At 40.0% G+C, this 72089-nt stretch overlaps 1 protein-coding gene across 1 annotated transcript; it reads left to right on the plus strand.

Annotated features, from left to right (window-relative positions):
• Positions 1 to 40944: 40944 nt before the first annotated feature.
• On the plus strand, positions 40945 to 43543 carry LOC120033407 (zinc finger protein 585A-like; the record flags this gene model as incomplete). The annotated part of the gene is made up of 2 exons (XM_038979753.1): positions 40945 to 42133; positions 42974 to 43543. Coding segments are annotated over 2 exons (1521 nt in total), but the record flags the coding sequence as incomplete, so codon positions are not given.
• Positions 43544 to 72089: the final 28546 nt, after the last annotated feature.

Consider the following 72089-nt stretch of genomic DNA (forward strand, 5'->3'; position numbering starts at 1 on the left):
AACTGAGTGCTCGGGTTGGGATGCAGGGTTTGAGCATAGCCTGAAGGTAGAGATGGGGCAGTTCCTCTTGCTGCACCGTAAGTAAACACCATTGTCTTGTAGTGGATGTGAGCTTCGGCTGGAAGCCAGTGGAATGTACGGAGGAGCAGGGTGACATGGGGGAATTTGGGAAGGTTAAACACCCAGACGGACTGCAGTGTTCTAGATAAGTTCAGTGGCGACCCATCATTCAGGGCAGGTGAGCCACCTGTTTTGAGCCCCACAGTTTTAGCGAGAAAAAAGTGTGAATTTTTTTTGCAACCAATGTAAAAAAATAATAATAATAATTGAGTTGTTAATAAAACCGCATACAAACATGGTCTCTTTTGTGTTTTCTTGAGTAAGGCAGCTCCAAAATGCAGGTGTTTCAGCCTAGCTCAGTGCTTTCTGTGGAGGTTGGGCAAGCCAGCAGAAAATACGGAGCGTTGTGCCGTGATTGGCTGAGTGTTCTGTCATTCATGGGGACAATACGTCACTGCCAAGTCAAGGTCATTGTCCACAGATAAAATAACGTCAAATCATGTTATATCTACAGTTGCTTTGATTGGACTGATCATGTCAACATCTTACTTTCAAAATCTGAGCTAGCAGTCATCATCATGAATCAAGTTGACAATCTTCTGGCAAATCCTTTTTAATCTTTGTCATATGAAGAGAAATAATGAGAAATTATAGATAAAACGTATCGGTGCTCATCGGCCATTGGACAAACATTACACAACAAGTTGGAAATGGCAAATTCAACAATGAGTGGTTTGGAAGGAATCAGTGGCTAACTACAAGAATTGCAAAGCAATCATTAGCCTACTATTCATTGGAGTGGCTGTGTGGTCCCAAGTCTAAGATTAAGGGGCTCTTTTCCTAGTTTAAAATTGTAAACATTTAACATTGGCCGTGCTGTCAATGAAGTTTGATTTGTGCCGCGCTCAAAACAACTTAACTCGGTACTGCAACATCTGACTTGAGTGAGTTCAAGACAACTGGGAACTCGGGGGGAAAACAATCTACGACTGGGGAAAATACGTTTTGAACTTTCATCCAACTCGGAATTGTAAATTGGGAACTCGGGCCTCTTTCTACAGCTACGACCTGAAGATCACTGACGTCATCATGATTCCATTATTTTTACCTTTGAGTTCCCAGTTTTGAAAGCACCATAAATCCAGAGAATGCCAGACTTTGATGACAAAATATGCCCACGAAGGACTGCCGTGCCACCTTCCTGTTCAAGTGAGCACAGCATAACAAGGTGAGTCCAAAAATGTCTTGTCTCCTGCTGCATCAATGACGTAATATGCCAGGGAGATATGTATACTGTAGCTAAGAAAGTAATAGTAGGGTATGTTGTGTAGTAAAATGTTAGTAGCCCATGTGCCTCACCCTAATAATTTGGTCTATTTTCACCTCTTCATTTTGCCTACTGTTCTGACTTGGTGGTTCACATGTAGCCTATAACCTGTTTTTGAGAAATGTAATCATTGAATATTGTAAGAATTTTCATTGTCTGCGTGTATGCCCTTTTATTTATCCTACGGTTCTGACTTGGCGTACAGGGAGAACACTGTAAGAACGGTCCATGTTCTGAATTCTGTCGCTTTGCATTTCAAAAGGGCTGCACAAATAGTTATATTGACTACGTCCGTCGTAGCTCGCTCATTAATGTCTTAATCGAAATTACAGATTTTCTCTTATCCGCTTTACGTCCCCTTGTGCCATAGTTTGTACATCTCAATTGTCAGTAGAAACCACATTTGTTTAAGTAAGTCAGCCATGTTTTTTTTAAAGCAGTAAATGAGGCTGAATGAACTGTTTCGTTGCCAGACAAGGCTCCGTTGATAGCCAGGTGTAGCAGTGGTAAGTTGTTGGGACTATGCTGTTGGGTCAGCTTTATGTAACAGTTTGTGGGCACTGTTATTGTGCAATTAATGTATTGTTTAGTTTTGTGTTGTGTAGTGGCTTTGCTGGCATGCATCCCACTTTAAAAAAAAAAGTTTTTTAATTTGATCATTATTTAACTAGTCAAGTCTGTAAATAAGAATTAGTTCTTAACTATGACGGCCAACCCTGGCCAAACCCGGACGATGCTGGGCCAATTGTACGCTTCCCTATGGGACTCACAATCACAGCCGGGTGTGATTCAGCCTGGATTCGAACCAGAGACTGTAGTGATGTCTTTTGCACTGAGATGCAGTTTCTTAGACAGCTGCGCCACTCAGGAGCCCTTAAAAGGTTTGCGCCCAACGTGGGGCAAGAGTTTGACGGCACAAGCGGGGAGCCCAGCCAACAGAGATTTGAGAAATGTGTTGGTATTCTTCCCCAGATCTGTGCCTCGCCACAAACCTGTCTCGAAGCTCGACGGACAATTTCTTCGACCTCATTGCTTGGTTTTTGCTCTGATATGCACTGTCAACTGTGGGACCTTATAGAGACAGGTATGTTCCTTTTCCAATTATGTCCAATCATTTGAATTTACCACATGTGGACTCCAGTCAAGTTGTAGAAACATCTCAAGGATGATCAATGGAAACAGGATGCACTTGAGCTCAATTTTGATTCTGAGCAAAGGGTCTGAATACTTATGCAAATAAGGTATTCATTTTTATAAATTTGATAAATAAATTTGATAAATTCGCTTTGTCATTATGGGGTATTGTGTGTATATTGATGAGGGGTAAAAAAAATGCATTTAATCAATGTTCGAATAAGGCTGTAAAGCAACAAAATGTGGAAAAAGTCAAGGGGTCTTGTATAATGCCCTGTATATGGTTTAAACTACAAATGTAAGGAACTGAAGTGATAAACACAATGGCATAATGGAAAATGCATGTTCAATGGTTCTCTGTATTAGTATTACTAACATTAAAACACCTAGGTAGATCAGTGGTTATCTCTGTATTACCCACATTATAACACCTAGGTAGAGCAGAGAGGACAGAGCATGTGGCTTTGCAACACACAGGTGTTTCATCTCCACACTGGGATGATTTTAACAGTGCAACGCCACACAGGCCTCATGCCTCTCAGGTAGGAGAGTACCAGAAATAAATGAATGAAAAACACAAAACTAATGAAGGAACACACAGTGACCAACAATATATCCCTGGCGTCAATAGTTTCAACTGGCTCAGCTCGCTGTTACAGTACAGCACCACCAAGTTCCATTTATTAAGTAACCATCTGTCTTATGTAACCATAAAAACGTAATATATCACACTATTTTGAGAGTCCCGGATTTATATTTACTATGTTACATCTAGTCTATGAGACGAGGCTGCACCTTGACCTACATTATAAACACGCAGATCAAGAGGTGTGTTTTCCCTTCAACATCTGCATGTGGCATAAGCTCACCCACCTCACAGAATGATTCTAAAATGGTTAACTTTGGCTGTGATTGATGGGAAAAAATCAGACTCTAAGGCAATTACTTGAATAATTCAAAATATGTTTTATTTACAAACTTGATAACTAAATTGTCTTAAAAAAAAAAAAAGACTTCGCTATGGGGCCGTCAATTGGAAATCGACCGTGTTTCAGCTGAACTGCAGTACGGAAAATGCCCTCTGAGCACAGTGGAAAGCATGCTTATAGACTGGAAGCCTGCCCCCTTGATTTACATTTACATTTAAGTCATTTAGCAGACGCTCTTATCCAGAGCGACTTACATTTAACCTTTATTTAACTAGGCAAGTCAGTTAAGAACAAATTCTTATTTTTCAATGACGGCCTAGGAACAGTGGGTTAACTGCCTTGTTCAGGGGCAGAACAACAGATTTGTACCTTGTCAGCTCGGGGATTTGAACTTGCAACCTTTCGGTTACTAGCCCAATGCTCTAACCACTAGGCTACCCTGCCGTCTACACTCGGTTCGTTGTTTACATTAAAACATTTTCATTAAATCGATTTTAATCCGAACAAACGTTTTGTTGCTAAGGATTCCACGATGCGGTTAGCCTTTACGGCTGGGACTGCAAGTTTGTGTTCCTTTGTTTTGCGTGGATTCAGTGAGTGCTAGCTGGCTGTACTACAGACACCTGTCGTCGTCGTGGGAAAGACTCATTGTTATCTTTTTGTAAAACAACTGATTGCAGAAGATCCTGAGGGAAATCGACGAGTATCGACAGCTTTACGCTATGGAGGAACAACATACTCCTTCATGGAAAGATCCGACCACCTCACAAAATAACTTTAACCCGACAAAAAAAAGAACAACAGATTCATCTACAGACACGGACGATTTACTTAGCAGGGCTGAGGGGGAGTTTGGAGATCAGCCAGAGTGTAATTCTCACGCTCCAAAGAAAAAACAAGACACTCACAGCCAAGGTAAAAATCCACGATTCCAACATGGATTGTCTACTCAGGGAAAACAGGGTGATGAAGGAGTCGCTACTAGACATGCGTGAAAATCTATTTTTTTCTGGGATTCCTGAGGACGCATCCAATAATCCAGAGGGCTCGATCAGAGAATTCATGCAATCCACCTTGAAACTTCCTATAGAGTCTGTAAACAAGGTGGCTTTCCACCGAGTACACAGACTTGGAGCTCGGAGCGACAAGACCAATGGTCCCCGACCGATCATCGCAAAATTTTGAACACTACCAAGAAAAGGAGCTGATCAAAAGCAGAGGAAGGGAGTTTAAAGGGACCAAATTCGGTCTCAATGACCAATTTCTAAGGGAGATAAATGAACGTCGTAAGAGACTGTATCCGGTACAAAGACAACAAAGGAAGGATGGTAGGCGTGCCTTTATCATTATGGACCAACTCTTTATAGATGGACAGCTATTCCGAGACAGCTCCATAACACCGTTGCTGTACTAAATTCTACAGGGACTTCAGGTTACGAGAAAAAAATAGAAGGTATGGGAACTGTAAAATTGTCTGAACATTATGAAGTGGATATGAACACACACATACTAAATTACATGCTTGCTTACACATACGGACTTATACATACACACACACACACCTGATCTCACTCTCCTCTCTCTCTCTCTCTCTCTCTTTTCTCATCTCTTCTCTCCCTTTCTCTCTCTTGAGAACTGTTTTATAATTTAATGTGTTTATTGTTTGTCTATCTTTTTTATGTATTTGTCTACACGTTTATATATGTTTACAACAAGCAAGGGGAAGATATCAGAATAGGGGCATTGGGGAATAATAACATATTGTATGGAAAACATTTGTACTGTAGTGAAGTCGTCTCTAGAGTAATGCAAGGTCTCTTTCATGATCATGTGAAACGTCAACTGCTATGGAAATGCTGGGTTATATTTTTCAATTATGTTAAAACTTCTCTAGGATAGGGGGCAGAGTTTTCACTTAGGGAAAAATAGCGTGCCCAATTTCAACTTCGTTCTACTCATCCCCAGAATATAAGATATGCATATTATTAGTAGATTTGGATAGAAAACACTCTGAAGTTTCTAAAACTGTCTGAATCATATCTGTAAGTATAACAGAACTTATGTAGCAGGCAAAACCCTGAGGACTAACCATTTTTTTTAAAAGTCACTGTCTGTTCAATGAGATTTTATGGGCAGGCCAGATTTATAATCACTCTATTCTCAGTTCCTACTGCTTCCACTGGATGTCACCAGTCTTGGAATATAGGTTGAGGTTATTCATTTGTGAAATGAAGAAGAAGGCCACCAGGAAGTAGAGTAACGTCTTGTGTACTGTTTGAGAGTTGCGCAAGACTAGCAAAGTAGCGTCAGTTTGTTGATCTCCTGTATTGAAAACAGATTTGATTGATTATTAACGTTTACAAATACCTTAGTTGTATTACAAAAGTACTTTGAAATGTTTTGGCAAAGTTTCGAGGTAATTTTTTAGATATTTTGTCGTGACCTTGCGCAAATTGGAAGCTGTTTTTTTCTGGTACAACGGCGCCAAATAAATTGACAATTTGGATATATATGGACGGAATTAATCGAACAAAAGGACCATTTGTGATGTTTATGGGACATATTGGAGTGCCAACAAAAGAATCTCGTCAAAGTTAATGCATGTTTTATATTTTATATCTGCGTTTTGAGTAGCGCAGGCATGGTTGAAATAGGCTACACTCTCTTTGTTGACATTGTGCTATCATCAGATAATAGCATCTTATGCTTTCGCCGAAAAGCCTTTTTGAAATCTGACATGTTGGCTGAATTCACAACGAGTGTAGCTTTAATTTGGTATCTTTTATGTGTGATTTAATGAAAGTTTGATTTTATATAATTTTTTTGAATCTGGCGCTCTACATTTTCCCTGGCTATTGGCCAGGTGGGACGCAAGCGTCCCGCTATCCCAGAGAGGTAATTATGATGCAACTATGATGGTGATACGATATGGATTACAATTATCATCATGAATATCAAGGCTATATGCACTACATGTTACACACATAGACACTCACCCATGCAAATTGGCAGAGTTATTATTTATTTGGACATCACTGATTATAGTCTTACTCTTATACAGACATCGTACACACTCTCACTATATCCCATCCAATATCATACACATCAACCTACTCAGATTTGCCACACACATAATATCTTGTCTCAATTTTCTAACATCTGTGGCATTGGCTCACAGGCAAACAGGCAAGGGAATAAAACAAATATTGCTAGAACCTATTTCTTGAATTCTAAATATCAGACATTTGAAAGCTCTAGTTTGACCTTCAAAATACTTCTGATGGCAGTAACTTTACAAGCACTAATTATGGTCAATTTTGACTGAGAATAGTATCTAGTTACAGTAAGGGGTGAAATAAGTATAGCCAGTTATAATTGTAATGGTTTAGCAGGTTATAAAAAAAGATCAGTCTTTACATGGCTAAAAGAAAAGGAATATAACATATACTGTTAACAGGAAACTCACTCTACATCCTTAGATGAAGTTGTGTGGGAAAAGGAATATAACATATACTGTTAACAGGAAACTCACTCTACATCCTTAGATGAAGTTGTGTGGGAAAAGGAATGGGGGAAGGGTGTGATGATATTAATTAACAATCATTTCGATCTGAATGTGCAAATAATCAGGAATGATTCTCAAGGAAGGTGGATCCTTTTGAATATGAAAGTGGACAAAAAATGGATTTGGCTCATTAATTTATATGGTCCAAATCAGGATGATCCACACTTCTTCGAAAACATTTATACCAATTTATTGAACTGACAGGCAACAAATGATCTAATCATTATGGTAGGAGACTATAACACAGTGTTAAGTACCTCAATGGACTGTAAAGCTAATCACGACAAACTATCATCACCGTGCCCTTAAGGAAATCAGAAATATTATGGACACATTAGAAATAGTGGATATTTGGGGACTAAAAAACCCCGACCTAGTGAGATATACATGGAGGAGGTTTAATACCCTGACCTAGTGAGATATACATGGAGGAGGCTTAATACCCTGACCTAGTGAGATATACATGGAGGAGGTTTAATACCCCGACCTAGTGAGATATACATCGGAGGAGACTTAATACCCCAACCTAGTGAGATATACATGGAGGAGACTTAATACCCCGACCTAGTGAGATATACATGGAGGAGGTTTAATACCCTGACCTAGTGAGATATACATGGAGGAGGTTTAATACCCCGACCTAGTGAGATATACATGGAGGAGGCTTAATACCCTGACCTAGTGAGATATACATGGAGGAGACTTAATATCCTGACCTAGTGAGATATACATGGAGGAGGTTTAATACCCTGACCTAGTGAGATATACATGGAGGAGGTTTAATACCCCGACCTAGTGAGATATACATGGAGGAGGCTTAATCAAGCTAGTCGTCTTGACTACTTTCTTGTCTCTTTCTCTCTTGCATCAAAGTTTTAAAAAGTTTTAATGGGAGACAGAATGCAATCAGATCATCATCTAATTGGCAATAACATAACTCTTATAGATTTTACACTTGGATGTGGATATTGGAAATTTAATCAAAGTTTACTGGAGGACAACTTATTTTTGACTAAGACAAAATAATTTATAACTGATTTTTTTCCAGTATAATATAGGTTCAGCAAATCCGTTTGCTGTTTGGCATACCTTTAAATGTACCTTAAGGGGTCATTCAATTCAATATTCATCAATAATAAAAAAGCAGTTTTTGGCTAAAGAGCCAAGACTAACAAGGGAAATCCATGAACTAATAGTACAGGTAGATAGCAATAAAAATGATACTACAGAGATACAAAATAAGTTAGAGGAAAAACATAAAAAACTTAAGGAACTTATTCAAGAACGATCTAATGTAATCTATTACAAAAATTACAGAAATGGAATATGGAGAAAAATGCACAATTTTTCCTGAATCTCCAATACAGGAACGCTAACAAAAATAATTTGCAGAAACTCGTTACTGAAGACGGAGTCATCTATGATTCTCCGAATGATATTTTAAAAGAGGAAGCTAATTATTTTAGGCAGATGTTCTCTTTTCCATCTCATCCTTTCCCACTGAATGAAGATTATGGTAAGGAATTCTTTATAAATAATATAAAAAAATGGAAAACTAAAAAATGTACAGAAAGATCAGTGCAAAGGCCAAATTACAGAGGAAAAACTTTTTGAGGCTATTAAATCCTTTCAGTCTGGAAAAAACCCAGGGCTTGGTGGCATACCAGTAGAGATATATCAAGTATTTTTTGATATACTAAAAGCGCCATTGTTAGATTGTTTTAACTACTCCTATAGAAATGGTAGTCTGTCAGGTACTCAGTTGGAAGGTCTGATTTCTCTATTATTAAAACAAGACCCAGATGGCAAATATAAAGACCCAGTCTATCTAAAAAACTGGAGGTCCCTTACACTTCAATGCTGTGGCAAAAACACTAGCAAAATGCATAGCACTCAGAATTAAAAGGGTTTTACCAGGTATTGTTCATCCTGATCAGACAGGTTTTTTACATGCATTGGAGATAATATACAACAACTACTAGACATAATAGAACATCATGAAACATATAAGAAGCCAGGAATGGTATTTATAGCTGATTTTGAAAAGGAATTTGATAAAGTAAGACTGGATTTTATTTTTAAATGTCTGGATTTTTTCCATTTCGGTAATTTTCTTATAAAATGGGTCAAAATAATGTATAGCACCCCCAGGTGTAAAATAGTAAATAATGGCTACTTCTCAGAGAGTTTTGAATTGTCAAGAGGAGTTAAACAAGGGTGTCCGCTGTCACCTTATCTATTCGTTATGGCCATCGAAATGCTAGCTATTAAAATCAGATACAATAACAACATTAGAGGATTAGAAATCCAACGCTTAAAGGTTTTAAATGTGTTATTTTGTTAAAGTTTTTGCATTGTTGTTTGCTGTTTTCTTCTGTCTTTTCCTTTTTTCTCTTCAGTTTATTCTCTTGGTTGTTGGTGCATTGGGGTGTTTTTGGGGGTGGGGAATGGAATTAATACAATTTTTTATTTAATTTTTTCTTCCTTAGGGGGAACTGTGGGAGGTGTTTATCGAATGGTTGAGGGACAGCTATTGGGGAACTGTGGGAGGATCTTGGAGGGTTTGAGTTCACATTTTTTGGCCTGGTGGTAGATCGGTCAACATGCCCTTGAGCAGGGCATTGACCCTGGATGCATCTGTGTGTCGCTCTGAATGGGAATCTGTTGGATGACTGATATGATGTAGTTATTGAGCGGCTTCACTGCAAGTATAAAAATTAAAAAATTAAAAAAATTCTTAGCGAATCCTTTTAAGCGCTCTGGTCGGAAAGGCAGTTCCATCACACTGATACGCTCTTCTGACCTCATTAGGGGCGTGGCTTAGTTAATGTGCAACGGACATGAAAAACCTTTATCTCATCAGAAAACCAAAATCAAATTCCTATCTTAACAAAAACAGTTTTATCGTTCTTTATATTGTATTAACATCCTATTGAATGGAAGATTTACAGCTAGAATGTGTTTCCATCCTAAGTTACAGTATATCCGTCATACAGCAACTGTAAGTGCTGTTATTGTGAAGTGGAAACGTCTAGGATCAACAAGGGCTCAGCTGCGAAGTGATAGGCCACACAAGCTCACAGAATGGGATTGCCAAGTGCTAAAGCGCGTAGCGTGTAAAAATCGTCTGTCCTCGGTTGCAACACTCACAACCGAGTTCCAAACTGCCTCTGGAAGCAACGTCAGAACTGTTCATCAGGAGCTTCATGAAATGAGTTTCCATAGCCGAGCAACCGCACACAAGCCTAAGATCACCATGTCCATTGCCAAGCGTCGGCTGGAGTGGTGTAAAGCCCGCCGCCATTGGCGTTCTCTGGAGTGAGCAACCAGGCTTCATCATTTGGCAGTCCGATGGATGAATCTGGGTTTGGCATTTTGAGCATTTTATTTTTTACCCCTTTACGTGGTATCCAATTGGTAGTTACAGTCTTGTCCCATCGCTGCAACTCCCGTAAGGTCGAAAGGTAGGGAGATTGCATCCTCCATAAAACAACCCAACCTAGGCACACTGCTTCTTGATACAATGCCTGCTTAACCCGGAGGCCAGCCGCACCAATGTGTCAGACGAAACACCGTACACAGCATGCACTGCTCCCGGCCCGCCACAGAAGTAGTGATGGGTCTAAGAACATCCCTCCCGGCCAAACCCTCCCCTGACAACACTGGGCCAATTGTGCGCTGCCCCATGGGTCTCCCAGTCGTGGCCGGCTGTGACAGAGCCTGGACTCGAACCAGGATCTCTAGTGGCACAGCTAGTACTGCAATGCAGTGCGTTAGACCACTGCGCCACTCGGGAGGCCTGATATTTAGATTTTTTATTCACTACCGGTACAGCAATACACCAATAGTTGAAGTCTGCCATAAAACATTGAAGAAGAACTAGCACTAAAAGTGACGTTAGGATATATAAGTATCCTGTACGAGCTTTTGTGCTGAATACATTACGTTGTTACAGGTGCCAAGCTTATGGGCATGTGGCAGCAGTGTTTTGGAGGGAGGTTCCTGGGTGTGAGAAGTGTGCAGAAGGGCATGAGACAAAGGAATGTGTAGCATTGGGGAAAGTAGTGGTATGTGTTAATTGTAGAGGTTCCCATGGAGCTGGGGATCAGAAATGTCCCGTGCAAGAGAGGCAGGTTGAGGTTTCCAGGGTTAGTGTAGTGCAGAAGTTGTCATATGCTGAGGCAGTGAAGAAAGTAGAGGAAGATGGGTCAAGGGGGAGGGATTCTGAGAGGAGCGGTGTGAGTAGTAGATTTGTACCAGTACAGAGGTGTTAAACCAACAAGTGATATATTTTTCAGTAAGATTGGATTTTTGTCATTTATAGCAATGGTTATCAACTGTACTGAAGGGATGGAATGTAGGTCGCAGAAAACTGAGGTTCTGGTGGCAGCTGCAGAGAGGTATTTGTGTGTGCGAGACTTGACATCAAAAGAGTTACAGGGTGTGTTAAGTGGTGGTGTCCCATCCTTTCAGGTTGTTGGCCTGAGATAGCACTAAATAGATTTAAATAGTGGAGTAGGGTGGTATATTTGTGAGTGTAGATAGTTGCGTATTTGTTTATTTTTCCAAGCGAAGTATTAACGAGTTGTACTCCAGTCTAGTAGGTGGCGGTAATGCAACATGCATCGGATGCCAACTGCCGTTAAAACCTCAGAAGAAGAAGGAGCACTAGAACTGTGCTATGAAGACGATGGCTTTTGTGTCCGTTTCAAATGTATTACTACAGGTATGTAATAGCACGTTTACACTTTATAATATCGAAAGAACATGTCATAACATGTTAGGTAGCAAATCCGTCAAGGTATTGTCACGTTTGGTAAAGGTTTTATGACGTTTTTGTTGTTTCAAACCGAGTGAGTGAAGAACGTGATAAGTCACATCGTTAGAGACTGGGTTTGTCTGAGTGAATGAAAATACATTATTTCGTCAAGATAAATTCATAAAGAATCCATGTATTTGAAATTTCTGAGTTCGTTATACATGTTATTGTTTTGTAATGTTTTTTTACGAGCTGATAAAATGGCGGCGGCAACTCTGAGTCAATGGACTTCAGTGCAGGCAATGAGGTTGCATCAGAGAGACAATTTCACGGTTGCTCTACTGTTTTGAAGCTGAATGTAATGATAATCAGTTTTCTACATGTGTAGTAATATTCAGACATTCAGTTGTTTCTATGTTATCTATTTTTGTTACTATGGTGTAAATGGTAAATACAAATGTTTTTTTGCGAGCTAAATTACATTGTATTGGTCACATGCGCCAAATACAATGTGTAGACTTTACAGTGAGACGCTTCCTTTCAATAATACATAGTTAATAAATATAACAACTGGTAGACTTTACAGTGAAACTCTTGCTTCCAATAATACATAGTTAATAAATAAAGGGAAATATTTTCTAAAGAAAGTAATAGTAGCACAAGGAGTACCAGTACCGAGTCAATGTGCAGGATGGTAATACAGGATCAATGTGCAAGGTGGTAATACAGGATCAATGTGCAGGGTGGTAATACAGGATCAATTTGCAGGGTGGTAATACAGGATCAATGTGCAGGGTGGTAATACAGGATCAATGTGCAGGGTTAATTGTGGTAATACAGGATCAATGTGCAGGGTTAATTAATGTGTAACTCTGTGTTGTTGTATGTGTCGAACTGCTTTGCTTTATCTTGGCCAGGTCGCAATTGTAAATGAGAACTTGTTCTCAACTTGCCTACCTGGTTAAATAAAGGTAAAATAAAAGTAATACAGGATGAATCTGCAGGATTAATTGAGGTAATACAGGATGAATCTGCAGGATTAATTGAGGTAATACAGGATGAATCTGCAGGGTTAATTGAGGTAATACAGGATGAATCTGCAGGATTAATTGAGGTAATACAGGATGAATCTGCAGGGTTAATTGAGGTAATACAGGATGAATCTGCAGGGTTAATTGAGGTAATACAGGATGAATCTGCAGGGTTAATTGTGGTAATACAGGATGAATCTGCAGGGTTAATTGAGGTAATACAGGATGAATCTGCAGGGTTAATTGAGGTAATACAGGATGAATCTGCAGGGTTAATTGTGGTAATACAGGATGAATCTGCAGGGTTAATTGAGGTAATACAGGATGAATCTGCAGGGTTAATTGTGGTAATACAGGATGAATCTGCAGGGTTAATTGTGGTAATACAGGATGAATCTGCAGGGTTAATTGAGGTATTACAGGATGAATCTGCAGGGTTAATTGAGGTAATACAGGATGAATCTGCAGGGTTAATTGTGGTAATACAGGATGAATCTGCAGTGTTAATTGTGGTAATACAGGATGAATCTGCAGGGTTAATTGAGGTAATACAGGATGAATCTGCAGTGTTAATTGTGGTAATACAGGATGAATCTGCAGGGTTAATTGTGGTAATACAGGATGAATCTGCAGTGTTAATTGTGGTAATACAGGATGAATCTGCAGTGTTAATTGTGGTAATACATGATGAATCTGCAGGGTTAATTGAGGTAATACAGGATGAATCTGCAGGGTTAATTGAGGTAATACAGGATGAATCTGCAGGGTTAATTGATGTAATACAGGATGAATCTGCAGGGTTAATTGAGGTAATACAGGATGAATCTGCAGGGTTAATTGTGGTAATACAGGATGAATCTGCAGGGTTAATTGTGGTAATACAGGATGAATCTGCAGGGTTAATTGAGGTAATACAGGATGAATCTGCAGGGTTAATTGAGGTAATACAAGATGTAGCTAGGGGTGAAAGTGACTAGACAATCAGGATATAATAATCTGTGTGTGTGTGGTGTCAATATGCGTATGTGTGTCTGTCTGTTGAGTGTCAGTGTAGTTTGTGTGGGTAGAGTAGTGGCTGTGCATAGAGCCAGTGTTCAGAGGGCCCATGCCTAAACTTGTCAGCCTCCTGAGGGGGAAGGGGCGTTGCCCTCTTCACGACTGTTGGTGTGTTTGGACCATGATAGGTCCTTAGTGACGTGGACACTGAGGAACTCGACGCTCTCGACCCGCTCCACTACATCCCCGTCAAGGTGAATGGGGGGCGTGTTCGGCCCTCTGTTTCTTTTAGTCCTTGATAAGCTCCTTAGTTTTGCCCATGTTGAGGGAGAGGTTGTTGTCCTAGCACCACACTGCCAGGTCTCTGACCTACTCCCTATAGGCTGTCTCGTCGTCGTCGGTGATCAAGCCTACCACCGTAGGCGTTTAAATGTATTATGCGAGAAATGGCGATGTAAATGGCTTTATGTACAAATCTTGCTATAATAACCATGATATGGAAGTAAACTTGGAGTCACGCGATGATACGGTGTGTGGTCCTCCCACTACCGCTCGGGAAACCATGCAGTTTATTACAGATTAAACAACAGGATTACCTTCACAGCTTGGTGAAAGTGCAAGGTTATCTTGATACTCCTTTCCAATACATTTCCAGGGTCTTATTCTGGTGACATTGTGATCGATGCTTGACTGCCGTTTGACATCCATTGAATTATTCAAGTAATTGCCTTAGTCAGATTTTTTCCCATCACTCACAGCCAAAGTTATTAACTATTTTAGATTCATGCTGTGAGGTGGGTGAGCTTATGCCATATGCAGATGCTGAAGGGAAAACACACCTCTTGATCTGCGTGTTTATAATGTAGGTTAAGGTGCAGCCTCGTCTCATAGACTAGATGTAACATAGTAAATATAAATCTGGGACTCTCAAAACTAATGAAGGAGCACACAGGGACACAGCACTTCAGGAACACACAGTCACCAACAATATATCCCTGGTGACAATACCTTCAACTGGCTCAGCTCACTGTTACAGTACAGCACCACCAAATTCCATTTATTAAGTAACCATCTGTCTTATGTAACCATAAAAACGTTACATATCATACTATTTTGTGTTTTTAATTCATTTATTTCTGGTCCCCTCCTACCTGAGAGGCATGAGGCCTGTGTGGCGTTGCACTGTTAAAATCATCCCAGTGTGGAGATGAAACACCTGTGTGTTGCAAAGCCACATGCTCTGTCCTCTCTGATCTACCTAGGTGTTATAATGTGGGTAATACAGAGATAATACTAATACAGAGATAACCACTGCTCTACCTAGGTGTTTTAATGTGGGTAATACAGAGATAATACTAATACAGAGATAACCACTGCTCTACCTAGGTGTTTTAATGTGGGTAATACATAGATAATACTAATACAGAGATAACCACTGCTCTACCTAGGTGTTTTAATGTGGGTAATACAGAGATAATACTAATACAGAGACAACCACTGATCTACCTAGGTGTGTAATGTTTATGTCCAATGGCCTATGAGCACCGATACGTTTTATCTATAATTTCTCATTATTTCTCTAGGCTGAAACACCTTCATTTTGGAGCTGCCTTACTCAAAACAAAAGAGGGGGAGTGGTCGGTACTGTTTGATTAAGTTTGATTAATTGTTCATATCACACACTCTTTCTACACACACACACACACACACACACACACACACACACACACACACACACACACACACACACACACACACACACACACACACACACTCCCCCCTATATCTACCTCTCCCAGCAGGTCAGTTCATCACTCTCTCTCTGGCTTCTCTCTTTCTCTCTGTCCTCCATCTCTCTCTCTGGTCTCCAGCTCTCTCTGGCCCCCATCTCTCGCTCGCTCTCGTTCTCTCACTCTCTCTCTGGCCTCTCTCTTTCTCTCTGTCCACCATCCCTATCTCTGTCCTGTCTCCCTATCTCTGTCCTCCATCCCTCTCCGTTGGACGGTAGATAGGGACGGCCAAAGGCCAACATAACGCTAAATAATACAGTGAATATTATTCAGGAAAATAGTACATAGTGCTGCCTAAAACATACTGCAACCTTGTACTAAATGTTTTTGAGTCATTTATTTTAATGTAGGAAATCTACTATAGATTAAGTGCACTTATGTTGTGTAATTTAAAGTGTGTACTTTGTCTCATGTGAATTAATGTTTTGTTATCAATGATTAATTACCTGATATATGGAAATGAGAGAAATTAACAAAATAACATTTTTATATATTTTGTTATAATAAAGAAAGCGGCAGAACTGTCAAGACAATAACTTTTTGTGTCCGTTTCTCATTATATCTACAGGACGACTTGAATTAAGTCTGAGGTCGGTAACATCAACAGTGAGGACAAACCCATCCTGCCTTTTTCCTTCCACACTGAGTAGAAACCTACAGTCACTGGGTCCTGATTGTGACAGTGGAGCCCAGTTTGCACCGCAGGATCCAGAGATGGCATCAGTGAAGCTGGAAGACTGCAGTCAAACACTGGAGCTGAATGTCAACATTAAAGATGAAGAAGAGGAGGAGAAGATTAGGACAACTGTTAGTCATGGTAAGAGCAGGTTCTATCTATAAGTTATCTTCATAAATTAGACCTCCATGGGGGATTGGAGGGACGCCATGTGCGACTGACGTGTTTTCCGTTTGCTCCCGTGGTATTTTTAAAGTTTATGTGAATTTTGCAGCAGAACCGTATTTATTTTCATATATTATTTTGGTGATCCCTTCCCGTAAAAACCAAGACTACTTTACTTCCAAATATCAGCATGTCGACGAAACATAAGGCCAAAAGCATGACTTTGAGAAAACCCGGCCTACAAGACACACTCTCATCACCGCCCTCCCCTGAGCCTGACGGCCCGGGGACTGATACTTTACCCGGGGGGGCGGCTTGGCCTGGCGGCGCTGAAGTGAACATTCTCGAGGCCATCAAACTACTACGCTCTGAGATAGTTGAAATGAAAACGGAGGTGGTTGCTACGATTGAGGCCCGAATAAAGGAGGTTTCTGATACTTTAAAAGCAGATCTAACCATCCTGCGGAACGAGACGGTGCCGGCAATCGCATCACTCAAAACAACAATGGAGTCGCACACTACAACGATTGCAGCACTGGAGACCTTCGCTACAAATGTCTCCGACTTAACTACATCCCTGGAGGCTGACGTGAAACGCCTAGCTGCGGATTTGAAAAAGGTGAAGGAGAGCTGTGTAAGTTTGGAGGGATTCTCTCGCCGCAATAACCTGAGACTTGTATCAGTCCCAGAGTCAGCGGAAATGCCTCGCGCCACGGATTTCGTTTCTGGGCTGCTGAAGGATGTTCTTGCCTTAGATGAAAAGCCCCTGATTGATCGTGCCCACCGGTCGCTGCGCCCAAAGCCCCGGGATGGGGAGAGGCCCCGTGACATAATTCTTCGAGTGCACTTTTTCCATGAGAAGATGGAGATTCTCCGACGAGCCCGCAATACCACTCTGAGCTTTCAAGGACAGAGCTTCTCCATCTACCAGGACTACTCCCCCACTGTTTCCAGGCAGCGCGCAGCTTTCGGACAGGCCAAACGACTACTTCGGGACCATCCAGGTGTGAAGTACGGACTGCGATTCCCGGCCCGTTTATGGCTATCTCATGATGGTAAAGACTACACATTTGAATCTCCGGATGAGGCTCTCTCTCACATTCAACGTCACATCAAGAAGTCTTGAACTTGCTCATAGTTCAGCAACTGTTGCTTGCGAACTGTGGATAGTAAGTAACCCACCTGTGGTACAATTATGTTTAGCTACAACATGCTAATTTTGTATAGTTGGGGAGTTGGCGTACCCATTCAGGCTTATTTGATGTGATCTAATGTTTTGATCATCTAGTGTGCTTGCCTTACAAGCATTCAGTCATTTTAATTTCATTGTATTGCGGTTTTACTATACTCCTGTGTTTTCTAGGCTGTCTTGCTCACCTATTCAGTTTGTTTACATAGTGTCTCAGTGACTCAAAATATTCTTGGTTATTTGCTTACTGCATCCGTTTGCATTGACCCAGTAAACAGTAAATGCTTCCCGAGGCGACACGTTTTTTGGGGTCTTCACTTAAATTTTAAAAGTTCTGAGCGTCATTTATGCCCAGCAAGCGTTCAACGTTGCGCACACGTAGTTTTTTGGTCTTGGTTGTAAGCTGTCTCAGCATTCAACTAGACAACTATTATAATAATAATAATTATTATTATTTTTGATTGTCTTACTACGATTTCCTTACTTCAAATTAGGTTTTCGGCTGAGAGCCTTTATACATTCTATTTATTTTCTTTATTTTCTCTCTCAAATGCCTGTTATAAGACTGGGAATATAATTATATACATCTACAAGTGGTGCTTTTGTAATTTCGTCTGCACAAGGGATTCACTTTAATTTTTTTTATTTAAAAAATGATTATCTCTTTTTGCTGTTTGATCCACTAACAAAACACGACTTTAAAGAGCGGGACTGTGGGTTTAGGTTTAAGACCGCACTCTCACAGACATACTGTGCGAAGAGAACATGTTCTATTTAGGCTTGTACCTCGTTTGGGGAGGTACTGTCTGGGATGGGGGGAGGGGGTGGGGGGAGGGGTTGAATTGTTCAGTTCTAATGTTGTCATTCTGTCTTTTTTGTTTTTTTTTCTGTACTTTTTCCAAACATCTACCACCGTACATTATTACTCTGAGACAAGTTATTCTGGGGTTTTTGGGCGCTCATTGCTTTTCCATTCTATGCTCTAATGACAGGGTTGTATAACGGGAATGCCCAGAGGGGCCGAAACAATGCGATCAAGTACATTTCGTGGAACACCAAAGGGGTTAATAACCCAGTGAAGCGTAAGAGGGTGTTGACACACTTAAAGGGTTTGAATGCAAATGTTGCATTTCTACAAGAGACTCACTTGAGGACTGGTGAGCACTTTAGGATGCGTAGGGACTGGGTTGGTCAAGTGTTCCACTCTAACTTTCATAGTAAATCAAGAGGGGCTGCCATTTTGTTTGATAAAGCCACTCCCTTTGTAGCTTCTGAGGTTATCGCTGATCCTAAGGGACGATACGTCATAGTAACCGGTAAACTGTTTTCTACCCCTCTTGTTTTGGCTAGTGTTTATGCTCCCAATTGGGATGACACAAGTTTCATTTCTTCCTTTTTGTCTGCTATACCCAATTTAGATTCTCATTTGTTGATTTTAGGGGGGGATTTCAACTGCAAAATGTCCCCAGTTCTTGACAAGTCCTCACGAACAACTACAGGCCCATCTAAATGTGCCCTACTTATTCAAGCCTTTCTTCAGAAATATGCCATGTTTGAGGCCTGACGTTTCCTACATCCTACAGATAGACAGTATTCCTTTTATTCTCATGTTCATCAAACATACTCCCGGATTGATTACTTCTTTTTGGACAAAAAACTTCTGCCTAACCTTCGGCAGTGTACTTACAAGAGTATTGTTATTTCTGACCATTCACCATTAGTGCTTGAACTAGAGTTTCCCCAGCGACCTCCTATGTGTTATCAATGGCGTCTTAACCCCATTTTACTCTCAGATAAGGAGTTTGTCAATTTCATTTCTTCTGAAATCACCTTATTCCTAGAAACTAATTCAACACCAGGTATGTCCTGCTCTACCATATGGGAGTCTCTCAAAGCATACCTACGTGGCCAAATTATTTCTTATACAGCCAACCAAAACAGAGTTCGCTCTCAGCGACTTCGGGACCTGAGCGAATCCATAGCGACATTGGATGAGAAGTATGCCACGGTTCCTTCCTCTGATCTGCATAAAGAGCGCCAACTACTCCAATCTGAATTTGATGAGCTTTCTACCAGGCAAGCTGAACAGTTACTCTTGCGAGCTCGGTACAGAGTGTATGAACAAGGCGACAAGGCCAGTAAACTCCTTGCACATCAGATCCGTAAATCTGAGGCCTCACGTTTAATCCCACAAATAAGGACCCCGTCTGGTGCCACCACAGTTATACATAAAGAGATCAATGATCAATTCAAACAATTTTATTCTGCGCTATACACCTCTGAATCCCCTCAAGACCCTTTGCTGATTGATTCCTTCTTTAATGGCCTGAATATGCCTTCAATTGATACAGACACCCATGACTGTCTAGAAGAAGAATTTACACCTGAGGAGATTGCAACAGCAGTGTCCGCAATGAAAAGTGGTAAATCACCGGGTCCGGATGGTTTTCCAACCGAATTTTACAGGACGTTTTCTGGTCTGCTTTGCCCATTCTTGTCTCGACTATTTGCAGAGTGCCTTAATACCTCAAAGCTACCGCCTAGTCTTTATCAGGCTTCAATTTCATTACTATTAACCTTTCACGAGTATCAATCCCGGATCCGGGATCACCCCCCACCCCCCCCACACTGATTAGCATAGCTAGCATAGCGTCACAATTAAATAGTAGCATCTAAATATCATTAAATCACAAGTCCAAGACACCAGATGAAAGATACAGATCTTGTGAATAACCCCATCATTTCTGTTTTTTAAAATGTTATACAGGGAAGACACAATATGTAAATCTATTAGCTAACCACGTTAGCAAAATACACCATTTTTCCTTTGTCCACCATTTTCTCTCTCCACCAGTAGCTATCACCAATTCGGCTAAACTAAGATATTGATAGCCACTAACCAAGAAAAAACCTCCTCAGATGACAGTCTGATAACATATTTATGGTATAGGATAGGTTTTGTTAGAAAAATGTGCATATTTCAGGTAGAAATCACAGTTTACAATTGCACCCACAGTCACAACTGGACTAGAATTACTAGAGAGAGCAACGTGTATGACCAATTTACTCATCATAAAACATTTCATAAAAATAGACAAAGCATAGCAATGGAAAGACACAGATCTTGTGATTTCAGACAATATTTCAGATTTTCTAAGCGTTTTACAGCGAAAACACAATAAATCGATAAGTTAGCATACCACATATGCAAACAATACCAGAGCATCAATTCAAGCCAAATAGCGATAACGTAATCATCGCCAAAAGATATTAATTTTTTCACTAACCTTCTCAGAATTCTTCCGTTGACACTCCTGTAACATCATATTACAACATACATATATTGTTTGTTCGAAAATGTGCATATTTAGCCATAAAAAAACGTGGTTATACAATGAAGATGGTAGCAAAACCAGCATGGAAAAGTCGGTCGCCATCTTTCAGAGTGATCTAGTTTAATCAATAGCTAATCATATACTTGACTAAAAAATACAGGGTTGACAGGAATCGAAAGACAAATTAGTTCTTAATGCAATCGCTGATTTACATTTCTAAAATTATCCTTACTGTGCAATACAGGGTTCGCCAAGCGAAGGGATAGAAAACAAAATGGCGAAATATGCGTTTAAAATATTTCGACAGAACAACGATTTATCATATTAAATATTACTTACTATGAGGTGATTTTCCATCAGATTCTTGGGCAATGTATTCTTTCTTGGGTCTAATCTTCTTTTGGTCGAAAGATGTCCTTTGTCCGTCTAAATGCCCGCTAACGTTCGACCGGGACCCCGAAATGTGCCCGGTGCTTCACATAGAAATGCATCAAAATCGCACTAAACGGATATAAATTGCTATAAAACGGTTTAAATTAACTACCTTATGATGTTTCTAAGTCCTATATCGAATTAAATTACAGACGGATACATTTCACGTTGATAACCGAGCCTGTGAAAATGGCATCCGGAGGTCCCTTCCTGCGTAAGGGCGAGCGTCGAAAGGGGGGCTACTCTCACTCCTTGGTCTTTTATAACCTCTGAGAGCTACCTAGAAGGCCCATTCCACTTCTCATTGGTTACTGACATCCAGGGGAAGGCGGGTGCAGTTCGTGTCGTTCCATAGGATACACAGAGACCTTAAAAACTGATCTGAAACCAGAGCTTCGCTCTCAGACCTTTCACTGTCTGTCATGGATTTCGCTGTAGAAAGAGTTCTGGGTCACCCACAGACATAATTCCAACGTTGTATGAAACTAGAAAGTGTTTTCTATCCAATAGAATTAATAATATGCATATTGTACGAGCAAGAATTGAGTACTAGGCAGTTTAATTTGGAGACGACAAAATGCTAATTCGGAACAGCACCCCCTGTAGTCGCAAGAAGTTAAAGAAAAACAAAGACCCCCTGGAATGTGGATCCTATCGCCCAATCTCGCTTTTAAACTGTGATTACAAAATCCTAGCCAAGCTTTTAGCCATCCGTATGGAAGGCTCGCTGCATCAAGTAATACACTCTGACCAGACTGGCTTTGTGAGAAATAGGCATTTGTTTTTCAATATTAGGCGCCTTATGAATATACTGTACTCCCCTGCGTCGGAGGACCCAGAGGTGGTGGTCTCACTTGATGCAGAAAAAGCGTTTGACCGCGTTGAGTGGGATTACCTAACAGCTACCCTTTATAGATTTGGCTTTGGCCCCAAATTCATTGCGTGGATAAAGATTCTTTATTTTTCCCCCATGGCTTCGGTACGGACTAACAACTTGTCCTCTGACTATTTTCCCTTGCACCGCGGATCCAGACAGGGCTGTCCACTCTCCCCCTTGTTGTTTGCTTTGGCAATCGAACCTCTCGCCATTGCACTACGCTCTAATGATGCCATTCAAGGAATAATCCGGACGGGCTCAGAGCAGAAAGTCTCGCTATATGCGGATGACCTCCTTTTGTTTATCTCTAACCCTGATACCTCATTGCCACGCGCCTTATCTGTTCTTAAAAGGTTTGGATCAATCTCAGGGTACAAGCTGAATCTAGGCAAGAGTGAGCTTTTTCCTGTAAATAAGGCTGCTTTAAAGTGCTCTTTTACAAGTTCTCAGTTTAGGATTGTCCGGGATCAATTCACCTACTTGGGAGTTAAAGTGACAAGGAAATATTCAAATCTGTTTCAGGAAAACTTGGTTGCTCTAGCAGACAGTTTGAAACAATCTTTTACTTTTTGGAATGCGCTACCTCTTTCTCTTATTGGAAGGATTAATGTCATTAAAATGAGTGTGTTGCCCAAATTTCTATATTTATTTCAATGTTTACCCATTTTTATTCCAAAATCTTTTTTTATTTCACTGGATCAAACATTCATGCATTTTATTTGGGATGGCAAGGTACCACGGATTGGTAGAAAACATTTACAGAAGCCTAAGTCATTGGGGGGTTTAGCTCTACCAAATTTTCAGACATACTATTGGGCTGCAAATTTCAGAGCCCTTCTGTACTGGCTGCAGACTGATCCTACTGGCCCTAGACCAATCTGGGTCCAGATGGAGTCTGAATCGTGTAAACCTGCTGCACTTTCTTCTGTGTTGTGCTCGTCTCTCCCAGTGTCCCTAGGCAAAAGGTGTGTCAACCCAATTGTAAAGCAGTCTCTTAAAATTTGGAATCAGTTCCGTTTAGCCTTTGGCCTCCGAGGCTTTTCTCTATCAGGCCCAATCAATCAGAACATTTTATTTCCTCCATCTTTGAATGATGGGGCTTTTGGCATCTGGCACTCACTAGGCCTCTCCTCACTAGCCCAATTATTCTTTGATGATACATTTGCCTCTTTTGCTCAGCTACAGGAAAGGTTCAACCTCCCCCAATCCCACTTTTTCCGCTATCTCCAGACTAGGAACTTTGTCAGAGCTATCACACCTGAATTCCCCCATAGGCCTGTGAATACAGCTATAGATAGCATCCTGGAGCTGAACAAGCTTCCTAGGGGCGCAATTTCAGATGTATATGCAATCATTCATGACTTACAGAACCCTTCTTTGGTGCCTTTAAAGACTCGATGGGAAAAGGATTTGGGGGAGGAACTTGGGGAAGACACCTGGGAATCTGTGCTGCGCAGGGTGCATTCGTCCTCTTTTAGCACTAGACACAGCCTCATTCAATTCAAGGTGGTTCACCGTATCCACTGGTCTGGGGCCAGACTTGGAAGAATATTCTCTGATTTTGATCCTACCTGTGTCAGATGTAAAATTGAACCAGCCACACTGTTGCATATGTTCTGGGGCTGTCATAAACTGTCAGGTTTCTGGGAATTAATATTTAAATGTTTCTCTGATATATATAACACTGTTATAGATCCCTCTCCCCTTACAGCCCTTTTTGGAGTACTGCCCATAGGCACCCCCCTGTCAAGAATCCAGTCGGACACTGTTGCTTATACAACTCTTTTAGCTAGACGGCTAATACTACAGAACTGGAAGATGGCAGCTCCCCCATCTTATAAATATTGGGTGAGAGATGTGTTGTGCTCTCTGAAACTAGAAAAAATTAAATTCAATTCACGTGGGAACCCCAAACTGTTTAATGAGGCTTGGGCTCCATTCCGGTCTTACTTTAAACAGTCCATCCTCTGATGGCATTCCTATTAAAACCAAAATAAGTCTGTATTTGACCCCCCTGTGACTTAGAGGTTGGATGAGCATTTCTCTGTGTTTTTTTCTGGGGTGGGGGTGGGGGGCATTAAGGTTGATGTGCTTATTGATTGTGACCTGCGGATGCCTTGTTCATCTTGCCCGGGCAGAGACTAGGGTGTGAGCTTGTTTTTCCCAGTTATTTTTATTTTTTAATTCTGTTCACGCCTACATAAAATTATTATTATTCATTTTTTATTTTAAAGCATTGTAAACTTTTTATTTTTGGTCCAGTGGATGGTTGGTCTGTGGCCTTGACTGTCTGTGAGTGGTTGCATTTCTCCACCCCATCCCTTGACTGTTTACAGGAACAATGGTGAGGTGTTTGCTCTGTCCCTATACTATAGATTGCCCTTTAACCTTTTGTAGCCTTCTGCCTGGTGTGTTTAACTTGTCTAAAGTATGGTATCTTTAAAGTTATTTTTTTTATATGTATTATTTGTATTTTTTCTAGTTGAGTATATTATTTATATTGCTTTGTCTTGTCTGTGTGTGTGTAAAACTTAATAAACAGAGTTTTCAAAAAAAAAAAATTAGACCTCCATAAGTTATAACCCAGTCTATTACTAGGTTGAATTCTGTAATTCTGACATCACACATCCCTGAACAACTCAAGACTTCACAGCGAAGCAAAACATTTTAAAAGCTTGTAATGCCTGCCTTGGCCCACACATTGTCTCAAGAATGTTGAAAATGTTTAAAACCCTCAATCACCAAGTTAGGCATACCTCATTTCAAAATAGGCCATGGCATCATCACTGTCAATATTGAATTGTAATTCTTCGCGTTTTACCAGTGAAATGACCAAGCTGTTTCTGCATGCCAATCGTTTGATCTCAATCAATTTCATGGGAATATGCATTTAAATCTTCTTGAATTACTGTTTGGTTAGCAAATTAGAGCAGATGGTGTTAAATTATATAGACTTCCTGTATTTTGTTTTAATCAAAGCACATTCTGCCTAATGGCGCGCTGTTGAGTTTGAGACGATTCAGCAAACCATTCTAAAATCTCGTAAGAAATTAGGTGTTGTTTTTGTTGTAACAGTAATGTTATGCTATAATATTTGGTTATGTGGACTACTAATTAATCAGTAGGTGATCGTCCAAGACATTGATCTAACTTTACTAAACAAAACACCATTGTGGCAGCTCATCACTCTTGCAGCACTACACCCCTGCAGTCAGCCGTACAGAACTAGTGATTGATGCTCACCTAGCCTACTCTTTTGTCTCGCGCAACATTTGGTGATGCAGAAACGAGAGAACATGTTTGGCTGTTTTTATGAAAATCTGGGAATATTTGGCCAAGGAAACATTTCTGGTTGGTCTCAAGGAATGTCACACAGGGAGACTTTTAAAACAGGATTGAGTGAAGTAGCAGCTAATGCTCATGGAGAGCCTCACAATGATTATTATTAACCTTTATTTAACTAGGCAAGTCAGTTAAGAACAAATTATTATTTACAATGACGGCCTACACCGGCCAAACCCGGACGACCCTTAGCCAATTGTGTGCCGCCCTATGGGACTCCCAATCACGGCCAGTTGTGATACAGCCTGGAATCTAACCAGGGTGTCTGTAGTGACGCCTCTAGCACTGAGATGCAGTGCCTTAGACCGCTGTGCCACTCGGGAGCTCATAAGTTTGATGAAATTACATCATCTTTCAGTCTAATAGGGCTATTTACTTCCTTTTGTAGCTCTTCACCAGCTTCTTGTATGTTTATCGTACATAAATATAAAACACAACATGCAACAATTTCATCGATTTCTCTGAGTTACAGTTCATATAAGGGGCGGCAGGTAGCCTAGTGGTTAGAGCGTTGGGCCAGTAACCGAAAGGTTGCTGGATCAAATCCCTGTGCCGACAAGGTAAAAATCTGTCGTTCTGCCCCTGAACAATGCAGTTAACCCACTGTTACCCATTGTTAGTAAGAATTGTTCTTAACTGACTTACCTAGTTAAATAAAGGTTAAATGTAATAAAAAAAAAAATATATATATATTGAAATGAATTAGGCCCTAACCTGTAGGTTTCACATGACTGGGCAGGGGTGCAGCCATGGGTGGGCCTTGGAAGGCATAGGCCCACCCACTTGGCAGCCAGACCCACCTCAGGTCCTGGGCTGACGTTATTACACGTGGTCTACAATTGTGAGGCCGGTTGGACGTACTGCCAAATACTCTAATACGATGTTGGAGGCAGCTTATGGTCGAGGAATTAACCTCTCTAGGATATGTGGGACGCTAGCTTCCCAACTGGCCAACATCTAGTGAAAATGCAGAGCGCCAAATTCAAATAAATTACTATAAAAATTAAACTTTCATGAAATCACACATGCAATACACCAAATTAAAGCTACACTTGTTGTGAATCCAGCCAACGTGTCAGATTTCAAAAAGGCTTTACGGCGAAAGCAAACGATGCTATTATATGAGGATAGCACCCCAGCAAACAAACACAGACCATCATATTTCAGCCCTCCAGGCGCGACACAAACGCAGAAATAAAGATATAATTCATGCCTTACCTTTGACGAGCGTCTTCTGTTGGCACTCCAATATGTCCCATAAACATCACAAATGGTCCTTTTGTTCGATTAATTCCGTCGATATATTTCCAAAATGTCCATTTATTTGGCGCGTTTGATCCAGAAAAACACCGGTTCCAACTCGTGCAACATGACTACAAAAGTTACCTGTAAGCTTTGTCCAAACATTTCAAACTACTTTCCTAATACAACTTTAGGTGTTTTTTAACGTAAATAATCGATAAAATTTAAGACGGGATATACTGTGTTCAATACCGGAGGAAAACAATGTGTAGCGAGCTTTCAGGTTAAGCTCCTCTAACAAAGATTACACTTCCCTCTAGCCTCTAGCCTCATTCTGAACAGTGCTACTTCTTCATTTCTCAAAGGAAAAACCTCAACCAATTTCTAAAGACTGTTGACATCCAGTGGAAGCGATAGGAACTGGATTCCCAATGAAAACCCATTGAAAAGAGAGTGACCTCAAAAATGAAAATTCTGAATGGTTTGTCTTTGGGGTTTTGCCTGCCAAATAAGTTCTGTTATACTCACAGACATGATTCAAACAGTTTTAGAAACTTCAGAGTGTTTTCTATCCAAATCTACTAATGATATGCATATCTTAGCTTCTGGGCCTGAGTAGCAGGCAGTTTAATTTGGGCACGCGTTTCATCCAAAATTCCGAATGCTGCCCCCTATCCTTCAGAAGTTAACATTTAATTCCCAGGAAACAGCTCTGGTCGACATTCCTGCAGTCAGCATGCCAATTGCACGCTCCCTCAAAACTTGAGACATCTGTGGCGTTGTGTTGTCACAAAACTGTCCATTTTAAAGTGTCCTTTTATTGTACCCAGCACAAGGTGCAACTGTGTAATGATTATGCCGTTTAATCGGCTTCTTGATATGCCACACCTGTCAGGTGGATGGATTATCTTGGCAAAGGAGAAATGCTCACTAACAGGGATGTAAACATATTTGTGCACACAATTTGAGAGAAATAAGCTTTTTGTGTGTAGGAACATTTCTGAGATTTTGTTTATTTCAGCTCATGAAACATGGGACCAACGCTTTACATATTACGTTTATATTTTTTCCCAGTGTAGTTATGCATAACTGTTCTCTCCGTGATCGACTGGAATTTAGCCTGAAAAGGATTTGAGAAATATGATATAGGCCTACGTCTCGTTTTGGCCTGCACAGAATATCAGATCTCAACAACGATTGGAGAAGTGTTGAACATAACCAGTAGACTACCACATCCTGATGATTTATATCTCATACATATATATTTAATATTTTATATATCAAGTTGTAGAAACATCTCAAGGATGATCAATGGAAACAGGATGCACCTGAGCTCAATTCAAAAGTTTGGGGTCACAACACCAGTCTCAACGTCAACAGTATAAGGGATTTGCGTCAACAGAGAACTGGCAGGATGTAAGTAAACAACTGTTCTTATACTGTGACAGACTAGTTCCAACCCGTCTGTTGGCCTATCACAGTAGAGGCTGAGCGTGGTTTAAACTCTGCTCAGCCTATCGCCGGCGCTCAGGCTAGTCCCAGCCTCTTTGCGCTCTTTGGCGTCCCAGCGCTGTTGCTGTGTAGATTACGCTCCCTCACCCCAGAGACTGAGGTCAGATAGCTCTGCAACATTGTCTGAGCTATTTGCACCTGCATACAGAGCACACTGTTCTCGCTCAAGGCTAACCACAGCTTCCCAGCACACTTATCTGGGGCTAACTGTTACTTCCAGCACACACACACAGACACCCAGGCGCCCAGGCCAACAGTTGCTAATATTCAATCACATGTGATATAGCATTGGGTTATAGTGCAATAAACACAAATCCTAACAACAGTGAAGAGGCGACTCCGGGATGCTGGCCTTCTAGGCAGAGTTGCAAAGGCCAGTTTTATTGCTTCTTTAATGAGCACCACAGTTTTCAGCTGTACTAACATAATTGCAAAAGGGGTTTCTAATGATCAATTAGCCTTTTAACCTCTAACGCCTACCAAACCCGGATCCGGGATCCCCCCCAACACAAAAGCTGACTAGCATAGCCTAGCCTAAAGTTACAGGGATATCATAAAAAAAAATGTTCATGAAATCACAAGTCCAAGACACCAAATGAAAGATACAGATCTTGTGATTCAAGCCATCATCTCTGATTTGTAAAATGTTTTACAGGGAAGACACAATATGTAAATCTATTAGCTAACCACTGTTAGCAAAAGACAACAATTTTCTTACTCCACCATTTTCTTACTGCATCAGTAGCTATCACCAATTCGGCCAAATAAAGATATTGATAGCCACTAACCAAGAAAAAACCTCATCAGATGACAGTCTGATAACATATTTATGGTATAGGATAGGTTTTGTTAGAAAAATGTGCATATTTCAGGTATAAATCATAGTTTACAATTGCACCCACCATCACAACTCGACTAGAATAAATACACAGAGCAACGTGTATTACCTAATTACTAATCATAAAACATTTCTTAAAAATACACAGCTCACAGCAATGGAAAGACACAGATCTTGTGAATTCAGACAATATTTCAGATGTTCTAAGTGTTTTACAGCGAAAACACAATAAATCGTTATATTAGCATACCACATGTGCAAACGTTACCAGAGCATTGATTCTAGCCAAAGAGAGCGATAACGTAATCATCGCCAAAATATATAAATTTTTTCACTAACCTTCTCAGAATTCTTCAGATGACACTCCTGTAACATCATATTACAACATACATATAGAGTTTGTTCGAAAATGTGCTTATTTAGCCACCAAAATCATGGTTAGACAATGAGAAAAGTAGCCCAGCTGGTCAGAAAATGTCGTGCGCCATATTAGACAGTGATCTAGTCTTATACATAAATACTCATAAACTTGACTAAAAAATACAGGGTGGACAGCGATTGATAGACAATTTAATTCTTAATACAATCGCTGAATTACATTTTTTAAATTATCCTTACTTTTCAATACAGGTTGCGCCAAGCGAAGCTATACCAAACAAAATGGCGGCATAAGCGTTTAACATTTTTCGACAGAAACACGATTTATCATCATAAATTGTTCTTACTATGAGCTGTTCTTCCATCAGAATCTTGGGCAATGAATCCTTTCTCCGGTCTAATCGTCTTTTGGTCGAAAGATCTCCTCTTGTCCGGTCGAAACGGTCACTAACGTTCACCATGCACTCAAAGTGCCCAGCGCTTCAAAGTGTATTACACAGAAATGCCATAAAATCGCCCTAAACGGATATAAATTAACTACCTTATGATGTTTTTAACACCTATAACGAGTAAAAACATGACCGGAGAAATATTACTGGCTAAACAACCGCTTGGAAGGAGGCAAGTCCGACGTCCTTCGTGCGTCAGGCGCAGGCAGCAAAAGAAAGCTACTTCCGGTATTTCGTGTTTTATACAGGCCCTGATTGCGCAATCGACTCCATTCAAAGCGTCACCACGTACTGACATCCAGAGGAAGACGTAGGCAGTGTCTGTTTCTCCATAGCATTTACAGGGACATTACAACCGACCTGGGAACAGGGGCCAAGATGTCTGAAATCTCACTCCCTGTCATGAAAAGTGCTGTAGAAGGAGTTCTGTTTCACTCAGAGACAAAATTCCAACGGCTATAGAAACTAGAGAGTGTTTTCTATCCAATAATAATAATAATATGCATATTGTACGAGCAAGAATTGAGTAGGAAGCCGTTTAATCTGTAGAGCAAATTATGCTAATGCGAAACAGCACCCCCTATAGTGGCAAGAAGTTAACCTGTTATGGCTGCAAGGGGCAGTATTGAGTAGCCAGTTAAATCGTGCCCATTTCAAACGGCCTCGTACTCAATTCTTGCTCGTACAATATGCATATTATTATTACTATTGGATAGAAAACACTCTCTAGTTTCTAAAACTGTTTGAATTATTTCTCTGAGTGAAACAGAACTCATTCTGCAGCACATTTCCTGACCAGGAAGTGGAATGTCAGAAATCGATGCTCTGTTCAACTTCCTGCCTATACATGGGCATGATACGTAAGAGTCTACGTACACTTCATACACCTTCCCCTGGTTGTCAAGAGGCGGTGAGAGAAGAAATTTCGTGTTTATCTTGGTCTGAGGTGGAATAAAAACTCTTTGTTTGACGTGACCGTCCACTTCCTGTTTCTGGAGCGCGCGAAAGGGGACATGGATTTGCCTTCTGTTTAGCTGTCGTTATGAACGACTAACATCTCCGGGATAGATTTTATTTGATACATGTGACCATATCATCGTAAAGTATGTTTTTTCAATATAGTTTCATCAGATTATTGAAAAAATTTCGGGAGTTTTGCCGTGTTCCGTTCTCTGACTTTGTTGACGTTGGAGAACTTTGTTCCACTTGGCAAGTGCGCTTCCTAAATCGAGAGGGAAAATGAAGGTTCTAAATCCAAACACCGACTGTTCTGGACAAAGGACACCTTGTCCAACATTCTGATGAAAGATCAGCAAAAGTAAGAAACATTTTATGATGCTATTTCATATATCTGTCGAACTGTGTACTAGTCGTGGGCGGCCAACGTTTTGGCTACTCTAAGCTATACCGAAGCTGCATAACGTAATGAAGTTATTTTTAGAATTCTAACACTGTGATTTCATTAATAACTAATGGATCTATCATTTCCTATACAACATGTATTTTTTAGTTATGTTTATGAATAGCTATTTGGTCAGAATATGTGTGTCAGAAAAAGTGTCAGTAAAATATCCGAACGTTGTGGGAAATAGTAGCTACGTTAGCATAATGGGTAACCACTGATTTCAGCTCTAAATATGCACATTTTTGAACAAAACATAAGTGTATGTATAACCTGATGTTATAGGACTGTCATCTGAGGAAGAAAATCAAGGTTAGTCAAAAATTATATATCTTTTGCCTGTTTGTTACGATCGCTTACTTTTGCTACTGGGAAATTGCTTGTGTTTTTGGCTATTGTGGCTACGCTAATATAACGCTATATTGTGTTTTCGCTGTAAAACACTTGATAAATCGGAAATATTGTCTGGAATCACAAGATGCCCGTCTTTCAATTGCTGTACACTATGTATTTTTCAGAAATGTTTTATGATGAGTAATTAGGTATTTGACGTTGGTGTCTGTAAATATTATGGCTGCTTTCGGTGCAATTTCTGATTGTAGCTGAAATGTAAACTATGATTTATACCTGAAATATGCAAATTTTTCGAACAAAACATATGCTATACAATAAATATGTTATCAGACTGTCATCTGATGAAGTTGTTTCTTGGTTAGTGGCTATTTATATCTTTATTTGGTCGAATTTGTGATAGCTACTGATGGAGTAAAAACCTGATGGAGTAAGAAAAGTTGTGTCTTTTGCTAACGTGGTTAGCTAATAGATTTACATATTTTGTCTTCCCTGTAAAACATTTTAAAAATCGGACATGTTGGCTTGATTCACAAGATGTGTACCTTTCATATGCTGTATTGGACTTGTTAATGTGTGAAAGTTAAATATTTAAAAAAAATATCTTTTGAATTTCGCGCCCTGCACTTTGAGCTGGCTGTTGTCATAAGTGTACCGGTGTCGGGCTTGCACGCCAAACAGGTTAAATATACACTACCGTTCAAAAGTTTCGGGTCACTTAGAAATATCCTTGTTTTGAAAGAAAATCACATTGATTGTTCATTAAAATAACATCAAATTGATCAGAAATACAGTGAAGACATTGTTATTGTTGTAAATGACTATTGTAGCTGGAAACGGCAGATATTTTATGGAATATCTACATAGGCGTACAGAGGCCCATTATCAGCAACCATCACTCCTGTGATCCAATGGCATGTTGTATTAGCTAATCCAAGTTGATAATTTTAATATTTTATATATCAAGTTGTAGAAACATCTCAAGGATGATCAATGGAAAAAGGATGCATCTGAACTCAATTTTGAGTCTGTCTTGTTTTTTTAATTTTTATAAATTTGCAAAAATTTCGAAACCTGTTTTCGCTTTGTCATTATGGGGTATTGTGTGTAGATTGCTGAGGATATATATTTTTTTAATTTTAGAATAAGGCTGTAACATAACAAAATGTGGAAAAAGTCAAGGGGTCTGAATACTTTCCAAGGGCACTGTCAGACCCCTTCCCATTTTTCCCATTTTGGTACGTTACAGCCTTTTTCTAAAATTGATTACATGTTTTTCCTCATCAATCTACACACAATACCCCATAATGACAAAGCCAAAACAGGTTTTTAGAAATTATTGCAAATGTAAAAAAATAAATATAATAATTGCTTATTTACGTAAGTTTTCAGACCCTTTGCTGTGAGATAATCCTTGAGATGTTTCTACAACTTGATTGGAGTCCACCTGTGGTAAAATCAATTGATTGGACATGATTTGGACAGGCACACACCTGTCTATGTAAGGTCCCACAGTTGACAGTGCATGTCAGAGTAAAAACCAAGTCATGAGGTTGAAGGATTTGTCCGTAGAGCTCCGTGACAGGATTGTGTCGGCACAGATCTGGGGACCGGTACCAAAACATTTCTGCAGCATTAAAGGTCCCCAAGAACACAGAGGCCTCCATCATTCTTCAATGGAAGAGCTGGCCGCCCAGCCAAACTGAGCAATCGGGGGAGAAGGGCCTTGGTCAGGGAGGTGGCCAAGAACCCGATGGTCACTCTGACAGAGCTCCAGAGTTCCTCTATGGAGATGAGAGAATCTTCCAGAAGGACAACTATCTCTGCAGCACTCCACTCATCATGCATTTATTGTAGAGTGCCCAGACGGAAGCCACTCCTCAGTAAAAGGCACATGACAGTCCGCTTGGAGTTTGCCAAAAGGCACCTAAAGGACTCTGACTATGAGAAACAAGATTCTCTGGTCTGATGAAACCAAGATTGAACTCTTTGGCCTGAATGCCAAGCGTCATGTCTGGAGCAAACCTTGCACCATCCCTACGGTGAAGCATGGTGGTGGCGGCAGCATGCTGTGGGGATGTTTTTCAGCGGCAGGGACTGGGTGACTAGTCAGGATCAAGGGACAGATGAACTTAGCAAAGTATAGAGAGATCCTTGATGAAAACCTACTTGAGAGAGCTCGGGACCTCAGACTGGGGTGAAGGTTCACCTTCCAACAGGACAACGACCCTTAGCACACAGCCAAGACAACGTGGGAGTGGCTTCGGTACAAGTCTCTGAATGTCATTGAGTGGCCCAGCCAGAGCCCGGACTTGAACCCGATCAAACATCTCTGGAGAGACCTGAAAATAGCTTTGCAGAGACGCTCCCCATCCAACCTGGCAGAGCTTGAGAGGATCTGCAGAGAAGAATGGGAGAAACTCCCCAAATACAAGTGTGCCAAGCTTGTAGCTTCATACCCAACAAGACTCAAGGCTGTAATTGCTGCCAAAGGTGCTTCAACTAACTATTGTGTAAAGGGTCTGAATATTTACGTAAATGTAATATTTAAGTTATTTCTAAAAACCTGTTTTTGCTTTGTCATTATGGGTATTGTGTGTAGATTGATGAGGGGAAAAAAAACAATTTAATCAATTTTAGAATAAGACTGTAATGTAACAAAAACAAAAAGTCAAGGGGTCTGAATACTTTTTGAATGCATTGTAGACGTTATTTCATGCTGCTAAGACTTGTATGGATGACACCAGTATTGCCAGCATTTGTTTTATTCACTGGGCTATCTGGAGTGCTCAGAGTGTAGACTAAAGAAGTGGAGTAGACAAATTGCCAGTGTTTTAAAGTTCTATGAAATTAGTCTGTGTAGTTACTAACCGTTTGTCATGAGAATTTCTATCCCAATGGTCTAACTGAACTATTTTATAACTCCATCTGTATCCTAGAGGTTGTAAGGCTCTAAGTTTAATAAACAGAGTCCCAGCATACAAATGATCAGTTCTTTATTCAGAGAGCTCTGCCCTCAAGTTCAGAGCCCATCTTTTATACACACATCAGTCGAGAACCCCACCCCGCTTTAGGCGGGCTGTATTGTTCCACTGTACACTTACATTGTTTATCATATTCAGCAAGCCTAACAGTTTCTCCACTCCACGGGTGGGGACAGAGTGTCCTGTAAGGAACACAATGTTCTAATTCTATCCTGCTTACGCTACACACATTATCCACTTATAGTCTTATGTGTCTAATGGATTTCACACACAGTGATACAGTTTCAGGGTGAAATATTTTAGTCATTACTTTAAACATACAAATTCTACTATCACCCTTGTGATGTTGAGTGGAGGATGATATAGCTCATCATTTTCACAACTTTTGCCTCTTTTTAGTTTTTGACTCCTACCCAGTTTCAGAATAGTTTTATTCCCATTCCCATACAGCCTACTGAAATGAATACATACACTACCGTTGAAAAGTTTAGGGTCACTTAGAAATGTCCTTGTTTTTGAAAGAAAAGTATGTTTTCTTTGTCCATTAAAATAACATCAAATTGACCATTAATACAGTGTAGACATTGTTAATGTTGTAAATGACTATTGTATCTGGAATTTTTTTTTTTTTTTTTTTTATGGAATAACTACATAGGTGTACAGAGGCACATTATCAGCAACCATCACTCCTGTGATCCAATGGCATGTTGTGTTAGCTAATCCAAGTTTATCATTTTAAAAGGCTAATTGATCATTACAAAACCCTTTTGCAATTATGTTAGCACAGCTGAAAACTGTGGTGCTGATTAAAGAAGCAATAAAACGGTCCTTTTTTAGACTAGTTGACTATCTGGGTCATTTGTCGGTTCGATTACAGGCTCATAATGGCCAGAAACAAAGACCTTTCTTCTGAAACTCGTCAGTCTATTCTTGTTCTGAGAAATGAAGGCTATTCCATGTGAGAAATTGCCAAGAAACTGAAGATCTCGTACAACGCTGTGTACTACTCCCTTCACAGAACAGCGCAAACTGGCCCTAACCAGAATAGATAGAGGAGTGGGAGGCCCCGGTGCACAACTGGGCAAGAGGACAAGTATTTCAGAGTGTCTAGTTTGAGAAACAGACGTCTCACAAGTCCTCAACTGGCAGTTTCATTAAATAGTACCCGCAAAACACCAGTCTCAATGTCAACAGTGAAGAGGTGACTCCGGGATGCTGGCCTTCTAGACACTATTCTGGTTAGAGACTGTTTGCGCTGTTCTGTGAAGAGAGTAGTTCACAGCGTTGTACGAGATCTTCAGCCGTTTCCAGCTACAATAGTCATTTACAACATTACCAGTGTCTACACTGTATTTCTGATCAATTTGACATTATTTGAATGGACAATGTGCTTTTCTTTAAAAAATAAGGACATTTGTAACTTTAGAATTTATTCATTTATTTCACCACTAATGGTAGTGTATTTTTATTTTTTTATTTTAACCTTTATTTAATATGTTTGGGCTGCAGGGGCAGTATTGAGTAGCCAGATAAAAGGTGCCCATTTCAAACGGCCTCGTACTCAATTCTTGCTCGTACAATATGCATATTATTATTACTATTGGATAGAAAACACTCTCTAGTTTCTAAAACCGTTTGAATTATATCTGTGAGTAAAACAGAACTAATTTGGCACAAACTTCCTGACCAGGAAGTGGAAAATCTGAAATCGATGCTCTCTTCTAGGTCCTGCCTATAAATGGGCATGATACGTATTAGTATACATGCACGTCATACACCTTCCCCTGGATGTCAAGAGGCAGTGAGAGAAGAAATGGAGTGTTTATCTTGGTCTGAGATGGAATAAATCCTCTTGGAATGACGTGTCACCCATTTCCTGTTTTCAGGAAGGCGCAAGGAGGAACCGGGGATTGCCTTTTGAAAAGCTGTCGTTATAGGCGACTACTATCTCCGGCTTTGATTTTATTTGATACATGTGACAATATCATCGTAAAGTATGTTTTTTCAATATAGTTTTATTCGATTTTTTTAATTTATTCGGGACGTTAGGCGTGTTGCGTTGTGTGCCTTTGTTCAGAAAGGAGAGCTTCGCGCCACTTGGCTAGTGCGCTTGCTAATTCAAGAGGGAAAAAGGACGTTCTAAATCCAAACAACGATTGTTCTTGACAAAGGACACCTTGTACAACATTCTGATGGAAGATCAGCAAAAGTAGGACCCATTTTATGATGCTATTTCATATATCTGTCGAACTGTGTACTATTAATTTTGCGCCCAGGTTTTGGGCACTCGGTCGCCATAACGTAAGCCTTATGTGGTAATGAAGTTATTTTTAGAATTCTAACACGGCGATTGCATTAAGAACTAGTGTATCTATCATTTCCTATACAACATGTATTTTTTAGCTATGTTTATGAATAGCTATTTGGTCAGAATATGTGTGTCAGAAAAAGTGTCAGAAAAAAATCTGGACGTTGTGGGAAAAAGTAGCTACGTTAGCACAATGTATAACCACTGATTTCAGCTCTAAATATGCACATTTTTGAACAAAACATAAGTGTATGTATAACCTGATGTTATAGGACTGTCATCTGATGAAGCATATCAAGGTTAGTCAAAAATTATATATCTTTTGCTGGTTTGTTACGATCGCTAACTTTTGCTGCTGGGAAATGGCTTGTGTTTCTGGCTATTGTGGTAAGCTAATATAACGCTATATTGTGTTTTCGCTGTAAAACACTTAATAAATCGGAAATATTGTCTGGAATCACAAGATGCCTGTCTTTCATTTGCTGTACACTATGTATTTTTCAGAAATGTTTTATGATGAGTATTTAGGTATTTGACGTTGGTGTCTGTAAGTATTCTGTCTGCTTTCGGTGCAATTTCTAAATGTAGCTGCAATGTAAACTATGATTTATACCTGAAATATGCACATTTTTCGAACAAAACATAGATTTATTGAATAACATGTTATAAGACTGTCATCTGATAAAGTTGTTTGTTGGTTAGTTTGGTTGGTTCTTGGTTAGTTAGGTTGGCTTTGTGCATGCTACCTGTGCTGTGAAAAATGTCTGTCCTTTTTTGTATTTGGTGGTGAGCTAACACAAATATACGTGCTGTTTTCGCTGTAAAACATTTTAAAAATCGGACATGTTGGCTGGATTCACAATATGTGTACCTTTCATTTGCTGTATTGGACTTGTTAATGTGTGAAAGTTAAATATTTCTAAAAAATATATTTTGAATTTCGCGCCCTGCACTTGAAGTGGCTGTTGTCATATTGTGGGCGGCCTCGGGCTTGCAGCCAGAAGAAGTTAACTTCCTTAGCATACTGGTTATTGTCCGGAATTTCGGATGACTGACGTGCCCAAAGTAAACTGCCTGTAAACTGCCCAGAAGCTAGGATATGCATATACTTGATAGCATTGGATAGAAAACACTCTGAAGTTTCTAAAACTGTTAAAATAATGTCTGTGGGTATAACAGAACTGATATGGCAGGCGAAAGCCTCGAGGAAAATCCATCTGGAATTTTTATTTTTGAGGTCACAGGTTTTTTCAATGCTTGCCTATGGGATATACAAATAGATAGGACCCAGATTGCAGTTCCTATGGCTTCCACTAGATGTCAACAGTCTTTAGAAAGGGTTTCAGGCTTGTTTTTTGAAAAATGAAAAATTATTTGTAGTTTTTCCAAGGTGTCCCCCATTTAGAAAAGTAGTCATGTTTTGCGCATCAACAAGAGCGTGCTCTTCGTTATTTATCTTCGATATTGAACACACTATTCTCCGTCTTAAATATTATTGTTTATTTAGATATTAGAATACCTGAGGATTAATTAGAAACATCCTTTGACTTGTTTAGACAAACTTTACCGGTAACTTTTTGGATTCGTTTGTGTGCATGTTGACCGAGTGAATTACTGTATCAAGCGCGCCATCTAAACTGACATTTTTGGGATATGATGAAGGACTTTATCGAACAAAACGACCATTCATTGTGTAGCTGGGACCCATGGGATTGCAATCAGAGGAAGATCTTCAAAGGTAAGTGATTTGTTTAATTGCTGTCTGTGATTTTGTGACGCCTGTGCTGGTTTAAAAAGTATTTTGACGTGGGGCGCTGTCCTCAGATAATCGCATGGTATGCTTTCTCCGTAAAGCCTTTTTGAAATCTGACAACGCAGTTGGATTAACAAGAAGCATTTAAATGATGTAAGACACTTGTATTTTCATGAATGTTTAATATTACAATTTTTGTATTTTGAATTTCGCGCTCTGCAATTTCACCGGATGTTGTCGTAGGTGTCCCGCTAGCGTTTGGACATGCGCCCAAACAGGTTAACTAGGCAAGTCAGTTAAGAACAAATTCTTATTTTCAATGACGGCCTAGGAACAGTGGGTTAACTGCCTTGTTCAGGGGCAGAATGACAGATTTTTACTTTGTCAGCCCGGGGATTCGATATTGCAACCTTTCAGTTGCTCTAACCACTAGGCTACCTGTCACCCGGTATGGCCAGAAGAGGACTGGTCACCACTCTGAGCCTGGTTCCTCTCTAAGTTTCTTCCTAGGTTCCTGCTTTCTAGGGAGTTTTTTTGTGGCCACTGTGCTTCTACATCTGCATTGCTTGCTCTTTGGGGATTTTAGGCTGGGTTTTTGTTAATTTCACTAGGGTAGGGGGCAGCATTTAGAATTTGAAAAACCGTGCCCAAATTAAACTGCCTGCTACTCAGGCCCGTAAGCTAGGATATGCATATAATTAGTAGATTTGGATAGAAAACAATCTAACGTTTCCAAAACTGTTAAAACAATGTCTGTGAGTATAACAGAACTGATATGGCAGGGGAAAACCCGAAGAAAATCCAACCAGGAAGTACTATTATTTTGAAAGGATGTTTTTCCATTGAAAGCCTATCCACCATACGAAGACTTAGGACCCAGTTCACGATCTCTATGGCTTCCTCAACATGTGACCAGTCTTTAGGCATTGTTTCAGGCTTTTACTCTGAAAAATGAAGAGATACACCGCTTTCAATGAGCGGACAGTGGAAATTTCCATCCATGAACCAAGCACGTGATCGGGAGCGCGCATTTCTTGTTTACCTTTTTCCATTGACAAAGTTTTTGTCCGGTTGAAATATTATTGATTATTTATGACAAAAGCAACCTGAGGATTGATTTTAAACATCATTTGACATGTTTCTACTATCTTTTATTGTACTTTTTTGACTTTTCGTCTTGGTGTTGAGAGAGCGCATTGTGCCTTTTGGATTTCTGAACTAAACGCACCAACAAAACGGAGGTATTTGGACATAAAGATGAACATTATTGAACAAAACGAACATTTGTTGTCTAACATGGAGACCTGGGAGTGCCACCAGATGAAGATCATCAAAGGTAAGTGATTAATTTTAATGCTATTTCTGACTTTTTGTGACTCTCTCCTTGGTTGGAAAATGGCTGTATGGGTTTCTGTGTCTAGTCGCTGACCTAACATAATCGCAAAGTGTGCTTTCGCCGTAAAGCCTTTTTGAAATCTGACACAGCGGTTGCATTAAGGAGAAGTTTATTGGTATTCGTATGTTTAACACTTGTATCTTTTATCAATGTTTATGATGAGTATTTCTGTTATTTGATGTGGCTCTCTGCACTTTCACCAAATGTTTGTTTGAGACAATGCATTTCTGAACACAACACACCAATTTCAAATTAGGTTTTTGGATATAAAGATTACCTTTATCGAACAAAACACACATTTATTGTTTAACATGAAGTCCTATGAGTGCCATCTGATGAAGATCATCAAAGGTTAGGTTATTAATTTAATCGCTATTTCTGACTTTTATGAGACCTCTCCTTGGCTGGAAAATGGCTGTATGGTTTTCTGTGACTAGGTGCTGACCTAACATAATCGTTTGGTGTGCTTTTGCCGTAAAGCCTATTTGAAATCGGACACTGTGGCTGGATTTACAAGAAGTTTATCTTTAAAATGGTGTAAAATACTTGTATGTTTGAGGAATTTTAATTATGGGATTTCTGTTGTTTTGAATTTGGCGCCCTGCAATTTCACTGGCTGTTGTCGAGGTGGGATGCTAGCGTGTACTTGTACCAGACAGGTTATGCACTTTGTGACAACTACTGATGTAAAAAGGGCTTCATAAAATACATTTGATTAACATGTATATCACACCAACTGACTGGTTGTTCTGATGTTCACACAGGATACCATGTTGAGACATTCTCTACATCCAGAGAGCAACAGCAGGAAGATCAGAGAGCTAAGAGGTCTCATCACTGCCCACATTGTGAAGAGATTTTCCCATTTCTTTCAAAGCTAAAAATACACCTAAAAATACATACAGGAGAGAAGCCTTTCTTCTGCCCTGACTGTGGAACTAGTTTCTCTCAACTTTCCCACTTAAAATCCCATGAACTTATACATACAGGGGAGAAGCCATACTCCTGCTCTGACTGTGGAAAATGTTTTAAAACATTATATGACCTAAAAGTTCATCAGAGAACACACACAGGAGAGAAGCCTTACGTCTGCTCTGACTGTGGAAAATGCTTCACAACATCAACTCATCTAAAAGTTCATCAGAGAACACACACAGGAGAGAAGCCTTATTACTGCTCTGACTGTGGAAAATGTTTTAAAACATCAAATGAGCTAAAAGTTCATCAGACAACACACACAGGAGAGAAGCCTTTCTTCTGCCCTGACTGTGGAACTAGTTTCTCTCAACTTTCCCACTTAAAATCACATGAACGTATACATACAGGGGCGAAGCCATACTCCTGCTCTGACTGTGGAAAATGTTTTAAAACATTATATGAGCTAAAAGTTCATCAGAGAACACACACAGGAGAGAAGCCTTACGTCTGCTCTGACTGTGGAAAATGCTTCACAACATCAACTCATCTAAAAGTTCATCAGAGAACACACACAGGAGAGAAGCCTTATTACTGCTCTGACTGTGGAAAATGTTTTAAAACATCAAATGAGCTAAAAGTTCATCAGACAACACACACAGGAGAGAAGCCTTATTACTGCTCTGACTGTGGACAATGTTTTAAAACATCAACTCAGCTAAAGGTTCATCAGAGAACACACACAGGAGAGAAGCCTTTCTTCTGCTCTGACTGTGGGGTGAGTTTCTCTCATCTGGGCACCTTAAAAACACACCAACGTATACACACCGGAGAGAAGCCTTACGTCTGCTCTGACTGTGGAAAATGCTTCAAAACATCAACTGAGCTAAAAGTTCATCAGAGAACACACACAGGAGAGAAGCCGTATTACTGCTCTGACTGTGGAACTAGTTTCGCTAAATTTTCCCACTTAAAAACACATGAACGAATACATACAGGTGAGAAGCCTTTCTTCTGCTCTGACTGTGGGGCGAGTTTCTCTCATCTGGGCACCTTAAAAACACACCAACGTATACACACAGGAGTGAAGCCTTATTCCTGCTCTGACTGTGGAAAATGCTTCAAAACATCAACTGAGCTAAAAGTTCATCAGAGAACACACACAGGAGAGAAGCCATATTACTGCTCTGACTGTGGAACTAGTTTCTCTAAATTTTCCCACTTAAAAACACATGAACGTATACACACAGGAGCGAAGCCTAATTACTGCTCTGACTGTGGACAATGTTTTAAAACATCAACTCAGCTAAAGGTTCATCAGAGAACACACACAGGAGAGAAGCCTTTCTTCTGCCCTGACTGTGGAACTAGTTTCTCTCAACTTTCCCACTTAAAATCACATGAACGTATACATACAGGGGAGAAGCCTTACTCCTGCTCTGACTGTGGAAAAAATGTAAAAAAATCAAATGAGCTAAAAGTTCATCAGAGAACACACACAGGAGAGAAGCCTTACGTCTGCTCTGACTGTAAAAAATGCTTCACAACATCAACTCATCTAAAAGTTCATGAGAGAACACACACAGGAGAGAAGCCTTATTACTGCTCTGGCTGTGGAAAATGTTTTAAAACATCAAATGAGCTAAAAGTTCATCAGAGAACACACACAGGAGAGAAGCCTTACGTCTGCTCTGACTGTGTAAAATGTTTTAAAACATCAACTCAGCTAAAAGTTCATCAGAGGACTCACACAGGAGAGAAGCCTTTCTTCTGCTCTGACTGTGGGGCGAGTTTCTCTCATCTGGGCACCTTAAAATCACACCAACTTATACACACAGGAGAGAAGCCTTATGTCTGCTCTGACTGTGGAAAATGCTTCAAAACATCAACTGAGCTAAGAGTTCATCAGAGAACACACACAGGAGAGAAGCCGTATTACTGCTCTGACTGTGGAACTAGTTTCTCTAAATTGTCCGACTTAAAAACACATGAACGAATACATACAGGGGAGAAGCCATACTCCTGCTCTGACTGTGGAAAATGTTTTAAAACATCAAATGAGCTAAAAGTTAATCAGAGCACACATACAGGAGAAAAGCCTTACTCCTGTTCTAACTGTGGGGTGAGTTTCTCTCGACTGGATACCTTAAAAACACCAACATATACATGAGGAGAGAAGCCATACTCCTGCTCTGCCTGTGTAAAATGCTTCAAAACAGCAACTGAGCTAAAAGTTGATCAGAGAACACGCGCATGAGAGAAGCCTGCTTACATCTTCTCTGACTTTTGGGTGAGTTTCTCTCACCATAGCAACTTAACACACCAATGTATACACACAGGGGAGGATCCTTACTCCTGCTCTGTGGAGGGGTGGGCGTGTAAGTCAAACGTCTAGCCAAAGGCTGCGTGTTTGAAGTCTCATCAAGGAGGACTTTAGCATTTTAGCTAATTAGCAACTTTGCAACTTCTTACTACTTTTTAGCTATGTCAGCATGTTAGCTTAGCATGCAACTACTTAGCATGTTAGCTAACCTTTCCCCTAAACCCATTTAACTCTACCTTAAACCCCTAACCTAGCTAACGTTAGCAACAACAAATTGGATTTCGTAACACATCATACATATTACTAGTTCGTAACATATTGTATGAATAGCAATGCGTAAAATAACATACGAATTGTAATTCTTAACATCTGATACGTCCTACAAGTCGTATTATACTGGACAACAATCTAAACGCAACAATTTCAAAGATTTACAGTTTGTCTAAGGAAATCAGTCAATTGAAATAAAGGAAGCCCTAATCTAAGGATTTTACATGACTGGGCAGGGGCTCAGGCATGGGTGGGACTTGAGAGGGCATAGGCCCACTTGGGAGCCAGGCCCAGCCAATCAGCATGAGTTTTTCCCCACAAAAGGTACTACTCAGCCCCCCCCCCCCCCCCCCCCCCACCTGCAATCCTGCAGGTGAAGAGGTCCTGGGCTGCCGTGGTTACATGTGATCTGCAGTTGTGAGGCCGGTTGGATGTACTGGCAAATTCTCTAAAAGGACGTTAGAGGTGACTTATGGTAGAGATATAAATATTGAGTTCTCTGGCAACAGATGGAAATTCCTGCAGTCATCATGACAATTGCACATTCCCTAAACTTGAGACATCTGTGACATTGTGTTGTGTGGCCTTTTATTGTCCCCCAGCACAAGGTGCACCTGTGTAATGATAATGCTGTTTTATCAGCATCTTGATATGCCACACCTGTCAGGTGGATGGATTATCTTGACAAAGGCTGAAATGCTCACTAACAGGGATATATATAAAGTTGTGCACAACATTTGAGAGACATTAGCTTTTTGTGCATATTGCTTTATTTTTTATTTCAGCTCATGAAACCAACACTTTACATGTTTGGTTTATATTTTAGTTCAGTTTATATTGGTAGGCCAATGTAATGTTACCTAACATACTAAATGGAGTGGCACGGAAGTTTTTTGTATAATATAAAACGTTTTGCTCTGAGACCAGGTTGTCGCTCTGCAGTATTCTGTGGGAAGGAGCTAGTAGACACTTTTTAAATAAAATGTATTGAACCTTTATTTAACTAGGCAAGTCAGTTAAGAACAAATTCTTATTTACAATGATGGCCTAAGAACAGTGGGTTAACTGCCTTCTTCAGAGGCAGAACAACCTTGTCAGCTCGGGGATTTGATCTAGCAACCTTTTGGTTACTGGCCCAACTGCTCTAACCACTAGGCTACCTTCCGCCCCTAACATGTATCAGATAGAGATGGTGTGATGATCACTTTTCACCACTAGTTTGGGGGGATTATTTTACAACTTTATTTAATGATACACAGTTTATGAAATGAATACATGTGTTTATTAATTGTCTTTAAAACTAGATGAGTTATTTTAGTTACTGATCATGAATGTGTTTGGATAACTGCATTGAAGCAAACTTAATTGATCTGCCAATGAAAAATAAAGTTACATGAATATGTACTGGTCAACCTCTTCTTCTCTTTAGTATTCAGTTCTTCATATTAGATCTGACAGTATGAATGGTTCTTATGGTTGTATTCAGTTCTTCATATTAGATCTGACAGTATGAATGGTTCTTATGGGCTGAGTGCCGGGAGTGTTTTTGTATGACTACAGTCAGGAGTTCTCTCTGACCCTGTGATGTCACCAGCACATTAAGTACATTCATCTTACGATAGCCAGGTGAGACAACCACATATCACAGTAAATACATTTCTCCTCAATTAGTCAGTGTCACATTATTATTATTATTATTTGTATTTTGGGGGGGTACTCTTTAAAGACGTAGGGTTTCCGAACTTTTCGGGCAGATGGTCAGGGACTCTGCTGTCCTAGCATCAGAGGGAATCATGTCAACATCATACTTTCAAAATCTGAGCTAGCAGTCATCATCATGAATCAAGTCGACAATCTACTGGCAAATCCTTTATAACTTTTGTCATATGAAGAGAAATAATGAGAAATTGTAGATTAAACGTATCGGTTCTCATCGGCCGTTGGACATAAACATTACAAAACAATTTGGAAATTGCACATTTCTGCAAGCATTAGCCTGCTATTCAGTGGAGTGGCTGTGTGGTCCCAAGTCTAAGATTAAGGGGCTCTTTTCCTAGTTTAAAATTGTAAACATTCAACATTGGCCTTACTGTCAATGAAGTTTGATTTGTGCCGCGCTCAAAACAACTTAACTCGGTACCGCAAAATCTGACTTGAGTGAGTTCAAGACAACTGGGAACTTGGGGATAAACGAGCTACGACTGAGAAAATACGTTTTGAACTCATCCAACTCGGAATTGTAAATTGGGAACTCGGGCCTCTTTCTACAGCTATGACCTGAAGATCACTGACGTCATCATGATTCCATTTTTCTCTTTGAGTTCCCAGTTGTCTTGAAAGCACCATAAATCCAGAGAAAGCCAGACTTTGATGACAAAGTTTGATGACAAAATATGCCCACGATGGACTGCCGTGCCACCTTCCTGTTCAAGTGAGCACAGCATAACAAGGTGAGTCCAAAAATGTCTTGTCTCCTGCTGCATCAATGACGTAATATGCCAGGGAGATATGTATACTGTAGCTAAGAAAGTAATACTAAGTGTATGTTGTGTAGTAAGATGTTAGTAGCCCATGTGCCTCACCTTTGTAATTTGGTCTATTGTCACCTCTTAATTTTGCCTACTGTTCTGACTTGGTGGTTCACATGTAGCCTATAACCTGTTTTTGAGAAATGTAATAATTGAATATTGTAAGAATATTAATTGTCTGCATATATGCCCCTTTATTTATCCTATGGTTTTGACTTGGCGTACAGGGAGAACACTGTAAGAACGGTCCATGTTCTGAATTTTGTCGCTGTGCATTTCAAAAGGGCTGAACAAATAGTTATATTGACTACGTCCGTTCTAGCTCGCTCATTAATGTCTTTATCGAAATTACGGTTTGCCTCTTATCCGCTTTTCGTCCCCTTATGCCATAGTTTGTATATTTCAATTGTCAGTAGAAACCACATTTGTTTAAGCAAGTCAGCCATGTTTTTTTTTAAATGAGGCTGAATGAACTGTTTCGTTGCCAGACCAGGCTCCGCTGATAGCCAGGTGTAGCAGTGGTAAGTTGTTTGGACTATGCTTTTCAGTCAGCCTTATGTAACAGTTTGTGGGCACACTTTCAAAGTGCAATTAATGTATTGTTTAGTAATGTGTTGTGTAGTGGCTTTGCTGGCATGCATCCCACTTTTTAATTTTTAATTTATTTAACTAGTCAAGTCAGTTAAGAAGAAATTCTTATTTACAATGAAACCCGGACGATGCTGGGCCAATTGTGCGCTCCCTATGGCACTCCCAATCACGGTCGGGTGTGATTTAGCCTGGATTCGAACCAGGGACCGTAGTGATGCCTCTTGCACTGAGATGCAGTGCCTTAGACGGCTGCGCCACTCGGGAGCCCTTAAAAGGTTTGCGCCCAACGTGGGGCAGGAGTTTGACGGCACAAGCGGGGAGCCCAGCCAACAGAGATTTGAGAAATGTGTTGGTACTCTTCTCCAGATCTGTGCCTCGCCACAAACCTGTCTCAAAGCTTGACGGACAATTTCTTCGACCTCATTGCTTGGTTTTTGCTCTGACATGCACTGTCAACTGTGGGACCTTATATATACAGGTGTGTTCCTTTTCCAATCATGTCCAATCATTTGAATTTACCACATTTGAACTCCAGTCAAGTTGTAGAAACATCTCAAGGATGATCAATGGAAACAGGATGCACTTGAGCTCAATTTGGAGTCTCAGAGCAAAGGGTCTGAATACTTACCAAATAAGGTATAGATTTGCTAAAATTTCTAAAAACCTTTTCGGTTTATCATTATGGGCTATTGTGTTTATATTGACGAGGGAAAAAATGCATTTAATCAATTTTCGTATAAGGCTGTAACTTAACAAATTGTGGAAAAAGTCAAGGGCTCTTATATAATGCCCTGTATATGCTTCAAACTACAGATGTAAGGTTCTGAAATGGTAAACACAATGACATAATGGAAAATGCATGTTCAATGGTTATCTCTGTATTAGTATTACTAACATTAAAACACCTAGGTAGAGCAGTGGTTATCTCGGTATTAGTATTATCCCTGTTTTACCCACGTTAACCACTGCTCTACCTAGGTGTTTTAACGTGGGTAAAACAGAGATAATACTAATACAGAGACAACCACTGATCTACCTAGGTGTTTTAATGTTGGTAATACTAATAGAGACAACCACTGCTCTACCTAGGTGTTTTAACGTGGGTAAAACAGAGATAATACTAATACCGAGATAACCACTGCTCTACCTAGGTGTTTTATCTCGGTATTAGTATTATCTCTGTATTATCCACATTATAACACCTAGGTAGAGCAGAGAGGACAGAGCATGTGGCTTTGCAACACACAGGTGTTTCATCTCCACACTGGGATGATTTTAACAGTGCAACGCCACACAGGCCTCATGCCGCTCAGGTAGGAGAGTACCAGCAATAAATGAATTAAAAACACAAAACTAATAAAGGAACACACAGTTACCAACAATATATCCCTGGTGACAATACTTTCAACTGGCTCAGCTCGCTGTTACAGTACAGCACCACCAAGTTCCATTTATTAAGTAACCATCTGTCTTATGTAACCATAAAAACGTAATATATCACACTATTTTGTAGCATTGTAGCTAAGCCTAACCCTTTTCCTAACCTTAATCTCAGTCTCCTAACCGCCACGTTAGTTATCCAAACCTGCATGGTAAACAAATCCCTAACCCTCACCCTTTTCCTAACCTTAACCTCAGTCTCCTAACCTGCCATGCTAATTCACCTAACTGCCACTTTAATTATCCTAACCTGTTATGTATGCTATGTGCCTACTTCAATAAAATATATATATATTTTTTTACAAATATTCTCCATCAGTTTCATAACACCAGTTCTGACCAATGGCATTAATACATTTTTCTTATATCAGGGAACATCCACATCAAGAAACTGTACAGTAGTTCTCCTACTGGGAGGCGCGGGAAATAGTTTAAAGAGCAATTGGTGCTGAGGAAGCTATGGCAGTGGATGCCCCGCAGTCGGTTGAGATTCATAACGTCGTTTACCAGTTGAAGGATACCGATTGTAAAGATGAATTGTATGTGCGGCTGAAAGGTTTTTGGGAGTTCAGGAATTGACATTGGAAGCATTGCAGGCAGTGGTGGAAAAAGTACCCAATTGTCATACTTGAGTAAAAGTAAAGATACTTGAGTCCTTTCCTATCAAGGTAAAAGTGAAAGCCACCCAGTTAAATACTACTTGAGTAAAAGTCTAAAAGTATTTGGTTTAACATATACATAAGTATCAAAAGTAAATGTAATTGCTAAAATATACTTATGTATCAAAAGTAAAAGTATAAATAATGTAATAAATAAAACCCTACTCCTCCGCCAGAGCGTCCAGTGTGGCTCTGAACGCTCCGAGAGCAATACGAACTGACAATCTGACACCGCTCTGAATTTACGAACGCCCAAGCGCACTCTGCCACTCCAGATTGAATTTAAGATCACACCCATAATTTACAAACAAAGCATTTGTGTTTAGTGAGTCTGCCAGATCAGATGCAGTAGGGATGTGTGAATTTAACAATTTTCCTGTCCTGCTAATCATTCAAAATGTAACGAGTACTTTTGGGTGCCAGGGAAATGTATGGAGTAGAAAGTACATTATTTTGTTTAGGAATGTAGTGGAGTAAAGTAGTTGTCAAAAATATCAAAAGTAACGTACAGATACCCCAAAAAACGACTTACGTAGTATCTAAAATAGTTGTACTTAAGTACTTTACATCACTGATTGCAGGGAATACTGACTAAAGATGTTCCTCCCTACGAGGCCCATGAGACTGTGTAGGGATGTGATTTGAATAGGACTGTGACTGAAGATGTTCCTCCCTAAGAGGCCTATGAGACTGTGTAGAGATGTGAATTGAATAGGACTGTGACTGAAGATGTTCCTCCCTACGAGACTGTGTAGCGATGTGATTTGAATAGAACTGTGACTGAAGATGTTCCTCCCTACGAGGCCCATGAGACTGTGTAGAGATGTGAATTGAATAGGACTGTGACTGAAGATGTTCCTCCCTACGAGACTGTGTAGCGATGTGATTTGAATAGAACTGTGACTGAAGATGTTCCTCCCTACGAGGCCCATGAGACTGTGTAGAGATGTGAATTGAATAGGACTGTGACTGAAGATGTTCCTCCCTACGAGGCCCATGAGACTGTGTAGAGATGTGAATTGAATAGGACTGTGACTGAAGATGTTCCTCCCTACGAGGCCCATGAGACTGTGTAGGGATGTGAATTGAATAGGACTGTGAATGAAGGAGTGGGATGTTTTTTTTAATCTATTTTTGAATGTTGTTTTGATGTCGTTGTTCCCCCTCCCCTTATCCACATTGGACGTGTATCTTTGTCTACAGTTTACTAACCGTACAGTAGGTGGCGGCAGACACGTTATATTTGTGTAAATGTCAGTATACCAGAGAAGAAGATGACGCTGTTACACTGTCGTAGTGGGGAACAGGAAGTTCCGGTTAGAAAACGACTGAACTGTCTTATGTCGATAGTGGTTGTGTCCGTTTCAAATGTATCATTGTAGGTATGTAATAGCATGTTTAAACTTTCTAATGTCGAAAGAATATATGACATGCTAGGTAACAAATCCGTCAAGGTATTTTCACGTTTGGTAAAGGTTTTAATTGTATGTGTTATTTTGGGGTCAAACCGAGTGAGTGAAGAACGTGATTAAAATCGATTTTACAAGTCACTTAGCTAGACTTTGGGTTTGTCTGAGTGTATGTACATAATTTCGTCAAGTAATTTCATAAAGATTCCACTTATTTGAGTTAGTTTTTACATGTTCTTGGTTTTGTGTAAAATGTTGTTTATGAGCTGGTAAATAGCCTCCTCGTCCGAACCATCCTGATCTCGCGAGTTTACATACACTGTTTCGTGTAAGTAAGTTCGCGAGGTCAGGATGATTCGGACGAGTCTAGTCAAATGGCGGCTTCAACGGTTTCGGTCGTCTTTCTAGGAGTTTGCTCGTAGTGACATGGCGACATGAGGCTGTGTGATGGAGTGTCAAAATAGAGGGAAGCTAACTGAAGTTATCCTTCACCATTTGGAGAGTGAGGCCAACTGCATGGAATGGCGTCGATTACTGTGGATGAATCGGAGCAGGGATCAAACTCATTCCATGGAGGACCAAGTGTCTGCGGGTTTTCGCTCCACCCTTGTACTTTATTAATTAAGGTCACTAATTAGAAAAGAACTCCCCTCACCTGATTGTCTAGGTTTTAATTGAAACGAAGTAACTAAAACCTGGGAGACTCGGCCCTCAATGGAATGAGTTTGAGACCCCTGAAACAATGGAAATGGAGAGAGAGTTTGAGAAGCAACAGCTGTGCTGGAATGCGATCAATTTTGGGGGACAGTTTTGATGATATGGAGACGGAGGATGAGGGCCAAGTATGTGAATGGTCTGTAGTGGAAGAATAGAGATAATGATACTGGAAGCAGTGGCGCATGTAGTATAGAAACTCTAAAGAGGCCCAAGGTAGGGAGCTAGAGTAATAATGTGTCACAGTGGAAAGTTGGGATGGTGTTTGAGGAGACCACAGGGCCTCATTTACACCCTATCTGATTAACCAAGGCCATAAAAAGAGAGGTGAAGTTAAACTGGGCTGCATCCATGTAAATGAGAACTTGTTCTGATCTAGCCTACCTGGTTAAATAAAGGTCAAATAAAGAATTGAAAATGGTAGATTGTTAATATCTTATGCTAGTCAGGTTCAGCAAGGGAAGATAATTTGAAAATCATAATGGGACAAAGCTCAGAAGCCATGACCCTGGAGCTTATGCTAAATTGAAGGGAGTAATCTGAGGTCCCAATATCTATGTCCATGGATGATAATGTTAAAGAACATGTGAAGGAGACAGAGTGGTTGAAGCCTAAAGGTTGATCAGTAGGAAAGAGGGTTAAAGAAGTGAAAGCTTATCAGTGCTGTTGAGGTTTGAGAAGGTTTTGTCTGGAAAAGTACAGAATAGGATTCCTTAGCTTCAATGTCAGAGATTTTGACCCAGCCTCATCAATCAACCAATCAAATGTATTTATAAAGCCCTTCTAACATCAGCTGATGTCATAAAGTGCTGTACAGAAACCAAGCCTAAAACCCCAAACAGCAAGCAATGCAGGTGTAGAGGCACAGTGGCTAGGAAAAACTCCCTAGAAAGGCCAGAACCTAGGAACAAACCTTGAGAGGAACCTGGCTATGAGGGGTGGCCAGTCCTCTTCTGGCTGTGCTGGGTGGAGATTATAACAGAACATGGCCAAGATGTTCAAATGTTCATAGATGACCAGCAGGGTCAAATAATAATAATCACAGTGGTTGTCGAGGGTGCAACAGGTCAGCACCTCAGGAGTAAATGTCAGTTGGTTTTTCATAGCCGATCATTGAGAGTATCTCTACCGCTCCTGCTGTCTCTAGAGAGTTGAAAACAGCAGGTCTGGGACAGGTAGCACGTCCGGTGAACAGGTCAGGGTTCCATAACAGCAGGCAGAACAGTTGAAACTGGAGCAGCAACGGTGAATCATCACAGTGTTTTTAAAAGCCAAAGAATGGGACATGTAGCTGTTGAGTGAAAAGATGTGCCAAGTGTGGTGGGGAACATGATTACGGTGAATGTTGGAGCAATGTGACGGTTAAGTGTTGCAATTTTGCGGAGGACACACAGAGCAGCATTTGGGGGATGCCAGGTGCAGGGAGATGCTCAGATATAGAATCTGTCATGATGTATCATATACAGACTGGTGAAACTACAGTGCAGACTGATGGAGCTTCCATGGTTGGTCCCGTAGTAAGAGAACCTACTGTCAGACTGATGGAGCTTCCATGGCTGGTCCCGTAGTAAGAGGACCTACTGTCAGAACTGGTCTTTCTACTAGTCCTGACATGGTTTCGAGGCTTGTTCAGAAATCTTGCACCCATAAATGTGCTGTGACAAATGATACTTTAATAGTGAATACAATTTACTTCATAGCATTCATTGGTAAGGTTATCAATAACTTAGATTGTGTAAAGCAGAAATACCAGGTTGAAAGTTATCTTGTAAACTGCAGCAGAGTGTTTGGGGGTACAGATGTTACTGTCCGTATGGTTTTTGATAAGCTGGATAACCTGGGGGTGGATTGTCTCAGCATGATATAGACCCCAATGTTTGCAAACACAGAAAGGGATCTATTGATAAAGTTTATTGGGGGTGTGGGAGGGTTTTTGGGGAAGGGGAGGGTGTGGTAGAAGTTAATAGGGATTTCTTGGTTTATTTTCTTAGTACAGAATTAGACAGACATGGACCTTAAACGTTTGTTTGCGGACCGCCATGATACCATAGGAGGTCTGCATCAACGGACTTCAGTGCAGGTAGTGCCTCATCAGAGAGAGAACATTTCAGTTGCTCTACAGTTTTGAAGCTGAATGTAATGATTATCAGTCCTTTACATGTGTACTAATATTCAGACACATACAGTTTCTATATTTATCTATATTTCAGGGTTTGCACAAGGTGCTTAAAGTAAATAAATATTAGCTCTTGAAAAAGTACTTGAAAGTCCTTGAATTTGACTTGCCACTGTACGAACCCTGATAATTCTTACAATGATGTGAATGGGAAATACAATTGGTTTTTGTGAGTGAAATAATACAGTGAAGACAAGGTTATTCATAAAAATGGTACATAGTGCTGCCTAAATCATACTGCAATCTTGTACTAAATGGTTTTTGAGTCATTTATGCATTTATGTGAATCTAGGAAATCTACTATAGATTAAGTGCACTTATCTTGTGCAATTTAAAATGTGTATATTGTGTCTAATGTGAATGAATGTTTTGTCAAGGATTAGCTACCTGACCTACTGAAATGAGATAATTGAACAAGAAAAAATAGAAAATAATTATACAGAATAAAGTGCCAGACCTGTCAAGAAAATAACTTTTATGTCCGTTTGTCTTTATTACTACAGGCCGACTCAGATTAAGTCTGAGGCCGGTAACATCAACAGTGAGGACAAACCCAGCCTGCCACTCTCCTTCCACTGAGTAGAAACCTACAGTCACTGGGTCCTGATTGTGACAGTGGAGCCCAGTTTGCACTGCAGGATCCAGAGATGGCATCAGTGAAGCTGGAGGACTGCAGTCAAACACTGGAGCTGAATGTCAACATTAAAGATGAAGAAGAAGAGGTGGAGAAGATTGGGACAACTGTTAGTCATGGTAAGAGCAGGTTCTATCTATAAGTTATCTTCATAAATTAGACCTCCATAAGTTATGACCAGTCTATTGCTAGGTTGAATTCTGTAATTCTGACATCACACATCCCTGAACAACTCAAGACTTCACTGCGAAACAAAATATTTAAAAACTTGTAATGACTGCCTTTGCCCACACATTGTCTCAAGAACGTTGAAAATGTTTAATACCCTCAATCACCAAGTTAGGCATACCTCATTTCAAAATAGGCCATGGCATCATCACTGTCAATATTGAATTATAATTCTTCGCGTTTTACCAGTGAAATGACCAAGCTGCGTCTGCATGCCAATCGTTTGATCTCAAACAATTTCATGGGAATATGCATTTAAATCTTCTTGAATTACTGTTTGGTTAGCAAATTAGAGCAGATGGTGTTAAATTATATAGACTTCCTGTATTTTGTTTTAATCAAAGCACATTCTGCCTAATGGCGTGCTGTTGAGTTTGAGACGATTCAGCAAACCATTCTAAAATCTCGTAAGAAATTAGGTGTTGTTTTTGTTGTAACAGTAATGTTATGCTATAATATTTGGTTATGTGGACTACTAATTAATCAGTAGGTGATCGTCCAAGACATTGATCTACCTTTACTAAACAAATACCATTGTGGCGGCTCATCACTCTTGCAGCACTACACCCCTGCAGTCTGCTGCACTGAACTAGTGATTGATGCTCACCTAGCCTACTCTTTTGTCTCACGCAACATTTGGTGATGCAGAAACGAGAGAACATGTTTGGCTGTTTTTATGGAAATCTGGGAATATTTGGCCAAGGAAACATTTCTGGTTGGTCTCAAGGAATGTCACACAGGGAGACTTTTAAAACAGGATTGAGTGAAGTAGCAGCTAATGCTCATGGAGAGCCTCACAATGATTGTTATTAACCTTCATTTAACTAGGCAAGTCAGTTAAGAACAAATTATTATTTACAATGACGGCCTACACCGGCCAAACCCGGACAACACTTGGCCAATTGTGTGCCGCCCTATGGGACACCCAATCACGGCCAGTTGTGATACAGCCTGGAATCTAACCAGGGTGTCTGTAGTGACGCCTCTAGCACTGAGATGCAGTACCTTAGACCGCTGCGCCACTTAGGAGCTCTTACGTTTGATGAAATTCCATTATCTTTCAGTCTATTAGGGCTTTTTACTTCCTTTTGTAGCTCTTCACCAGCTTCTTGTATGTTTATTGTACATAAATATAAACGCAACATGCAACAATTTCAACGATTTTTCTGAGTTACAGTTCATATAAGGGACGGCAGGTAGCCTGGTGGTTATAGCGTTGGGCCAGTAACCGAAAGGTTGCTGGATCAAATCCCTGAGCTGACAAGGTAAAAATCTGTCGTTCTGCCCCTGATCAAGGCAGTTAACCCACTGTTACCCGGAAGGCCGTCATTGTTAGTAAGAATTGTTCTTAACTGACTTGCCTAGTTAAATAAAGGTTAAATGTAATTAAAAAAAAATATATATATATATAATAAGGACATCAGTCAATTGAAATGAATTAGGCCCTAACCTGTAGATTTCACATGACTGGGCAGGGGTGCAGCCATGGGTGTGCCTTGGAAGGCATAGGCCCACCCACTTGGCAGCCAGACCCACCTCAGGTCCTGGGCTGACGTTGTTCCACGTGGTCTACGATTGTGAGGCCGGTTGGACGTACTGCCAAATACTTGTATACGACGCTGGAGGCAGCTTATGGTAGAGAACTGAACATTCAATTCTTTGGCAACAGCTCTGGTCGACATTCCTGCAGTCAGCATGCCAATTGCACGCTCCCTCAAAACTTGAGACATCTGTGGCGTTGTGTTGTGTGACAAAACTGTACATTTTAAAGTGTCCTTTTATTGTCCCCAGCACAAGGTGCAGGTGCAACTGTGTAATGATTATGCCGTTTAATCAGCTTCTTGATATGCCACACCTGTCAGGTGGATGGATCACCTTGGTTAAGGGGAAATGCTCAGTAACAGGGATGTAAACATATTTGTGCACACAATTTGAGAGAAATATGCTTGTTGGAAAATTTCAGAGATGTTTTTTTCAGCTCATGAAACATGGGACCAACACTTTACATGTTGCATTTATATATTTTTTCAGTGTAGTTAGGCATTACTGTTCTCTCCATGTTCGGCTGGAATTTAGCCTGAAAAGGACTTGAGAAATATGATATAGGCCTACGTCTCGTTTTGCGCTGCACAGAATATCAGATCTCAACAACGATTGGAGAAGTGTTGAACATAACCAGTAGACTACCACATCCTGATGATTTATATCTGATACATATATATTTAATATTTTATATATCAAGTTGTAGAAACATCTCAATGATGATCAATGGAAACAGGATGCACCTGAGCTCAATTCAAAAGTTTGGGGTCACTTAACACCAGTCTCAACGTCAACAGTGAAGAGGCGACTCCGGGATGCTGTCCTTCTAGGCAGAGTTGCAAAGGCCAGTTTTATTGCTTCTTTAACTTCTACTTCATCACAATCCCGGATCCGGGAGCACCCCCATCAGTAAAAAAGCTGACTAGCATAGCCTAGCATAGCGTCACAAGTAAATACTAGCATCTAAATATCATTAAATCACAAGTCCAAGACACCAGTTGAAAGATACACATCTTGTGAATCCAGCCATCATTTCTGATTTTTAAAATGTTTTACAGGGAAGACACAATATGTAAATCTATTAGCTAACCACGATAGCAAAAGACCCAACTTTTTTTTCCCACCATTTTTTTCCTGCATAGGTAGCTATCACAATTTCGACCAAATAAAGATATAAATAGCCACTAACCAAGAAACAACTTCATCAGATGACAGTCTGATAACATATTTATTGTATAGCATATGTTTTGTTAGAAAAATGTGCATATTTCAGGTATAAATCATAGTTTCCCATTGCAGCCACCATCACAACTCTCACCAAAGCAACTAGAATAACTACAGAGACCAACGTGAATTACCTAAATACTCATCATAAAACATTTCTGAAAAATACACAGCGTACAGCAAATGAAAGACAAAGATCTTGTGAATCCAGCCAATATTTCAGATTTTTTAAGTGTTTTACAGCGAAAACACAATATAGCATTATATTAGCTTACCACAATAGCCAGAAACACAAACCATTTACCAGCAGCAAAGGTTAGCGATCGTAACAAACCAGCAAACGATATTCATTTTTTCACTAACCTTCTCAAACTTCTTCAGATGACAGTCCTATAACATCATATTACACAATACATATAGAGTTTGTTCGAAAATGTGCATATTTAGCGCCACAAATCGTGGTTATACAATGTGAATAGTAAACAAACTTCAAGCAATCTGTCCGGCGCCATCTTGGAGAGGCACCTAATCTAATCAGTAACTAATCCTAAACTTGACAAAAAAATACAGGTTGGACAGCAAATGAAAGACATTAGTTCTTAATGCAATCGCTGTGTTAGATTTTTAAAATTAACGTTACTACGATATACAGCGTGCGCTAAAGCGAGACCACACCGAAATTCATGGCGGATTTATTGTTTAACATTTGTCAACATAAATACGAATTAACAGCATAAAGACTTCTTACTATTTGTTGAGCTTGCATCAGAATCTTGGGCAAGGTGTCCTTAGTCCAGAACAATCGTCTTTTGGTTGAAAGATGTCCTCTTCTCCTGTAGATTTAGCAGCTAACGCTAGCCATGCCCGGAGAGATGTCAAACTCGCGATGACGCGTTACAAAGAAATTCCAGAATATCGCAATAAACTGCTATAAGTCGGTTTAAATTAACTACCTTATGAAGTTTTTAAGACAAAAATCAAATTAAATCAGAGCCAGAGATATAGAGCTGCTAAAACGAAAGCTTTTCAGGACGCCATTCTGATGTCCCTCTTGCGTCAGGCCCCCCGTTGAAAAGGCCGGACCTTCCGTTCCAAGAGCTTTTATAGTGCCCCAGATGGTGCAATCCACTCCATTCAAATTCTCACCGCTTACTGACACCTAGGGGAAGGCGTATGCAGTGCATGTAGCCCCATAGCTTACATGGGAATTTATAAACTAACCATGGAACAGAGACCTCGATTTCAGAAATCTCACTTCCTGACAGGAAGTGTGCTGCAGAATGAGTTCTGTTTCACTCAGAGAAATAATTCAAACGGTTTTAGAAACTAGAGAGTGTTTTCTATCCAATAGTAATAATAATATGCATATTGTACGAGCAAGAATTGAGTACGAGGCAGTTTAATTTGGGAACGAAATTATTACAAAGTGCAAACAGCACCCCCTATTGAGATTAATGAGCACCACAATTTTCAGCTGTGCTAACATAATTGCAAAATGGTTTTCTAATGATAAACTTGGATTAGCTAACACAACATGCCATTGGATCACAGGAGTGATGGTTGCTGATAATGGGCCTCTGTACGCCTATGTAGATATTCCATAAAATATCTGCCGTTTCCAGCTACAATAGTCATTTACAACAATAACAATGTCTACACTGTATTTCTGATCAATTTGATGTTATTTTAATTTACAAACAATGTGCTTTTCTTTCAAAACAAGGACATTTCTAAGTGACCCCAAACTTTTGAACAGTAGTGTATATTTAATATGTTTTATATATCAAGTTGTAGAAACATCTCAAGGATGATCAATGGAAACAGGATGCATCTGAACTCAATTTTGAGTCTCTTGTTTTTCTTTTTTTCTTATTTTTTTATAAATTTGCAAAAATGTCTAAACCTTTTTTAGCTTTGTCATTATGGGGTATTGTGTGTAGATTGCTGAGGATATTTTTTTATTTAATTTTAGAATAAGGCTGTAACATAACAAAATGTGGGAAAAGTCAAGGGGTCTGAATTCTTTCCGAGGGCACTGTCAGACCCCTTCCCATTTTTCCCATTTTGGTACGTTACAGCCTTATTCTAAAATTGATTACATGTTTTTCCTCATCAATCTACGCACAATACCCCATAATGACAAATCGAAAATAGGTTTTCAGAAATTCTTGCAAATGTAAAAAAAATTATAATAATTGCTTATTTATGTTTTTTAAGTTTTCAGACCCTTTGCTATGAGATAATCCTTGAGATGTTTCTACAACTTGATTGGAGTCCACCTGTGGTAAATTCAATTGATTGAAATTGATTGGACAGGCACACACCTGTCTATGTAAGGTCCCACAGTTGACAGTGCATGTCAGAGCAAAAACCAAGCCATGAGGTCGAAGTATTTGTCCGTAGAGCTCCGAGACAGGATTCTGTCGGCACAGATCTGGGGGGTACCAAAACATTTTTCCAGCATTAAAGGTCCCCAAGAACACAGAGGCCTCCATCATTCTTCAATGGAAGAAGTTTGGAACCACCAAGACTCTTCCTAGAGCTGGCCAGAAGGACAACCATCTCTGCAGCACTCCACTAATCAGGCCTTTATGGTAGAGTGCCCAGACGGAAGCCACTCCTCAGTAAAAGGCACATGACAGTCCGCTTGGAGTTTGCCAAAAGGCACCTAAAGGACTCTGACCATGAGAAACAAGATTCTCTGGTCTGATGAAACCAAGATTGAACTCTTTGGCCTGAATGCCAAGCGTCATGTCTGGAGCAAACCTGGCACCACCCCTACGGTGAAGCATGGTGGCAGCAGCAGCATGCTGTGGGGATGTTTTTCAGCGGCAGGGACTGGGTGACTAGTCAGGATCAAGAGACAGATGAATGTAGCAAAGTATAGAGAGATCCTTGATGAAAAGCTACTTGAGAGCGCTCGGGACCTCAGACTGGGGTGAAGGTTCACCTTCCAACAGGACAACGACCCTAAGCACACAACCAAGACAACGTGGGAGTGGCTTCGGTACAAGTCTCTGAATGTCATTGAGTGGCCCAGCCAGAGCCCGGACTTGAACCCGATCAAACATCTCTGGAGAGACCTGAAAATAGCTTTGCAGAGACGCTCCCCATCCAACCTGGCAGAGCTTGAGAGGATCTGCAGAGAAGAATGGGAGAAACTCCCCAAGTACAAGTGTGCCAAGCTTGTAGCTTCATACCCAACAAGACTCAAGGCTGTAATCGCTGCCAAAGGTGCTTCAACTAACTATTGTGTAAAGGGTCTGAATACTTACGTAAATGTAATATTTCAGTTATTTCTAAAAAACTGTTTTTGCTTTGTCATTATGGGTATTGTGTGTAGATTGATGAGAATGAGAACCATACTGTAATGTAACAATTTCATCATTTTTAGAATAAGGCTGTAATGTAACAAAATGTGGAAAAAGTCAAGGGGTCTGAATAATTTTGAATGCATTGTAGACGTTATTTCATGCTACTGAGACTTGTATGGATGACACCAGTATTGCCAGCATGTGTTTTATTCACTGGGCTATCTGGAGTGCTCAGAGTGTTGACTAAAGAAGTGGAGTAGACAAACTGCCAGTGTTTTTGAAGTTCTATGAAATGAGTCTGTGTAGTTACTAACCCTTTGTCATGAGAATTTCTATCCCAATATTCTAACTGAACTATTTTATAACTCCATCTGTATCCTAGAGGTTGTAAGGCTCTAAGTTTAATAAACAGAGTCCCAGCATACAAATGATCAGTTGTTTATTCAGAGAGCTCTGCCCTCTCAAGTTGAGAGCCCTTCTTTTATACACACATCAGTCGAGAACCCCACCCCGCTTTAGGCGGGCCGTATTGTTCCACTGTACACATACATTGTTTATCATATTCTGCAACATGTTTGTTAAAATAATTTAATTCCTATATGTTTATCAACCAATTCAATTAAAACACTCTGCCCATACATAAGAATTTGTAAGATACTTATCAGCATTAAATGGACAGAAACCAGTCTCAAAATCAATCAATCAATAGCGTTTATTCTCGAGAGTACTGATCATAGTACAATTTACATCAGGTTATATAATAATAATGACGTCATAGGTTTTAAAATGTCCTTCCTCCTCTCGGATACAATGGCAATACAGTTCACAGCCTCATTACGTTGTCTGCCACCTGTTAAACAATCTACAACCGGCCCAAGGTCTCTCCCCTCCCTGGGTGGAGACAGAATGTCCTGTAAGGAACACATCATTCCAGCCTGTCTGAAGATAACTCCATTCTTTCTAATAAGGAACACATTATATTCAGCATTATGATTATAATAAGATTCATTCATCCATACAGTAACATAGTAGTATTCTGTTTAGTTATAATTCTAAGTCAAATGTATACATATTTTAGTCATTAAACACAAAAATCCCGAAACAATGTTTCATAATTTTCTGCAAGCCTAACAGTTTCTCCACTCCACGGGTGGGGACAGAATGTCCTGTAAGGAACACAATGTTCTAATTCTATCCTGCTTACGCTGCACACATTATCCACTTATAGTCTTATGTGTCTAATGGATTTCACACACAGTGATACAGTTTCAGGGTGAAATATCTTAGTCATTACTTTAAACATACAAATTATACGATCACCCTTGTGATGTTGAGTGGAGGATGGTATAGCTCATCATTTTTATGACTTTTGCCTCTTTTTAGTTTTTGACTCCTACCCAGTTTTAGAATAGTTGTATTGCCATTCCCATACAGCCTATTGACATGAATACATACACTACCGTTGAAAAGTTTAGGGTCACTTAGAAATGTCGTTGTTTTTGAAAGAGAAGTACGTTTTTTTTGTCAATTAACTTTTTAGAGATAGGGGGCAGCGTTTTCACTTTGGATGAATAGCGTGCCCAAAGTGAACTGCCTCCTACTCTGTCCCAGATGCTAATATATGCATATTATTATTACTATTGGATAGAAAACACTCTGACGTTTCTAAAACAGTTTGAATGATGTCTGTGAGTATAACAGAACTCATATGGCAGGCAAAATCCCAAACAGGAAGTGGGAATTCTGAGGCTGGTCGATTTTCAACTCATCGCCTATTGAAATCCTAGTGGGATATGGATCTGTTTGCACTTCCTACGCCTTCCACTAGATGTCAACAGTCTGTAGAAAGTTGAATGAAGCTTTTACTGTGATGTTGAGCCGGATGGGAACTGTTTGAGTCAGTGGTCTGGCAGAGAGCCAAGTCCTGGTCATGCGCATTCCAAATGATATCGACTTGCGTTCCATTATTTCTACAGACACAACGGAATTCTCCCTTTGGAACGTTATTGAATATTTAGGATAACATCCTGAAGATTGATTCTATAGTTAGTTTGACAAGTATAATTGACCTGTAATATAACTTTTTGAAGTTTTCGTCCGACGTTCGCCTGGACCTGCACAAGCATTTGGATGTGTGTACTAAACACGCTAACAAAAGTAGCTACTTGGACATAAATAATGGACATTATTGAACTAAACAACAATTTATTGTGGAACTAGGATTCCTGGGAGTGCATTCTGATGAAGATCATCAAAGGTAAGGGAATATTTATCATGTAATTTCATATTTCTGTTGACTCCAACATGGCGGAGAAATGTTGTTTATATCTGAGCGCCGTCTCAGATTATTGCATGGTGTGCTTTTTCCGTAAAGTTTTTTTGAAATCTGACACAGCGGTTGCATGAAGAACAAGTGTGTCTTTAATTCTATGTAAAACATGTATCTTTCATCAAGGTTTATGATGAGTATTTCTGTTATTTGATGTGGCTCTCTGCAATTTCTCTGGATATTTTGGAGGCATTTCTGAACATGGCGCCAATATAAACTGAGATTTTGGGATATAAATACGCACATCATTGAACAAAACATACATGTATTGTGTAACATGATGTCCTATGAGTGTCATCTGAAGATCATCAAAAGTTAGTGATTCATTTTATCTCTATTTCTGCTTTTTGTGACTCCTATCTTTGGCTGGGAAAATAGCTGTGTGTTTTTTGGACTTGGCGGTGATCTAACATAATCATATGTTGTGTTTTCGCGGACACGATTAACAAGATGTTTATCTTTCATTTGCTGTATTGGACTTGTTAATGTGTGAAAGTTACATATTTCAAAAAAAAAAAATTGAATTTCCCGCGCTGCCTTTTCAGCGGAATGTTGTCGAGGAGTTCCGCTAGCGGAACGTGTGTCCTAGAAAAGTTAAACTAACATCAAATTGACCATTAATACAGTGTAGACGTTGTTAATGTTGTAAATGACTATTGTAGCTGGAAACTGATGATTTTTTAAAATGGAATATCTACATAGGCGTACAGAGGCCCATTATCAGAAAACATCATTCCTGTGATCCAATGGCATGTTGTGTTAGCTAATCCAAGTTTATCATTTTAAAAGGCTAATTGATCATTACAAAACCCTTTTTGCAATTATGTTAGGACAGCTGAAAACTGGGGGGTGCTGTTGGGACTTTGTAATATTTACGTTCCCAAATTAAACTGCCTCGTACTCAATTCTTGCTCGTACAATATGCATATTATTATTACTATTGGATAGAAAACACTCTCTAGTTTCTAAAACCGTTTGAATTATTTCTCTGAGTGAAACAGAACTCATTCTGCAGCACACTTCCTGTCAGGGAGTGAGATTTCAGAAATCGAGGTCCCTGTTCTGAGGTCAGTTTATAAGTCCTCATGTAAGCCATCGGGCTACATGCACTGCATACGCCTTCCTCTAGATGTCAGTAAGCGGGGAGAATTTGAATGGAGTGGATTGCGCAATCTGGGCCACTATAAAGGATCATGGAACGGAAGTAGCCTTCTTTTCAACGGGGCATCTGGCGCAAGGGGACATCACAATGGCGTCCTGCAAACGCTTTCGTTTTAGCAGTTCTATATCTCCGGTCATGTTTTTATTCGTTATAGGTGTTAAAGACATCATAAGGTAGTTAATTTAAACCGACTTATAGCAGTTTATATCAGTTTATTGCGATTTTCCTGGATTTCTTTGTGACGCGCTTTCACAAGTTGGACACCTCTCCAGTGGGTGGCTATCGTTAGCTGCTATTTCCACATGAGAAGAGGACATCTTTCAACCAAAAGACGATTGTTCTGGAGAAAGGACACCTTGCCCAAGATTCTGATGGAAGCTCGGCAAATAGTAAGCAATCTTTATGTTGTTAATTCGTATTTATGTTGACAAATGTCAAATAATAATTCCGCCATGAATTTCGGTGCGGTCTCGCTTTAGCGCACGCTGTATGCTGAAGTAACGTTCATTTTAAAAATGTAACACAGCGATTGCATTAAGAACTAATTTGTCTTTCATTTGCTGTCCAACTTGTATTTTTTAGTCAAGTTTATGAATAGTTTTCGATTAGATTAGGTGCCTCTCCAAGATGGCGCCGGACAGATTGCTTGAAGTTTTGGCCACTAATCACATTGTATAACCACGATTTGTGCCGCTAAATATGCACATTTTCGAACAAACTCTATATGCATTGTGTAATATGATGTTATAAGACTGTCATGTGAAGAATTCTGAGAAGGTTAGTGAAAAAATTAATATATTTTGGTGGTTTATACGTTATCGCTATTTTTGGCTTGAATCAATGCTGTTGTGATGTTTGCTATTGTGGTAAGCTAATATAACGCTATATTGTGTTTTCGCTGTAAAACACTTAGAAAATCTGAAATATTGGCTGGATTCACAAGATCTGTGTCTTTCATTTGCTGTACGCTGTGTATTTTTAATAAATGTTTTATGATGAGTAATTAGGTAATACACGATGGTCTCGTGTATTTATTCTAGTTGCTTTGGTGAGAGTTGTGATGGTGGCTGCAATGGTAAACTATGATTTATACCTGAAATATGCACATTTTTCTAACAAAACATATGCTATACAATAAATATGTTATCAGACTGTCATCTGATGAAGTTGTTTCTTGGTTAGTGGCTATTTATATCTTTATTTGGTCGAATTTGTGATAGCTACTGATGCAGTAAAAAAATTGTGGAGTAAGAAAAGTGGTGTCTTTTGCTAACGTGGTTAGCTAATAGATTTACATATTGTGTCTTCCCTGTAAAACATTTTAAAAATCAGAAATGATGGCTGGATTCACAAGATGTGTATCTTTCATCTGGTGTCTTGGACTTGTGATTTAATGATATTTAGATGCTAGTATTTACTTGTGACGCTATGCTAGGCTATGCTAGTCAGCTTTTTTACTGACGGGGGTGCTCCCGGATCCGGGTTTGGGAGGAACTAGAAGTTAAAGAAGCAATAAAACAGTCGATTTTCAGCCATTTCCAGCTACAATAGTCATTTACAACATTAACAATGTCTACACTGTATTTCTGATCAATTTGACATTATTTGAATGGACAAAAAATGTGCTTTTCTTTCAAAAACAAGGACATTTGTAAGTGACCCCAAACTTTAGAATTTATTCATTTATTTCACCACTAATGTTGGTGTATTTATTATTATTATTATTTTTTAACCTTTATTTAACTTCCTTAGCATACTGGTTATTGTCCGGAATTTCGGATGACTGACGTGCCCAAAGTAAACTGTCTGTAAACTGCCCAGAAGCTAGGATATGCATATACTTGATAGCATTGGATAGAAAACACTCTGAAGTTTCTAAAACTGTTAAAGTAATGTCTGTTAGTATAACAGAACTGATATGGCAGGCGAAAACCTTGAGGAAATTCCATACGAAATTTTTATTTTTTGAGGTCACATGTATTTTCAATGCTTGCCTATGGGATATACAAATAGATAGGACCCATATTGCAGTTTCTATGGCTTCCACTAGATGTCACCAGTCTTTAGAAAGGGTTTCAGGCTTGTTTTTTGAAAAATGAACAAGTATTTGTAGTTTTTCCAAGGTGTCCCCCATTAGAAAAGTCGTCATGTTGCACGCATCAACGAGAGTGCGCTCTTCGTTATTTATCTTCGCTATTGAACACACTATTCTCCGTCTTAAATATTATTGTTTATTTAGATATTAGAATACCTGAGGATTAATTCGAAACATCGTTTGACTTGTTTGGACGAACTTTACTGGTAACCTTTTGGATTCGTCTGTGTGCATGTTGAACGAGTGAATTACTGAATCAAGCGCACCATCTAAACTGACATTTTTGTGATATAATGAAGGACTTTATCGAACAAAACGACCATTCATTGTGTAGCTGGGACCCTTGGGATTGCAATCAGAGGAAGATCTTCAAAGGTAAGTGATTTATTTAATTGCTGTCTGTGATTTTGTCACGCCTGTGCTGGTTTAAAAAGTATTTTAACGTGAGGCGCTGTCCTCAGATAATCGCATGGTATCCTTTCTCCGTAAAGCATTTTTGCAATCTGACAACGCAGTTAGATTAACACGAAGCTTTTAAATGATGTAAGACACTTGCATTTTCATGAATGTTTAATATTACGATTTTTGTATTTTGAATTTCGCACTCTGCAATTTCACCGGATGTTGTCGTAGGTGTCCCACTAGCGTTTGGACATACGCCCAAACAGGTTAACTAGGCAAGTCAGTTAAGAACAAATTCTTATTTTCAATGACAGCCTAGGAACAGTGGGTTAACTGCCTTGTTCAGGGGCAGAACGACAGATTTTGACCTTGTCAGCTCAGGGATTCGATATTGCGACCTTTCGGTTGCTCTAACCACTAGGCTACCTGTCACCCGGTATGGCCAGAAGAGGACTGGTCACCACTCAGCCTGGTTCCTCTCTAGGTTTCTTCCTAGGTTCCTGCTTTCTAGGGAGTTTTTTTGTGGCCACTGTGCTTCTACATCTGCATTGCTTGCTCTTTGGGGATTTTAGGCTGGGTTTCTGTTCAGCACTTTGTGACAACTACTGATGTTAAAAGGGCTTCATAAAATACATTTGATTGACATGTATATCACACCAACTGACTGGTTCTTCTGATGTTCACACAGGTTACCATGTTGAGACATTCTCTACATCCAGAGAGCAACCTCAGGAAGATCAGAGAGATAAGAGGTCTCATCACTGCCCACATTGTGAAGAGATTTTCCCATTTCTATCAAAGCTAAAAATACATCTAAAAATACACACAGGAGAGAAGCCTTACTCCTGCTCTGACTGTGGAAAATGCTTCAAAACATCAACTCATCTAAAAGTTCATCAGAAGACTCACACAGGAGAGAAGCCTTATTACTGCTCTGACTGTGGAAAACTTTTTAAAACATCAACTCAGCTAAAAGTTCATCAGAAGACTCACACAGGAGAGAAGCCGTATTACTGCTCTGACTGTGGAACTAGTTTCTCTAATCTGGGCACCTTAAAAACACACCAACGTATACACACAGGAGAGAAGCCCTACTCCTGCTCTGACTGTGGGGCGAGTTTCTCTAATCTGGGCACCTTAAAAACACACCAACGTATACACACAGGAGAGAAGCCTTACTCCTGCTCTGACTGTGGAAAATGCTTCAAAGCATCAACTGAGCTAAAAGTTCATCGGAGAACACACACAGGAGAGAAGCCGTATTACTGCTCTGACTGTGGAACTAGTTTCTCTCAACTTTCCCACTTAAATTCACATGAACGTATACACACAGGAGAGAAGCCTTACTCCTGCTCTGACTGTGTCAAATATTTCAAAACATCAAATGAGCTAAAAGTTCATCAGAGAACACACACAGGAGAGAAGCCTTACGTCTGCTCTGACTGTGGAAAATGCTTCAAAACATCAACTGAGCTAAAAGTTCATCGGAGAACACACACAGGAGAGAAGCCTTACTCCTGCTCTGACTGTGTAAAATATTTCAAAACATCATCTGAGCTAAAAGTTCATCAGAGAACACACACAGGAGAGAAGCCTTATTCCTGCTCATACTGTGGAAAATGTTTAAAAACATCAAATGAGCTAAAAGTTCATCAGAGAACACACACAGGAGAGAAGCCTTACGTCTGCTCTGACTGTGGAAAATGCTTCACAACATCAACTCATCTAAAAGTTCATCAGAGAACACATACAGGAGAGAGGCCTTATTACTGTTCTGACTGTGGAAAATGTTTTAAAACATCAAATGAGCTTAAAGTTCATCAGAGAACACACACAGGAGAGAAGCCTTTCTTCTGCCCTGACTGTGTAAAATGTTTTAAAACATCAACTCATCTAAAAGTTCATCAGAGAACACATACAGGAGAAAAGCCTTACTCCTGTTCTGACTGTGGGGTAAGTTTCTCTCGACTGGATACCTTAAAAAGACATCAACATATACATGAAGGAGAGAAGCCATACTCCTGCTCTGCCTGTGTAAAATGCTTCAAAACAGCAACTGAGCTAAAAGTTCATCAGAGAACACACACATGAGAGAAGCCTGCTTACGTCTTCTCTGACATTTGGGTGAGTTTCTCTCACCATAGCAACTTAACACACCAATGTATACACACAGGGGAGAAACCTTACTCCTGCTCTGTGGAAGGGTGGGCGTGTAACTCTAACGTCTAGCCAAAGGCTGCTTGTTTGAATCTCATCAAGGAGGACTTTAGCATTTTAGCTAATTAGCAACTTTGCAACGACTTTCTACTTTTTAGCTATGTTAGCATGTTAGCTTAGCATGCAACTACTTAGCATGTTAGCTAACCTTTACCCTAAACCCATTTAACTCTACCTTAAACCCCTCACCCCTAATCTAGCTAACGTTAGCAACAACAAATTCGAATTCGTAACATATCATACATATTACAAGTTCGTAACATATTGTATGAATAGCAATGCGTAAAATAACATACGAATTGTAATTCTTAACATACGATACGTCCTACAAGTCGTATTATAGTGAACAACAATCTAAACGCCACAATTTCAAAGACTAACAGTTTGTCTAAGGAAATCAGTCAATTGAAATTACTGAGGCCCTAATCTATGGATTTCACATGACTGGGCAGGGGCTCAGCCATGGGTGGGACTTGGGAGGGCATAGGCCCACTTGGGAGCCAGGCCCAGCCAATGAGCATGGGTTTTTCTCCACAAAAGGTCTTTATTACAGACAGAAATAATACTCAGCCCCCCCCCCCCCCAGACAATCCTGCAGGTGAAGAGGTCCTGGGCTGCCGTAGTTACATGTGATCTGCAGTTGTGAGGCCGGTTGGATGTACTGCCAAATTCTCTAAAAGGACGTTAGAGGTGACTTATGGTAGAGATGAAGTTCTCTGGCAACAGCTCATTCCTGCAGTCATCATGACAATTGCACATTCCCTAACCTTCAGACATCTGTGACATTGTGTGGCCTTTTATTGTTCCCAGAACAAGGTGCACTTGTGTAATGATCATGCTGTTTTATCAGCTTCTTGATATGCCACACCTGTCAGGTGGATGGATTATCTTGACAAAGGCTGAAATGCTCACTAACAGGGATATTAACAAAGTTGTGTACAACATTTGAGAGAAATAACCTTTTTGTACAGATGGATCATTTCTGGAATTTTTTACTTCAGCTTATGAAACCAACACTTTACATGTATCGTTTATATTTTTGTTCAGCTTATATTGGTAATGTAATGTAACATACTAAATGGAATAGCACGGATATTTTTGTACCATATAATACATTTTGCTCTGAGACCAGGTTGTCCTTCTGCAGTATTCTGTGGGAATGAGCTAGTAGACACTTTTTTTCAACCTTTATTGAACTAGGCAAGTCAGTTAAGAACAAATTCTTATTTATAATGATGGCCTAGGAACAGTGGATTAACTGCCTTGTTCAGAGGCTGAATGACAGATTTTTTACCTTGTCAACTCGGGGATTCGATCTAGCAACCTTTTGGTTACTGGCCCAACGCTCTAACCACTAGGCTGCCTTCCGCCCCTAACATGTATCAGATATAGATGGTGTGATGATCACTTTTCACCACTAGTTTGGGGGGAACTTTATTTAATGATACACAGTTTATGAAATGAATACATGTGTTTATTAATTGTCTTTAAAACTAGATTAGTTATTTTAGTTTCTGATCATGAATGTGTTTGGATAACTGCATTGAAGCAAACTTTATTGATCTGCCATTGAAAAATAAAGTTACATGAATATGTACTGGTCAACCTCTTCTCTTTAGTATTCAGTTCTTCATATTAGATCTGACAGTATGAATGGTTCTTATGGTTGTATTCAGTTCTTCATATTAGATCTGACAGTATGAATGGTTCTTATGGGCTGAGTGCCTGGAGTGTTTTTGTATGACTACAGTCAGGAGTTCTCTCTGACCCTGTGATGTCACCAGTACATTCATCTTAAGATAGCCAGGTGAAACAACCACATATCACAGTAAATACATTTCTCCTCAATTAGTCAGTGTCACATTATTATTATTATTTGTATTTTTTTGGGAGGGGGTACTCTTTAAAGATGTAGGGTTTCAGACCTTTTCGGGCAGATGGGCAGGGACTCTGCTGTCCTAGCATCAGAGGGAAGCTGGTGCCACCATTGGGGTGCCAGGACAGAGAAGTGCTTTGACTGGGCTGAGAGGGAGCTTGACCTCCTGTAGCAGTGGGACGGCCATGAGACCAGAGGTGGCAGAACTGAGTGCTCGGGTTGGGATACAGGGTTGGAGCATCGCTTGAAGGTAGAGATGGGGCTGTTCTTCTTGCTGCACCGTAAGTAAACACCATTGTCTTGTAGTGGATGTGAGCTTCGGCTGGAAGCCAGTGGAATGTACGGAGGCGCAGGGTAACATGGGGGAACTTGGGAAGGTTAAACACCCAGATGGACTGCAGTGTTCTAGATAAGTTCAGTGGCGACCCATCATTCAGGGCAGGTGAGCCACCTGTTTTGAGCCCCACAGTTTTAGCGATAAAGTGAGGGGGGAAATTATCTGTTTGCAAAAAATGTTAAAACCCCCCCCCACATATAATTGAGCTATTAATAAAGCCGCATACAAACATGGTCTCTATTTTGTTTTCTTGAGTAAGGCAGCTCTGAAATGCAGGTGTTTCAGCCTAGATCAGTGCTTTCTTTAGAGGTGGGGCAAGCCAGCAGAAAATACGGAGCTTTGCGCTGTGATTCGCTCAGTGTTCTGTCATTCATGGGGACAATACGTCACTGCCAAGTCTAAGGGTAGAACTTGAAAATTCAAGCCCCTTGGGTGCTGCCATAGAGTTACATTAGAAGTGCCCATCCAAGAAGGCTCAAGGTCATTGTCCACAGATAAAATAACGTCAAATCATGTGATATCTACAGTCGCTTTGATTGGACTGATCATGTCAACATCATACTTTCAAAATCTGAGCTAGCAGTCATCATCATGAATCAAGTCGACAATCTACTAGCAAATCCTTTTTAATCTTTGTCATATGAAGAGAAATAATGAGAAATTATAGATAAAACGTATCGGTGCTCATCTGCCATTGGACAAACATTACACAACAAGTTGGAAATTGCAAATTGAACAATGAGTGGTTTGGAAGGAATCAGTGGCTAACTGCAAGCATTGCAAAGCAATCATTAGCCTGCTATTCAGTGGAGTGGCTGTGTGGTCCCAAGTCTAAGATTAAGGGGCTCTTTTCCTAGTTTAAAATTGTAAACGTTCAACATTGGCCATTCTGTCAATGAAGTTTGATTTGTGCCGCGCTCAAAACAACTTAACTCGGTACTGCAAAATCTGACTTGAGTGAGTTCAAGACAACTGGGAACTCAGGGAAAAACAAGCTACGACTGGGAAAATACGTTTTAAACTTTCATCCAATTCGGAATTGTAAATTGGGAACTCGGGCCTCTTTCTACAGCTACGACCTGAAGATCACTGACGTCATCATGATTCCATTTTTTTTCCCTTCGAGTTCCCAGTATTGAAAGCACTATAAATCCAGAGATTGCCAGACTTTGATGACAAAGTTTGATGACAAAATATGCCCACGGTGGACTGCCGTGCCACCTTACTGTTCAAGTGAGCACAGCATAACAAGGTGAGTCCAAAAATGTCTTGTCTGCTGCTGCATAAATTATGTAATATGCCAGGGAGATATGTATACTGTAGCTAAGAAAGTAATACTAAGTGTATGTTGTGTAGTAAGATGTTAGTAGCCCATGTGCCTCACCCTTGTAATTTGGTCTATTTTCACCTCTTCATTTTGCCTACTGTTCTGACTTGGTGGTTCACATGTAGCCTATAACCTGTTTTTGAGAAATGTAATCATT

The sequence above is a fragment of the Salvelinus namaycush genome, chromosome 40 (genome assembly GCF_016432855.1).
Source record: "Salvelinus namaycush isolate Seneca chromosome 40, SaNama_1.0, whole genome shotgun sequence".
NCBI lineage: Eukaryota > Metazoa > Chordata > Actinopteri > Salmoniformes > Salmonidae > Salvelinus > Salvelinus namaycush.